The following is a 72089-nucleotide window of genomic DNA, read 5'->3' on the forward strand; positions in this document are numbered from 1 at the left end:
TCATCATTATTTTCCGCTAACTTGTGACAAAAAATAAAAAGTTCTATGAACTCACTATGCCCATCAGCGAATACCTTAGGCTGTCTACTTTCCGAAATGGGGTCATTTGTGGGGGTTTTCTACTGTTTGGGCATTGTAGAACCTCAGGAATCATGACAGGTGCTCAGAAAATCAGAGCTGTTTCAAAAAGCGGAAATTCACATTTTTGTACCATAGTGTGTAAACGCTATAACTTTTACCCAAACCATTTTTTTTTTTGCCCAAACATTTTTTTTTATCAAAGACATGTAGAACAATAAATTTGGCGAAAAATTTATATATGGATGTCGTTTTTCTTGCAAAATTTTACAGCTGAAAGTGAAAAATGTCATTTTTTTGCAAAAAAATCGTTACATTTTGATTAATAACAAAAAAAGTAAAAATGTCAGCAGCAATAAAATACCACCAAATGAAAGCTCTATTAGTGAGAAGAAAAGGAGGTAAAATTCATTTGGGTGGTAAGTTGCATGACCGAGCGATAAACGGTAAAAGGAGTGTAGTGCCGAAGTGTAAAAAGTGCTCTGGTCATGAAGGGGGTTTCAGCTAGCGGGGCTGAAGTGGTTAATAAATAAACAATGCTATTACGCCTTGATTCTCAAATTGGGGTGAATAACCTGTCTTGTTCTACTGGTAGTGGGATGTCCACATTGACATTGAATAACTTATTTTATATATAGAGTTACTGTTACAGTACAGTATGTCCAACAGACAGTTGCCAGGGCCCTCCAAAGGAACAGGCAGTGGCAAAAATATTGATGGAGCCGTCAGAAGTAGAAGAAGGAGGGGCGATAGCAGAAGCCTCAGCAACAGGCAACAGCTGCCACCTTCATCCAGCAGTCGTGTTTTGATGACCAATCCCCTGGAATGGTTGACTTCAACATCATCTGAACTGACATCAGAAACTTACAGCCAGGAGTCGGTGGTTTCCTCTGACACCACACTTAGTCAGCATGGCCCAGGAACCAGCTCTGTGCCCTCAACTTTTCTGAACCTGCCTCTTTCCTTTGCTGCTCCTTTTGCCAGGCAAATAATGTATGCCACCTGGTCTGCTCCAATTTTCAGAGAGTAAGATATTTTTGAGGACAGTAAGTAGCTTCTGGTCAGCCCAGATTTGAAGGAGAGGTCGGCTGATTCCTCCTGTAGGTGTGCAAGTAGCGACAATGACAGTCGGTGGGAGCATGTGTCGCAGCCATGAGACTGGTGAGCAGACAGTAGTGGATGATGATGTAGCCGATCTCACGTGGAAGCCAGGTGAAAAGGGGGCTTCATGATCATCATCATCATCATCAGGAGGTGAGGGTGGCAGCTTGCCCGTGAGCCAGGGGCAGGGTGGCAGTGTGTTCCTGAGCCAGCAGTGTGCAAGCATGGCCATGAGACAGCAGAGTGGCAGCAGTGAGAGATCTAGAGCCATACATGCCTGGGGTAGACCATCTGCTAATCAAGCGCCTTAGTGTACCGGAAACAACTAGAGGTGCAGGGCTCCATGGAGGGACCAGCAGGCAGTCAGCAAGGAGTGGTGGCCATAATCACATGTGTGTGAATTTATCATCTAGTTACTTGAGGAAGTCAGCATGGCCGTATGTAGGATCTGTGGGCAGTAGGTGAAGTGCGGTCAGGGTGCCAATGTTGGCACCACCACCCTGCATTAACATATGGAATGTCTTACTCCTCATCATGCATTTTGCCAGCAATCGATCACTGAGGAGATTGCAAAGAAACAGTATCTTTCCAAGTCATTCAACAGCGCAGAAGCTGAATGTGCTCCTGGCAAAGTTTCTGGTACTACAGTCCTTCACATTCCATGTGGTTGACTCTGCACATTTCAGAGAACTGAAAGCTTATGACTAAACAAGGTAGAGAGTCCCAAGCCGCCACTAATTCTCTAAAAAAAGCTGTGCCAGCCCTGCATACGTACCTACAGCAGAAGCTGGGCCAGTCCTTGAGCCTGTTGGTGTCTTGTACAGTTCATGGCAGTTCAGACTTGTGGAGCTGTAACTATGGTCAAGAACAATACATTTCCTTCACGGCCCACTGGGTAAATGTGGTTCCTGCCCAGGCATACCTTCCACCTTCTGAGAGGGATGATAAAATCAACTACTATTGAGACATCCTATGTAGTTGGTTGGTCGCTGCCTAGGTGCACCATCGCAAATCCTCATAAAGGTCTGACCAGGGGGACCCTCTACGCTCACGCTCCACTGCCATGTCTGCTGGAGGAGGGGAGTGGGTGGTTTAAAAGAATCTTTTTTTCTTCTCCACTACTTTATTCGCACTGCATCCATGTCCTTCTTTTGTTCCATTAAAGAGTTATTGGGACACAGGTCTTGCAGGAGCACATCAGCAACTTGGCCAGGTGATGGCAATGCTGCCTCCGTGTTCTCATGCTATGATTCTGGTGCCAATGTCCTCCTCTGTCTCCTCATCCTCCAGCCTCCACTAGGCACAGTTATGAATGGTCATCCAGCATACCACCTACGCAGAGCACAGCGGTGTCACGCTGTTCTGCAACTGGACAGGCAAATGGAATCACACTGGGAAGGAACTGCTCCGCGTCCTTTATCAAGAAATCGAATCCTGGCTGTCTCCTCACCAACTCAAGATCGGAACCATGGTCAACAATAACAGGAAGAATAATATGTAGGCACTTCCTCAAGGAGGGCTGACCCATGAGCCATCCATGGAGCACATCTTTAATCTGGTTGTAAACCAGTTCCTGATGTCTTTTTCCCAACTGCAAGATGTCTTGAAAATGGCCAGGAAACTGTGCATGCACTTCAGCCTCTCTTACCATGCAAAACACACCCTCTATGAGCTGCAAAGGCAGAATGGTGTTTCCCAACATTGCCTCAAATGTGACATTTCCACACGTTGGAACTCCACCCTCTACATGTTGGACCCACTATATGAGCACGGAAAGACAGTGAATGATTTCTTGATGATGCAGATGGACAGGAGTACTCCCCTGTGTAACTTAAACGTTTGCCAGTGGTAGCTCATGCATGACACTTTCATGTTTGCTCAGGCCACTTTATTTGTCAGTCGCCAGGGCTACAAGATGAATGATGTTATTCCACTCCTTCATGTCCTGGAGTAAATGCTGATAGATCTGGTTGGACAGGGGACGTGGCACCTACATATCACGGCCACCTGAGCCCTGTGGGGGCTGAACTGGCAGAGGAGGAGGATGAGGGTGAGGATATTAACGCAGAGGAACTGTATACAAAAATAGGTGGTTTATCTGCCCAAGCAACAGGAGAGGATTAGGAGGAGCATGAAGAGCAGTATGCAGTGGAGATGGAGGCAGGGAGTCCCTTGTGCAAACGGCCAGAGGCATGCTGAGTTGCTTGTGTAGTGACAGACGCATTATCTGTCACAACCAGACAGCTGAGAAGCTCTGACAGAGGCCTTTCAGAACCTCCTCCTTGAGTTCTCTTTGTTGTGCTGTTCAGTTCCTCATCTCGTTAGCCTCTCTCAGCTGTCATGGAGTTGGACTGATTGCATCCCTTTAAATTCCGCCCCATAATGCATTACTGGGCGGCTTATACTACTTCCTGGAGTGTGTGTGCATGCTGATCTTGTTTTCCAGTCTGCTACAAAGTTAAGTGCTGAACATTTATCTGTTATTTTCTGTGTGCTGGATCCCAGGTGACCCTGACTCCCTCTGTGTCTGGTGTAGGGAGCCGGTGGTCGTGTCCCCTCACTATTGTAGGGTGTTCAGGGGTTATATAGTCGAGGTACGTGGATATGCAACCTTCCACCTCTGGGATCTTTGCATAGGCTGAGCAGCCAGGGAAAGTCTCAGGTCTTGTGCAGGGGTCTCCCTTTTGGTTCCTTAGCTTTGGATCCACTCAGTCATATATGCATGTTGCTTTGTCTTGTTTCCTGTACACCTTCCGTGACATTATCACCTTTTTGCAGAGGGATGACTACTGGCTTTCCAAGAAGTTAGACCCTCGCTACCAGACCAAAATGGGGGCCTTTTTTCCACCTTCTGAGAGGGATGATAAACTCAACTACTATTGAGACATCCTATGTAGTTGGTTGGTCCCTGCCTAGGTGCACCATCGCCCATCCTCACAAAGGTCTGACCAGGGGGACCCTCTGCGCTCACGCTCCAATGCCATGACTGCTGGAGGAGGGGCGGGGTGGCTTAAAAGATCCTTCACCCATAATGTTGTGGTAAACTTGTGCACTTAGTCATCATCTATGAAATTTCTGAATAAATCAATAGATATCCAATTATTTCAGTAAGTGGTTGAATAGATGAAGAGTACCATCTGGGGCATCTGTGGTATAATAAATGATACACATAGATATGTGTATATATATATTTATTTATTTTTTCCTTTTCCTTTTATCAATACATTGTTATGCACATTTACAGTAAACATTATATCTCCAATTACCTGGTACATTTTTCTGCAGTCTAATAAGTACATGAAACATTGTTCTGGAATCCAGTCCAGCACTTTGAGTAGTCCACCATTTGCTAAAAGTGCTAGCATTTTTAAACATACTAACCCTTGTAGTAAAGTTATGTGTACCCCAAAATTAGAGTACAATCACTTATACTGTACCTGTAGTAGTACATAAAAAAGCTACACTATGACTACAGTGAAAAAAACTACTGCAGGATTTAAAAAAAAACTTGGCTACTAACAGTTCCACACCTGGTCACTGGTTGTGGAATTGGATAAACACTTCCTGATAATCTGACAGGGTAAAAGGTTTGTAAATTTTGTGCCTCTTCATAAATTAGGTACGTCATATGGTAGCACAGAGGATATACAAACATAGAACACTGGCCTATGATAAATTCCCCCTTATATTTCTGTGTGATTCTTCAACTTCCAAATTTAGGCTCATAGCAACTACCGGTACATTTATTGATGAGGAGAGTTAAAACTTTTGCACATACCCAATTTGTAACAGGGTTTATCACTAACCATGGGCCATTTGTAATACTAATTTTCTTACATGTAGAAGGACCTTTCTCCCCGTCAAGCATTAGGACCTGAGTGCAACTGCTACATCTGCATTCCCTATATCTATGCTCCTGCTGAGAAGTAGCGTTCTACTACATGCTACTTTGAATTATTACATTCAGTAATAAATTATATATACATTACTACATAATACTGTACATTAATTATCTGCTTGAAAATTATGACGTGGTGTAGTTCATTTACTGTAGCCTTCATCTGACAACAACAACAAATATAGTGCTATTAGATATGTTGCTGTACAATATAGTATGCAGATATATTACCACCTTATAAACAGCATCTTTCTAAACTTGAACTTACAAGATGAATTGGATCACCATCGATGCTGTCCACCTGAGGTCATCCCTTACTCTCTAAAGTCTGTCCTCAGTTTTCACCTTCCTTCACTTATATCCTCGATCCCTGCCTCATATTCTATCTAGTCACTCTCGTATCCCTGTATTGGCATTTTGTATGATGCCTAGGACATGTTTTTCCTAGTGTCTCGGTGCCTATAGTCTGCTGCACAGTACACCATCAGAGGCTGAAGTTTTTGCTTCCATGTGTTTCTTCCGAAAGTTCAGCTTATTGAATTCCTGAGAGATTTCTGCTATGCTTTTCCCCTTAGTCTCAGGGAGAAAAAAGTATATAACGGTTCCGGAGACAATGATAACCAGTAGGAAGAGAAGGAAGCAGAAATGTTGTAATGTCTCCTGGAAGATATCAATAAAAAATAATAATATGGAGACCGTTAGATAAATGTTTAATATTCACTAGAAGACAATGATCAGAGAGATGAGTTGTCTGTTAAAGGATTTGTGGCACTAATAACACTTTCCTATCCTATTCTACTTAGAGTCAGAAAGCTGGACCCCCAGCAGTCACAAGAACAAGGATCCACAAGTGTCGCCAAAATGCCCCATGAGAATGGATCGGTGGTGCTCATTCATGTACGCCACTCCATTCATTCCAGCACTTGCAGACCACTGATCTTGTGATTGCTGGGGGTCTCACATACACTTATTCCCTATCCTGTGGGTAAGGGATAAGCATTAGTTGAACCCCTTTAAGGCCCATTTACACAAACAGATAATGGTTATAGTGATTGTCAATACGATAATTTCAAATGACTGAACGACTGATGCCTGACATTCATTGATACATAACGTTATCTTCTAGAAATAATTGTAAAAATTCATTGTTAGGTCTAAAGACCCATTTACACAGACAGATAATTGCACAGATTTGAACACAAACAACACACATGCCACACAATTATCCTCCCCAAGTATATGCTGTGAGTGATTGACCAGCCAAGAAAATATTCAAAAACGCTTGTCGGTCGTGTCGGAAATCATTGATGTGAGTCCATAAAATGCAGTGCTCTCATTGTATTCTATGAACTGTTTAATCTGTAAGTAGGCATATCTCTAATAATAATAATAATAACTGTGAAATCTGAAAAATCCCACTTTTAGGAATATGTACAGATGTAGTAGAGTTAACACATGTGTTTTATGAGATGTGTTATCTAAACTAAATGCATTAAGCCAGGGCTGGCCAACCTGCGGCTCTCCAGCGGTTGTAAAACTACAATTCCCACAATGCCCTGCTGTAGGCAGTCTTTGCATGCTGGGAGTTGTAGTTTTGCAACATCTGGAGAGCCGCAGGTTGGCCATCCCTGCATTAAGCAAACACCTTCAATTGCTTTTCAATGGCGTTTGTTTCAAGATAACGCGATGAGTTAAGAAATTTGAGTTAAGAGTTTGTGTGTTAACCCTGCTACATCTGTAGTTACTGTACAAGCACGTTTACTTTCTACATCAGGGGTTTGCAAACTTTTTTGCACGGTGTACCATGGCATACAAAGTCATATAACACAAACATGTGACTTAAAGAGGACCTGTCACCAAAAAATGCAAGGCAATTTGAAATAACTGTTATACCTGGAGAAGCTGAGCGGATTGATATATATTTTTGTGGGAAAAGATTCAGTAAAACTTATAAATTTTACATTTATATCTGCAGCCCTGTGAACAGCCCAACTGCGATAACTGGTCATCATGGCCAACGTTTTATAGACATTAAGATTGCTTGCTGTCTCCAATGGAGCTCGAAATCTAAATTCCCTATCAGTATGTCTTTAGAGTGTGACAGGAAACCAGAGTACCAGAGGAAAACAAGCAAACTCAGCAAAAACACTCAAACTCCATGCAGATGTTATCCTTGTTCAGATTTGACCCTAGCATTAGGAAGGCACACAAGCTAACCACTGAGGTACGGTGATGCCCATCTTCATCAGCCTCGTCCTCCTGCACAACTGCACTCCTCCTTCTGCTCTTCCTCCAGTGGTAGCTCCTCATTCTCATCCTCCTCCACTTCCTCCTCTATGGCACTTTGTCTGGACAGCAAAATCTGTTAACTGTTCTTCTTTCTCTATCCCTTGTTTCATTAACGTGAACGTTTGCTCTGACATAATTAATGCTGTAGTTGTCCCTACTGACAAATCCGGTGGACTCTTCAAGGGATCGCTCTCTCATAGGGTGGTCGGTAATGACAAACTTCTCAACCAACAGGGCGTTCCAAAGTCCAAATGGTGCTTTATTGTGTCACTTTAGCAGTAGAGATGATTTCCAGTTATACAGTCATGGCCGTAAATGTTGGTACCCCTGAAAATGAAGTATTTCTCACAGAAAAGTATTGCAGTAACACATGTTTTGCTATACACATGTTTATTCCCTTTGTGTGTATTGAAACAAAACCAAAAAAGGGAGGAAAAAAAGCAAATTGGACATAATGTCACACCAAACTCCAAAAATAGGCTGGACTAAATTATTGGTACCCTTTCAAAATTGTGGATAAATAAGATTGTTTCAAGCATGTGATGCTCCTTCAAACTCACCTGGGGCAAGTAACAGGTGTGGTCAATATAAAAATCACACATGAAAGCAGATAAAAAGGAGAGAAGTTCACTTAGTCTTTGCATTGTGTGTCTGTGTGCGACACACTAATCATGGACAACAGAAAGAGGAGAAGAGAATTGTCTGAGGACTTGAGAACCAAATTTGTGGAAAAATATCAACAATCTCAAGGTTACAAGTCCATCTCCAGAGATTTAGATTTGCCTTTGTCCACAGTGCGCAACATTATCAAGAAGTTTGCAACCCATGGCACTGTAGCTAATCTCCCTGGACGTGGACGGAAGAGAAAAATGGATGAAAGGTGTCAACGCAGGATAGTCCGGATGGTGGATAAGCAGCCCCAAACAAGTTCCAAAGATATTCAAGCTGTCCTGCAGCTGTCCTGTGTCAGCGCAAACTATCCGTCGACATTTAAATGAAATGAAACGCTATGGCAGGAGACAGGAGGACCCCACTGCTGACACAGAGACATAAAAAAGCAAGACTACATTTTGCAAAAATGAACTTTAGTAAGCCAAAATCCTTCTGGGAAAATGTCTTGTGGACAGTTGAGACCAAGATAGACTTTTTTGGTAAAGCACATCATTCTACTGTTTACCAAAAAAGGAATGAGGCCTGCAAAGAAAAGAACACAGTACCTACAGTGAAATATGCTCGAGGTTCATTGATGTTTTGGGGTTGTTTTGCTGCCTCTGGCACTGAGTGCCTTAAATGTGTGCAAGGCATCATGAAATCTGAGGATTACCAACGGATTTTGGGTCGCACTGTAGAGCCCAGTGTCAGAAAGCTGGGTTTGCGTCTGAGATCTTGGGTCTTCCAGCAGGACAATGACCCCAAACATATGCAAAAAGAACCCAGAAATGGATGTCAACAAAGCGCTGGAGAGTTCTGAAGTGGCCAGATCTAAATACCATTGAACACCTGTGGAGAGATCTTAAAATTGCTGTTGGGAAATAAGAGAGACCTGGAGCAGTTTGCTAAGGAAGAGTGGTCCAAAATTCCGGTTGAGAGGTGTCAGAAGCTTATTGATGGGTTTTGGAAGCGACTGATTTCAGTTATTTTTTCCAAAGGGTGTGCAACCAAATATTAAGTTAAGGGTGCCAATAATTTTGTCCAGCCCATTTTTGGAGTTTGGTGTGACATTATGTCCAATTTGCTTTTTTTCCTCCTTTTTTGGTTTTGTTCCAATACACACAAAGGGAATAAACATGTGTATAGAAAAACATGTGTTACTGCAATACTTTTCTATGAGAAATACTTCATTTTCTTGAAAAATGTCAGGGGTGCCAACATTTACGGCCATGACTGTAACATCACTGGGTGAGGTTTCAGCACCAGAACCACAAAGCATAATTACAAAATAAACACCTGCCCGTCTGGGCTCTAACTCACACATAGGTCGCTATCTCACCTCTAAGTCACTGTTCACACCAAAGGATAGATCCAGCTTCACCAAGCGTCAAGCCTTTAATCACACAGGTCTGCTCTCTAGGCATATCTGCTTTATCCCTCAGTGATTAACCACAGCTGGCCTCACCTGGGGCCACGGAACCTGTAGTGGACTAGAGGTCTGGACTGAGAAACTCCCACTACACACCTGTCTCCCAGTCCAAAGAAATCCTGCCCACATAACTTAAACAATCCACCTCCAGCAAGCTATGCCTTATACTGAAGTAAAACATCTCTGGATTTCTGTTTTCTCACCCAACTGGAAAACTGGGTGAGATACACACCCCCTCCACACCTCTACCATGCACTTCGCCACAGGACCTAAGTAAGCGATATGTGCCTCTGATGAGCTGTCACTGCCTGTCCTCAAAAAAGCACATGCTCATTTCTGTAGCTGTCTGGTGCATGAAGAAATCATTCACCACTTTACACTGCTCATACAGATGCTCCAGCATAGGAAATATGGAATTCCAGTGAGTTGGAATGTTGTGGATCAGTTGGTTTAGAGAAAGATTGTTCTGTTGCTGCAAATCCAGGAGGGAGTTCATAGCAACATAAGAGTTGCTGAAATCTGAGGCTAGTCTCTTGGACATAGGCAGGACCTTCTGCAAGTCACGTGACAGTACATGGCAGGGATGGCTTTTTTTGAGAAATAATGGCTGCTAGGTATTTTCGAGAGAGAGGCTGCATGCATACCATCAGATCTTTAAAGGCAGTGGAATCCACCAAGTGATATGGCAGCGAACAGAGTTAAGCTTGCACACAACCTAACTGCTGGTCGCGAATAGTTTTCTCAGGGTCACACATTCCATTATGGATTCCTCACTATGGAGCAGAGGACAAGGAGTAGGAGTCTAAGCAGGAGAAGAAACAGCTGATGATGACAAGGACACTGTACTGCTTGGGGATGCGACCTGGCTGCCACAAAGAAGACTGGTGAAAGAGAACTGACTTGTTCTGATTCTGATTGCTGGTCAGTTCCATTTTCCAAGATTACCGATAATACCTCAAAATATTACTATATACACTGAACAAAAATATAAACGCTTTCGGTTTTGCTCACATTTTGCATGAGCCTAACTCAAAGATCTGAAACATTTTCTACATACACAAAAGACCCATTACTCTCAAATATTGTTCACAAATCTGTCTAAACCTGTGTTAGTGAGCACTTCTTCTTTGCCGAGATAATCCATCCCACCTCACAGGTGTGGCATATCAAGGTGCTGATTCGTCAGCATGAATATTTCACAGGTGTGCCTTAGACTGCCCACAATAAAAGTCCACTCTGAAATATGCAGTTTGATCACACTACACAATGCCACAGATGTCGCAATGTTTGAGGGAGCATGCAATTGACATGCTGAGGAATGTCTCCCAGAGCTGTTGCCCATGTAATGAATGTTCATTTCTCTACCATAAGCCGTCTCCAAAGGCGTTTCAGAGAATTTGGAAATGTATCAAGTGGTAGGGGGGACTCAACTACCTACAGTGTTATATCAGGTATTTATTGAGGATAATAGTGGAGGGATCCACTTCAATGGATGGCTAAAAACAACATATATACAATGTAGTATTGAAAAACATTACAGGGGCAAGTTCAGACCGCAAAACTCGTTTGGTTTTAAGCAGCATCCAAGGGATCCCACATGATACATTTGTGGCTACAAGTACTACAATTACCAGCTCTACTTTAGGTCTAGTTCAACGGGCGCACGCCCAACTAGCGAAACCATCTCAGCTAATCCAGCCTCCTAACTCTCCCCTCCGATCACGTGGACATCCTCCGATCACATGACCAGGGATCACTTGGAACAAGACAGAAGGTCCTTGATACACCTGGCCTCTGACTGCATGCAGACCGGATCATCCAAGTGAACTACAATCGGATTAAACGCCTTCTGGAGGGGTAAAGTACTCATGGCACAAAGCATCTAATATGTATGTACTTATGCTCATGTCCTCTTTCAGTACTGTATACCTACCATAGCATATGCCCCTCAAGCGGAGCAACGGTAGTTAGGAAGCATGCTGCATTAACCGTTTCCGCCATCAGTATCTCACACAAGAGATTGTTGTTTTACTTGGACACCCAAACCATCTGGAGTTCTTATTGTTCACAGCATTGTGGACCCATATGGACTTATCTGTTCCATACAAGAGCCCTTGAGCTCCAACGATTGGGCTCCAATACACACATCTCAATATCAGGAGCATCCAGTGATATTTTTATGCTTTTATTTTTGTTTTTTTGGCGCCATTCAGTGTGATGTAATGTTTTAATGTTTTTCAATACTACATTGTCTATATGTTTTTTTAGACACCCATTGAAGTGGATCCCTCCACTATTATCCTCAATAAATACCTGATATAACACTGTTCATATGACTCTTGTCCATCTGGTACCAGGTAGTTGAGTGCCCCCTACCACTTGAAACATTTCCATTTTTTTCTTTCTGCGACCAGGGGTAGGTCGCAAGGGTTGTGCACCAAATCCAGCTGGTACGAGAGGTGGAGCCACTGCACCCTATTTTTCCGTTTGAAAGAATTTGGCAGTACATCCAACCGGCCTCACAACCGCAGACCATGTGTAACCACACCAGCCCAAGACCTCCACATCCAGCATGTTCACCTCCATGATCGTCTAAGACCAGCCACCCGGACAGCTGCAGCAACAATTGGTTTGCATAACCAAAGAATTTCTGCACAAACTGTCAGAAACAGTCTCAGGGAAGCTCATCTGCATGCTCGTCGTCCTCATCGGGGTCTGGACTGCAGTTCGGTGTCGTAACTGACTTGAGTGGGCAAATGCTCACATTCGATGGCATCTGGCACGTTGGAGAGGTGTGCTGTTCACGGATGAGTCCCGGTTTTCACTGTTCAGGGCAGATGGCAGACAGCGTGTGTGGCGTTGTGTGTGTGAGCGGTTTGCTGACATCAATGTTGCGGATCGAGTAGCCCATGGTGGAGGTGGGGTTGTGGTATGGGCAGGCGTATGTTATGGACAACAAACACAGGTTTATTTTATTGATGGCATGTTGAATGCACAGAGATACCGTGACGAGATCCTGAGGCCCATTGTTGTGCCATTCATCCACGACCATCACCTCATGTTGCAGCATGATAATGCACAGCCCCATAGTGCAAGGATCTGTACACAATTACTGGAAGCTGAAAACATCCCAGTTCACACCTGTGAAATATTCATGCTGTCTAATCAGCACCTTGATATGCCACACCTGTGAGGTGGGATGGATTATCTCGGCAAAGGAGAAGTGCTCACTAACACAGATTTAGACAGATTTTTGAACAATATTTGAGAGTAATAGGTCTTTTGTGTATGTAGAAAATGTTTCAGATCTTTGAGTTCAGCTCATGCAAAATGGGAGCAAAACCGAAAGTGTTGCGTTTATATTTTTGTTCAGTGTGTATACAGGGTCTAGCCTTAAAGGGATTTTGCCACTCTAGCAAAAAGCATTTATAATGCAGAGAAAGTTTCCATGGTTACAACCACCCTGCAGTCCAGCAGCATGGCAGTGCTTGTACACTATAAAAAAAAAAAAGTACCAGCTTACGTGAGCTCCCATGGTCCTGGCCACCAAACAGGCTGGCATAAACACCACTGATGGATTGCAGGGTGGTTGTAACTATGGAAATGAGCAGTGATGTGTAAAATGAGCCAAGCCAGCAAAGGAGGCAATATGGACAAGGACAATACATTAGTAAGTGCCTTGTAGTAACTTTCTCTACATGATAAATGTATGCTATCCATTTTTTGGCAGCCCCATAGAAATGAATGGGTCAGCATTTGATCCATAAAAAAATGCAAACTTAAAATACATTTGTGTGCATGAGGCCTAAGTGTGTACAAAAGCTCTCAGTCACTGATAGTTGACCGGGGGTGGTCTTAAAGGGCTGTCTCACTTCAGTAAATGGCATTTATCATGTAGAGAAAGTTAATGCAAGCCACTTATAATGTATTGTTATTATCCATATTGCCTCTATTGCTGGCTGGATTCATTTTTCTATCACATTATACACGGCTCGTTTCCATGGTTACAGACCAGCCTGCAATCCATCAGTGGTGCTCGTGCTTGCACACTATAAGAAAAAATGCCAGCCTGTTTGGTGGCCGGGAACGTGGTAGCTCATGTTGGCTGGTACTATTTTCTATAGTGTACAAGCGTAGCCATGCTGCTGGATTGCAGGATGGTCGTAACCATGGAAACTTTCTCAGCACAGTAAATGCTTTTTGCTGAAGCGGCAAAACCTCTTTAACTAGACTTCAACTTATAACAGAATGCCGATAACTCCATAAACTAGGAAATACTCAACAATTAAAAAACATATCATTTATTGAATAATATGTACAGGGTAAATTAACTAGACCAGTATATTTGTCATATGTATATGTCAATGAATATCCCAACTAGTAAAGGTCGATTGTTACTCATGCAGTTACCAATTATGTATAATAGACAAATAACTCCAAGAAATCCATCTGTATAAGTGTAATAAATATGGAGTAAAGTGTCATTGATAAAAGGCAATAGTCTATACTGTTATATAACCATATACAGTCAGGTCCATAAATATTGGGACATCGACACAATTCTAACATTTGTGGCTCTATACACCACCACAATGGATTTGAAATGCAACAAACAAGATGCGCTTTAACTGCAGACTGTCAGCTTTAATTTGAGGGTATTTACATCCAAATCAGGTGAACGGTGTAGGAATTACAACAGTTTGCTTATGTGCTTATGTGCCACTTGTTAAGGAACCAAAAGTAATGGGACAATTGGCCTCTCAGCTGTTCCATGGCCAGATGTGTGTTATTCCCTCATTATCCCAATTACAATGAGCAGATAAAAGGTCCAGAGTTCATTTCAGGTGTGCTATTTGCATTTGGAATCTGTTGCTGTCAACTCTCAAGATGAGATCCATAGAGCTGTCACTATCAGTGAAACAAGCTATCATTAGGCTGAAAAAACAAAACAAACTCAGAGAGATAGCAAAAATATTAGGCGTGGCCAAAACAACAGTTTGGAACTTTCTTAAAAAGAAGGAACGCATCGGTGAGCTCAGCAACACCAAAAGACCCGGAAGACCACGGAAAACAACTGTGGTGGATGACTGAAGAATTCTTTCCCTGGTGAAGAAAACACCCTTCACAACAGTTGGCCAGATCAAGAACACTCTCCAGGAGGCAGGTGTATGTGTCAATGTCAACAATCAAGAGAAGACTTCACCAGAGTGAATACAGAGGGTTCACCACAAGATGTAAATCATTGGGGAGCCTCAAAAACAGGAAGGCCAGATTAGAGTTTGCCAAACGACATCTAAAAAAGCCTTCACATTTCTGGAACAACATTCTATGGACAGATGAGACCAAGATCAACTTGTACCAGAGTGATGGGAAGAGAAGTGTATGGAGAAGGAAAGAAACTGCTCATGATCCTAAGCATGCCACCTCATCAGTGAAGCATGGTGGTGGTAGTATCATGGCGTGGGCATGTATGGCTGCCAATGGAACTGGTTCTCTTGTATTTATTGATGATGTGACTGCTGACAAAAGCAGCAGGATGAATTCTGAAGTGTTTTGGGCGATATTATCTGCTCATGTTCAGCCAAATGCTTCAGAACTCATTGGACGGCGCTTCACAGTGCAGATGGACAATGACCCAAAGCATACTGCAAAAGCAACCAAAGAGTCTTTTAAGGGAAATAAGTGGAATGTTATGCAATGGCCAAGTCAATAACCTGACCTGAATCCATGCGTTCCAGACTTCAGGCTGTGATTGACTACAAAGGATTTCCAACCAAGTATTAAAAAGTGAAAGTTTGATTTATGATTATTATTATGTCCCATTACTTTTGGTCTCTTAACAAGTGGGAGGCACATATGCAAATTGTTGTAATTCCTAGACCGTTAACCTGATTTGGATGTAAATACCCTCAAATTAAAGCTGACAGTCTGCAGTTAAAGCACATCTTGTTCGTTTCATTTCAAATCCATTCTGGTGGTGTATAGAGCCAAAAATGTTAGAATTGTGTTGATGTCCCAATATTTATAGACCTGACTGTATATACATAGTCCGGATAGGTTGGGAGTCAGTAGCCAATATACATATAATAATGCAATATTACTAGAACTAGAATACAATATGGCCACACAAGTAAACAACTAGGCCAAAAAACACATAAAGAATCATGAATATGTTTGTATACCCATAATGGCGATAGTCCAATCTACCCTGTATAGCAAAACCCTCAACATATAAAAAGGCATGGCACAGAAAAAGGGACCATGGCTTAAAATGCACCAAATTCAGTTAAAATATTGGTCTAATGTAAGCCAACCAAGAGGCGATGGTGGTGTGAGAAAAAAATGTATGAATCAAAAAAGAACTCATTAGTACAACTTACTATAGTTTTTACTTACCACAATATATGGGAAAATCATACCCAGGATGTAGAGTCCTACCCAGCTGAAAACTCCTGAGATGACAAAGGCAGGAACACGAGGGGCCTGTGCAAAGATTTCAACACACGTAGATATAGCAGCACCAGCTGTAGGTGATAGGAGTTATTGTTACAAGCCATAACAGAGCTCAAAGGAAATGTAAAAATGAAATCAAGTAGGCTAAATTATATTGCAAATTACATTTAAATAAAACCCAAACAATATTATAAATATATAAATAGCAAACAGAAAAATAAATGTAATGCTACTGGCTAAGCACAGAAATATAACTGTAGAGGACAAAGGAAAGTCTAAGATGTTCTGAAACCGCTATTCTTATAGCTCTATGTTGTGCCGTTACTTAATTGTTTCAACTAGAAGTTATGAATTAATTACTAGTAGTCTGCAGTAAGGGTACAGAGGGGTGGTAACCAATTGGGGGGGTGTGCAACTGCACAGTCTGATAATAGCAGCACTGACTAGATAGAGTGAGACTGTGCAGACACACAACCCCAACTGGTTACCTCCCCTCTGTACCCTTACTGCAGACTGCTAGAAATTAATTAATAACTTCTAGAATAAATAATAAAGGAATGGCACAACATAGAGCCATAAGAATAGATGTTCCAGAATTGTTATTACATGGGGAATGCGTGTGTAACATCCCATAGTGGTGTTACCACTAGTGCATCCTGCTACTATCTCTAATGGGCTAATATAATGTAATCTTATGTATGTCTGTCCCCCACAATGTGCATTTCTAATAATGCAGTGTAACTGTTCATGTAAATTGCCTGGTTCACCAGCAGGTGGCAGCAAACACGGCAGAGCTATAGTTAGATAGAATGGAACTTACCATTCCATTCTCCGCCCCTTTGGGCAGAAGTGGGCCAGTCCTGCTTTCTACCAGAAGGAGGTGGGGCAGTTCTGGTTTGTGTTGGTTGAGATTCCATGTTGGAGCTGCTAGGATTCTAACCTACTTTTTGGCTGAACATAAGTCCGACTACAAGAGTGAAGTGCAGCATAAAGAGGAAACAAAGACACTAAGTTAGCTTGTCAATACAGCAAAGTGAGAGAAAGATATAGCAGAGTTGAGTTTACATGGTAATTTAATGCTAAAGCCTGCTGGAACCAAGACAAAGCCTGAAACTGTTTGGAAAAACGTTTATTCAAGTAAAGCCGCCATTAAACTTCATCTCAAGGTCTGGACTCAAGTTATTTCTTCAAATCCCTCAATTATTCCCCCTATTTATTGCTTCGTAGCCAAAGCCTGGGGTCCAGCCGTATCCAGGTAGGAGCACCTTGACACACATAGAGAGACATTTTAGGCCGCACTATACCACTCGGCATTCCTACACCTGGGCCCATGAAGCTATTAAATCAGGCAAGTCAGGAGTGGTGAAAGGTCTTCTTAAAATAAATTATTTTTATCTGTGTTCACCAGTAAGCAGTCACTGCCAAATATCATTTGGGGGGAAAGTAATCAAGATTCTCCAGAACAGTCTCCACCAAATATCACTATCTTTACACAAGAAGTACAGCACATTAAATACTGATAAAGTCCCCAGCAGTGGCATTCATCCATGGGTATTCAGGGAATTAAGGTCAGTAATTGATAGATCACTGTATCTCATCTTCTTAAAAGGCCTTTGTCAGCAGAACTGTAACTATGAAACTGGCTGACCTGTTGCATGTCTGCATGGCAGCTAAAGGCATCTATGTTGGTCCCATGTTCATACTGTATGTCTCTGCATTGCTAAGAAAAATTATGTTTAACATATGTAAATGAGCCTCTAGGAGCAACGGGGGCGTTCTCATTACATATAGAGACCATGCTCTCTCTGCAACTGTCGCACCTTCTGCACTTGTAAGGGGAACGACCCCGTTGCTCCTAGAGGTTCGTTTGCATTTATAAAAAAAAAAATCTGCAAAGTACAAGTGTGTTGGTTATGTGGCTGATGTGATATGTCTTGATTTTTGCAAATGCATTGTCAAATTTCATTAATTGGTTGAGGAACGTTGAACTTGATGGACCTGTGTCATTTTTCAATCTACATAACTACCGGTATGTAAATTAGTCCAATATAAAATGTACAGGTAAACCACTCACCTGGCCCTGCTCCATACAGAAAAACAAAGGTAAATGTGAGGCCAACACTGCAATATGGCATCCAGTAGTATGCTTTCTATGAGATACAAGAATAAAGAGAGGTCTACTCCAACACTACTGTATTCTGTATGTTTAAACTTGGAAAGGTTCAATTATACGTAAACTAAAAAAACATTTTTAAGAGATGAATTTCCCAGGGAAAGGTGGGAATGTAGCATTTCTGTATACCAGTTTTCTTGCATAGAAAAGCTGCAAATTATTTACAGAAATTAACTTTTTTACCATAAATTGCGGCTTTTTGCCCTTTTACACCACCCTCACCCCAAAAGTGGATGTGGGTAGGATCCCCACAGCCCAACTCATTTAACAACACATGCACTCGAAAACCAGTGCACATTACACCATACATATGTCTATGCCCTTGGTGTAGATTTATTTTTCTAGAGCAACGCCTGTTGATGTGTCACATTTATTAACTCTTAATAATTTTGGAGCATTGTTACACCAGCAGGGTTTGCTACTAAGGGAGTTTTCCCATCTAAGAAAATGGGGGCATATCGCTAGGATAGGCCCTGAGTGATATGCCCCCATTGTCTGAGATGGGAAAACCCCTTTAAGATTGGTGTAAGTAACTCCAGTTTTATTATATTCTCCCCATAGTGTCGATATTACAGCTGAAACTCCGACCTCAACAAACTATATATCAACATACAGTACAGACCAAAAGTTTGGACACACCTTCTCATTCAAAGAGTTGTCTTTACTTTCATGACTATGAAAATTGTAGATTCACACTGAAGGCATCAAAACTATGAATTGACACATGTGGAATTATATACATAACAAAAAAGTGTGAAACAACTGAAAATATGTCATATTCTAGGTTCTTCAAAGTAGCCACCTTTTGCTTTGATTACTGCTTTGCACACTCTTGGGATTCTCTTGATGAGCTTCAAGAGGTAGTCACCTGAAATGGTTTTCACTTCACAGGTGTGCCCTGTCAGGTTTAATAAGTGGGATTTCTTGCCTTATAAATGGGGTTGGGACCATCAGTTGCATTGTGAAGAAGTCAGGTGGATACACAGCTGATAGTCCTACTGAATAGACTGTTAGAATTTGTATTATGGCAAGAAAAAAGCAGCTAAGTATCGAAAAACGAGTGGCCATCATTACTTTAAGAAATGAAGGTCAGTCAGTCCGAAAAATTGGGAAAAATTTGAAAGTGTCCCCAAGTGCAGTCACAAAAACCATCAAGCGCTACAAAGAAACTGGCTCACATGCGGACCGCCCCAGGGAAGGAAGACCAAGAGTCACCTCTGCTGTGGAGGATAAGTTCATCCGCGTCACCAGCCTCAGAAATCGCAGGTTAACAGCAGCTCAGATTAGAGACCAGGTCAATGCCACACAGAGTTCTAGCAGCAGACACATCTCTAGAACAACTGTTAAGAGGAGACTGTGTGAATCAGGCCTTCATGATAGAATATCTGCTAGGAAACCACTGCTAAGGACAGGCAACAAGCAGAAGAGACTTGTTTGGGCTAAAGAACACAAGGAATGGACATTAGACCAGTGGAAATCTGTGATTTGGTCTGATGAGTCCAAATTTGAGATCTTTGGTTCCAACCACCGTGTCTTTGTGCGATGCAGAAAAGGTGAACGGATGGACTCTACATGCCTGGTTCCCACCGTGAAGCATGGAGGAGGAGGTGTGATGGTGTGGGGGTGCTTTGCTGGTGACACTGTTGGGGATTTATTCAAAATTGAAGGCATACTGAACCAGCATGGCTACCACAGCATCTTGCAGCGGCATGCTATTCCATTCGGTTTGCGTTTAGTTAGACCATCATTGATTTTTCAACAGGACAATGACCCCAAACACACCTCCAGGCTGTGTAAGGGCTATTTGACCATGAAGGAGAGTGATGGGGTGCTGCGCCAGATGACCTGGCCTCCACAGTCACCGGACCTGAACCCAATTGAGATGGTTTGGGGTGGGCTGGACTGCAGAGTGAAGGCAAAAGGGCCAACAAGTGCTAAGCATCTCTGGGAACTCCTTCAAGACTGTTGGAAGACCATTTCAGATGACTACCTCTTGAAGCTCATCAAGAGAATGCCAAGAGTGTGCAAAGCAGTAATCAAAGCAAAAGGTGGCTACCTTGAAGAACCTAGAATATGACATATTTTCAGTTGTTTCACACTTTTTTGTTATGTATATAATTTCACATGTGTTAATTCATAGTTTTGATGCCTTCAGTGTGAATCTACAATTTTCATAGTCATGACAATGAAGAAGACTCTTTGAATGAGAAGGTGTGTCCAAACTTTTGGTCTGTACTATATATAGATCAACATAAACCCCCATATACCCAATATGTAAGTAACATTGCAACTTCTGCACACAGCAGAGCCTTGTACAGCAGTCCTTACTGCTGCTGTACAGGATTTGTTGGGTGCTTTTGTCCAGTTAACTCTGAATCTAACAGAAAAATCTAATAGAAAAAAACTCTGTATGCATCTATAAAAAAAATAGAGGTATAGGGATGTACAGATGAGGTACTCTATGTACCCTTGTCCCTATTGTGACTGTACAAAACAGAGCCATACTTTGACCATGTACAAAAGCGCTAATATCCTTAATATTTGCAAAATGCACTTAAAGAGCATCTGTCAGGATGATCAATCCTAAACCAGGCATGTTAAAACAATACCTTTGTTAAGTCTGTAGGTAGAACTGTTGCTGAGATATCTGTATTTTTAGTAATATGCAACTGAGCTGGTTCGAGCACTAGGGAGCTGGCTGAATCCCTGGGAGCACTGCTTTTGTGACACCCCTCTCATCTGGGGAAATCAAAAAAGGGGAGGGGCAATGCCCATATCAGATCGATGCTACAAAAGCAGTGCTCCAAGGCCTCCACCAAGCCCCTTGGTGTTTGAACCAGCTCATTTGCATATTACTAAAACAGCAGCTTTCTCAGCAACAGTTCTACCCACAGATATAACAAAGGTATAATTTCAATCAGCATGAACATCTCTACCAGGCAGTGGTAGCTGCATGATTAACCCTACCAGGCATGCATGGTTGTATAGGGTTGACCATGCTGACAGATGCTTTTTACATAACTCAATGTAAGCAGATCCCGATTGACAACTTATCAGTGTTCCGTGTAGTAGTGGTTAGTAGTGATGAGCGGCATAGGCAATATTCTAATTCATGATATTTTGAGAATTTTTGGTCGAATATTCACCATAAATTCGCAAATTCGAGAATTCGTGATCTCCAGTCATGATTTATTTGATTGCAAAAATTGGCAATGTAATATATTCGCGATAAAATTTTGCAATTAGAATATTCGCAATCAACACTAAGGGGTAGGCAACTTTCCTTTTGGTTGCTACGGATGTTGCTAAGTGCCGATATTCTTGATAAATTTGTGATAAATTCACGATTATAATGTTCGCGATCAAGACTATTCACGAATACAAATTTATGGCACTATATTCTAAATATTTGCGAATTCTCAAAGTGGGGATATTCGCGATTCGAATATTCGCGCTCAACAATAGTGGTTACCTGCATTGCCAGTGTCACAGTTAGAAGTCCTAGGGTCAAAGCCATAAGGCTGTAGCCTCCTAACAGTAGAATTCTTCTTCCAAAGCGGTCAATCAGGAGACTCTAATAGAAAAACATCAAATCAGGATGAAAAAAAGGAGCATTGTTCAGTTTTAACTATTAGTTCTATACCAGCATGCATCCACTTTTTATTTACTTGTAAGCGTGATTCAAATTCCTGGCCATGGCTATTATTAAGTATTTTCTGAATTGTAAATTTGTATTCATTGTTACAGTATGGTTTCTATATTGTAGCAATTTTTGTATATTAAATGCACTAAATTACTGATACAGGTGTCAGTTGTCAGATGCAAATAGTCATGTAACAGCTTAGGGTGGGTTCACATCACCGTTATGAATTCTATTATTGCTTTCCTTTATAACATGGGTATAATGGAAAACAAAGGTATTCGTAAGAATGAATTCAAAACGGAAACCTTTAGAGGCATTCCGTCTTGATCCGTCATAATAGATGTCTATGGGCAATATGGAATGTGGAATATGCTACTAAACCAGCATGTACAAATTAACTATTTTCATTAAATAAAATATAACTTTCAGCAGGAATAAAACTTACACAGATCATAGCAGAAACAAATTCAAAACTCCCAACTCCCAATGAAACATAGGCTATCTGATCTTCAGGGAAACCAGCCTCACGAAACACATCATATGCGTAGAAGTAAATCTGTTGAGTCATTGAAAGAAATATAATAATCTTTGCGGAGGAAAACACAATTCAGTCCTATCTAGAAATGAATATGACAGAATATTATCTGAGCTGCTTATTTTTTTTAGAATAAAATCAAAAAGTTTATTTATTTTAGTAATTTAATTTATAAAGTGAAGCTCATATATTCAATAGATTCATTACACGCATGGTGATCTATTTCAAGCATTGATTTCTTTTAATGTTGATGATTATGGCTGACAGCTAATGAAACCCCAAAAGTCAGTATGTCAGAAAATAAGACTATTATATAAGACCAATTAAAAACTTTTTTTTTAATACAGAAATGTTGGCCTACTGAAAAGTATGTACATTATATTAGCAATAGGGAAGAATTTTCCAGAACCACTGTTTTCTTGAGCGAAAATGTTCTTTATTTTCAGTGACAAAGAGACAGCAATAAAACGTATTCACAGGTCCTGTTGGCAACTTACGCGCTTCGAACAGGTGGGTTCTTATTCATGACTGCCAGTCTCTTTGTCACTGAAAATGAAGAAAATTTTCACTCAAGAAAACAGTGGTGCTGGAAAATTCTTCCCTATTGCTACTACCAAGGCCTTACCTTCACTTCCGCGCACCCGAGGTGGAACATCTACATCATCACAAAATAAGGGTGAGCTGGATATTTCCATTATCTATGTACATTATATGACTCAATACTTGGTCAGGGCACCTATTATATGAATTACTGTATCAATGCATCATGGCATGGTGGCAGCCTGTGGCAATGCTGAGGTGTTATGGAAGCCCAGTTTTGCTTTGATAGAAGCCTTCAGCTCATCTGCATTGTTGGGCCTGGTGTCTAATATCTTCCACTTGACAATACCCCATAGATTGCGTATAGGGTTTAGTTTAGGCGAGTTTGCTGGCCAGTAAAGCACAGCGATACTGTGGTTATTAAACCAGTTTTTGGTACTTTCGGTAGTGTGGGCATGTGCCAAGTCCTGCTATAAAGCTTGTCAGCAGAAGGTAGTATAAAGTTCTCTAAAACATCCTGGTTAGACGGCTGTGCTGACTGCACTGCCTACTAGACTTGATATAACACAGTGGACTAACATCAGTAGATGAACATGGCTCCCCAAACCATCACTGACTGTAGATGCTTCTGTATATTAATGAAAAGTTGAGTGGAAAAAAAAGTGTGGTAGAAAAACGTGCAGAAGTATAACAGGGATAACTGCAGCCTTGAAATCATTGTGAAGAAAAGGTCATTCAGGAATTTGGAGGAGATTCACAAGGAGTGGACAGCAGCTGGAGTCAGTGCTTCAAGAGCCACCACACACAGACGTATCCAGGACATGGGCTACAACTGTTGCATTCCTTGTGTCAAGCCACTCATGACCCAGAAGACAGACTACACAGTGCAGTCTTCATTAATTAAATGAAATGAAGCTGCAGGCTAATTGGCTGTGCGGTTCTTGACAGTGGCATGGCCGCAACCCGACCAGATCATGGACGACCCTTGTGGCCGTACCATTATAGTCCATTTACTTCAGTGGGGAATGCAGTTAACCTCTACTTTAAATAAGTAATATGCAACTTCTCACATGTATTTAAAAATAGCTGTGTAAAAAAAAGCTTCACCATGTGCACATTGATGCTTTTTCCCCATTAAAGTCGTTAGGAAGCTGTTCCGGCGATGAACTCTATTGCGGATGTAATCCATGTGAACATAGCCTAAAACTGTGCTAGATTTATTACAGTGGATGATGCTGGAAATCTTGTCCATCTTTAGACTGTCTAGTCTAACATCACCTATACAGATGTAGCAGGGTTAGCACTCAAGCTCTTAACTCAAATTTCTTAACTCATCGTGTTATGTTGAGACAAAAGCCATTAAAAAACAATTGAAGATGTTTGCTTAATGCATTTAGTGTAGATAACACGTCTCATAAAGCATGAGTGTAAACTCTACTACATCCGTATGTTGGCTTAGTTTACGCTAAGCCATGCCCTGTTCCGCTAAACCACGTCTCCATGTCGGGATGAGACATAGAAAGTGTCTAAAATGATCAACAAGGCATGCATGGCAGTTTTTAAAGGGGCAAATTGCACCAAAATTCTGCCACATTTTCAATAGTAAATCTTCCCCAAATGTTATACCTGATAGGTCAGTGCATGAAGCAGGGTCTCTCTCTTTGCTGTTCTTGGAATCACTGTGTCATGCACCGCCCCCTCAGGTCCTGTACAAAGCATAAAACAGTGTCTACCGAAATTTCCTGTATTATTTTGTTGAAGATTTAATATTAATATAATACTCAACTGCATTAGCACCACTAAGTTGAAGGCTTAAGATCAATCCAATCATAGTAAGAAGCTGATAGCGATGAGAGTGATCCCTTAATAGTTCCAAGACACCCATGCGTTTTCCTTTGCTTTGGCTATTTTGCTCTTTCAACATTTCATCGATAACTTGTTGGTGATCTCCATCTCCCCACAACTGTTTCAGTGCTTGAGAAAAAAAAGAAGGGTTGAATAGAAATATTTTATGTAAGTGTTTTACCACCTATAGGTACCTTGCATGGTTTTTACCCAGGAGTTATCAACACTAAAGTAATTGTTCTTGTTCAGTTGCCTAGTAAATAACTAAATGACTTTTCACCTCAATGATATAGTCAGTAAATGTAAAAATGTATGCAGGGGCATGAAGGTGTAAGACTACACTAACCTCCAGCACTCAAGCTGTTGTGATACTGCAGGAACATTAACTTCTATGGGAATTCCAAAAACAGCAGAGCATGTGTACATTTGGAACGGGGGGGGGGAGGTTGTTTTTTCACAATAGCTGGAATGCCAGAATTGCTTATCCTTGGGCTAGACAGTCTACAAGTAAACCAAATTTATCACAGTGGATGCTAAATTTTGTGTAACCTAAGTGGTTTTCTTATATTGCACCACTATTTTGTGGCAAACTTTTGATGCACATGTTGCCCCAGAGGTAACATCCCTTCACACTACGTCATGGCCCCTTGTTGTGCGAGGTGCAAAAAATTTCTAAAACAATTAGTAAATGTTGGACACATGATGTGTGCCAGAATTCTGTCTTAAAGGGAACCTGTCACCGGTATTTTTTGTATAGAGCTGAGGACATGGGTTGCTAGATGGTCGATAGCACATCCGCAATACCCAGTCCCCATAGCTCTGTGTGCTTTTATTGAGTAAAAAAAATAATTTTAAACATATGCAAATTAACCTAAGACGAGTCCTGTCCCTGACTCATCTCACGTACAGGACTCATCTCAGGTTAATTTGCATATGTATCAAATCGGGTTTTTTTACACAATAAAAGCACACAGAGCTATGGGGACTGGATATTGCAGATGTGCTAGCGGTCATCTAGCAACCCATGTCCTCAGCTCTATACAAAAAATCCCGGTGACAGGTTTCCTTTAATTTGATTAGTAAATCTGTCCCGGTGTCTTTAGCCTATTTCTGCAATATTTAGACCACAATATTACAGAAGATGTAATCTAACTGCTGGAAATGTTCTTGAAAGCTACAACAGATTATCATCATCAGTATAATTATGTTGCCAACATCTAACGGCTCCTTCACACAAATGTGCTACTTGTGGGAATCACGCTGCATGTGAGAGAGGGATCCTGCGTTCTGGACTTATAGAAGCACAGAGCATTATCATATTTAGGATTGAATGGATACAGAAATCGGAATCTGATTGATTCTTTTAAAAACAACACTAAGAATACCAGCTCCGTCTTACTGTAAAATGTATTTCCTCCGCGGAAGTGTTTCTGCAGTTTTGGCAAATATTGCGAGACTTACTTCATCTCGCCTCTATCATGTGTCACGTTGTTTATTTGCATTACTTTTATACGTTACTGTATCAAAATACAAAGCTGAACTTAGCTTTGTTAATGAGGCACAAAGCCCAGTTCGGCTTCGTATTTTCATACAATAATTTATGAGAAATAAAGTGACACGTGATAGAGGTGAGACAAAGTAAGTCTCGAAATATTTGCTGAAAATTCGGAAAGACCTCTGCAGAGGTAATACATTTTGAAGTAGGGTGGAGCTGATATTCTTAATTAAGTTTTTTAAAGAATTGAGTTCAGATACAGCAATCCGAACATGATTCGCTCAAACCTAATCATGATTGATAATGCTATGTGCCTCTGTGTGACCTTTCTTCTAAGGAATCATACTGACAGCTTTATGTCAGTATGATTCCATTACAGAAAGGTCACGCAGAGGCACATAGCATTATCAATCATGATAATGCCCTGCACTTCTGCAAGTCCTCTCTAACACGGAGGGTGATTCCCACAAGGGATATTCTTGTGTGAAAGACCCCTAACAATAACCTTCCTCTTCTGCTTGCCAAAGCTTAGTACTAATTTTTCATTTCAAAGTCTTCTGTGATTAAAGGCTATCTTTAAATACCCTTGAACTGTTTTTTTGTATTGTTCAATGGGTCCCTAATTAACTTCCTAATTAGGCTACATTAAATATTCTCTAACACTTTGCTGTTGTAGAATCTGGGCAACTCCTTCACACAAATGGTTATCCTAGATAGGGAAGCACTGCTGCTCCTGGTTGTGTCAACTGTCTCAGCTTTCTTCCTTCGTTCTCTCAGAGAAGAGGAAGAGGTTGTGCACAGCAGATTAGAGTGCAAAGAAAAAGGAAAGCAACCAAGCTTTTAGGAAGGGCAGATCCATCACACTACAATGTGCAAGAAGAGAGAAGGAGGAATCTCACAGGCTATGTATATAGTAAGTGCACAGAGAGAGCACTAAAGAAGGAGGCCATCACATACTTATCACCATCAATGGCTGACAGCACAGGGTAAACAAAATCCCTCATGAGGTATAGAAGGGGAAATTAGTCCATTAATTAAGCTGTACTCATACAGGATAGCTAATGAAAGCAGCAGCATCCTGGATACACAGAGCTTACATTGAGCATCTATTACTGGGAAGGACATCAGAAAAGTCAGGTTGAAAACTACACATCAGAGGGTCTAAAAATAAATTAAGGAATGCAGACTATAGCAACGATTTTGAAATGTGAAAAAGGATTTTTTTTTTTATGTCAAAGGTCTCCATATCCTTTAACTTACCTTTCTTGCAACCTTCCCTGTCACCTTTTACTAATAGTAAATAGGTTGGGGATTCTGGGAAGAAGGGCAGAGTAACCAGCTGAACAAGGGATATAATGCCACTGCAGAGCGTAACATAAGACCACAAGACTTCTGTCCCAAATATTTCTCTGTGTAGAGATCAAATCACATTAGATGAAGCTCAGACCACAAGCCGTTCACACCTGGATATTGGTTGCAATAATGTGTATATATTCCAGCCAGTTACATCATCATATTGTTAACACAGGATAATATTATATACAGTCATGTGAAAAAATTAGGACACCCTTTGAAAGCATGTGGTTTTTTGTAACATTTTTAATAAAAGGTTATTTCATCTCCGTTTCAACAATACAGAGAGATTAAAGTAATCCAACTAAACAAAGAAAACTGAAGAAAAGTCTTTTCAAGATCTTCTGTAAATGTCATTCTACAAAAATGCCTATTCTAACTGAGGAAAAAGATAGGACACCCTCACATGTATTCCCTCTTAAATTGGCTCAGATCTCACACAGGTATATCACACCAGGTGCACATAATTAGTAGATCGTTACTCTGCATGTTGAATGAGGCTTGCCCTATTTAAACCTCAGACATTTAGTTTGGTGTGCTCCTGACTGTTGAAGTGAGAGTGAGCACCATGGTGAGAGCAAAAGAGCTGTCAGAGGACTTCAGAAAAAAGATTGTAGCAGCCTATGAGTCTGGGAAGGGATTTAAAAAGATCTCAAAAGATTTTGAAATCAGCCATTCCACTGTCCGGAAGATAGTCTACAAGTGGAGGGCTTTCAAAACAACTGCCAACATGCCCAGGACTGGTCGCCCCAGCAAGTTCACCCCAAGAGCAGACCGCAAGATGCTAAAAGAGGTCTCCAAAAACCCTAAAGTGTCATCTCGAGAACTACAGCAGGCTCTGGCTACTGTTGATGTAGAAGTACATGCCTCTACAATCAGAAAGAGACTGTACAAGTTTAACTTGCATGGGAGGTGTGCAAGGAGGAAACCTTTGCTTTCCAAGAGAAACATTGAGGCCAGACTGACATTTGCCAGAGATAAAGTTGACAAAGACCAGGACTTCTGGAATAATGTTCTTTGGACAGATGAGTCCAAAATTGAATTATTTGGACACAACAGCAGAGGACATGTTTGGCGTAAACCAAACACAGCATTCCAAGAAAAGAACCTCATACCAACTGTGAAGCATGGAGGTGGAAGTGTCATGGTTTGGGGCTGCTTTGCTGCAGCAGGACCTGGTCAGCTCACCATCATAGAATCCACGATGAATTCTACTGTGTATCAGAAGGTGCTTGAAGAACATGTGAGACCATCAGTTAGAAAATTAAAGCTGAAGCGGAACTGGACCATGCAACATGACAATGACCCAAAACATACTAGTAAATCAACCAAAGATTGGCTGAAAAAGAAGAAATGGAGAGTCCTGGAATGGCCAAGTCAAAGTCCAGATTTGAATCCCATTGAGATGCTGTGGGGTGACTTGAAAAGGGCTGTACGTGCAAGAAACCCCTCAAACATCTCACAGCTGAAAAAGTTCTGCATTGAGGAGTGGGGTAAAATTTCCTCAGACCGATGTCGAAGACTGGTAGATGGCTACAAGAACCGTCTCACTGCAGTTATTTCAGCCAAAGGAGGTAACACTCGCTATTAGGGGCAAGGGTGTCCTATCTTTTTCCTCAGTTAGAATAGGCATTTTTGTAGAATGACATTTACAGAAGATCTTGAAAAGACTTTTCTTCAGTTTTCTTTGTTTAGTTGGATTACTTTAATCTCTCTGTATTGTTGAAACGGAGATGAAATAACCTTTTATTAAAAATGTTACAAAAAACCACATGCTTTCAAAGGGTGTCCTAATTTTTTCACATGACTGTATATATATATATATATATATATATATATATATTCATATATATATATGAGATTTACATTGTAGGTGCATTCCCACTCTTAGAGACAGAATTTGAAAGAAAAAAAAAATCAGGAAATTACATTGTATGATTTTTAAAGAATTTATTTGTCTTGCACTGCTGAACATAAGTATTTGAACACCTGAGAAAATCAGTGTTAATATTTGGTACAGTAGCCTTTGTTTGCAATTACAGAAGTCAAACGTTTCCTGTAGTTCTTGACCAGGTTTGCACACACTACAACAGGGACTTTGGCTCACTCCTCCACACAGATCTCCTTTAGATCTGTCAGGTTTTGGGGCTGTCGGTGAGCAACACAGAGTTTTAAGCTCCCTCCAAAGATGTTCTATTGGATTTAGGTCTGGAGACTGGCTAGGCCACTCCAGAATCTTGATATTCTTCTTACGGAGCCAATCCTTGGTTATCCTGGCTGTGTGCTTCGGGTCGTTGTCATGTTGGAAGACCTAGCCACAACCCATCTTCAATGCTCTGACTGAGGGAAGGAGGTTGTTGCTCAAAATCTCACAATAAATGGCCCCATTCTTCCTCTCCTTAATACAGTGCACTCATCCTGTCCCCTTCGCAGAAAAGCACCCCCAAAGCATGATGTTACCACCCCCATGCTACACAGTAAGGATGGTGTTCTTGGGATGCAACTAATCCTTCTAAGTGAAGCTTAGACAAAAAAAGTTCTACTTTGGTCTCATCTGACCACATGACTTTCTCCCATGCCTCCTCTGGATCATCCAGATGGTCATTGGCAAACTTCAGAGGGGCCTGGACATGTTATGACTTGAGCAGGGGACTCTTCTGTGCAATGCATGATTTCAAACCATGACGGCGTAGTTTTCTACCGACAGTGACCTTTGAAACTGTGGTCCCAGCTCTCTTCATGTCATTGACCATCTCCTCCCTTATAGTTCTGGGCTGATTCCTCACCTTTCTTATTATCAGTGATACCCCACGAGGTGAGATCTTGCATGGAGGCCCAGTCCGAGGGAGACTGACAGTCGTCTTTAGCCTCTTCCATTTTCTAATAATTGCTCCAACAGTTTATCTATTTTTACCAAGCTGCTTGGCAATTCCCCCATAGACCTTTCCAGCCTTGTGGAAGTCCACAATTTTGTTTCTGGTTTTGACAGCTCTTTGGTCTTGCCCATGGTAGTAGTTGGCAGCTGACTGACTGTGGGGTGGACAGGTGTCTTTAAAGAGCTCAGACAGGTGCTACTAAGTTAGATTAATGAGTGGAGTAGAGGTGGACTTTTTAAAGGCACAGTAACAGGTCTTTGAGAGCCAGAATTCTTGCTTTTTCTCAGGTGTTCAAATACATAAGTACTGCAGTGCAAGACAAATAAATTCTTTAAAAATCATACAATGTGATTTCCTGCTTTTTTTTTTTTTTTCAAATTCTGTCTCTCAGAGTGGGAATGCACCTCCAATGTGAATTTTTAGACCACTCCATGATTTCTAAGTGGGAGAACTTGAAAAATCACAGGGTGTTCAAATACTTCTGTTCTTCGCTGTATATATATATATATATATATATATATATATATACATATATATAAAAATATACGGTATATACATATTATTCTGATGTGAGGTATCATATTCTTCCTTGGAATAATGGAGAAATTTAATATTCCACAACAAGAGTGTCTTCTGATCAGCAATACAGCCACGTGCATGTGGTTTAAGGATAGGTTCACACATACCGTAGGTTTTTAACGGCAATTTTAATGGCGTTTTTGTGCATGTTTCCATTTTAGTGGTCATTTTTGAACATGTATTTTTGCCTTTTTTAGGGGGAAAAACTCCTGCTTTGGATATTAGCTAAAGGTCAATAAGGAAATATGAAAAGCAAGACACACAAGTGTTTTATTCCACTGGCATTTTTGTTAAAGTGGTGTTTTTGCGTCCCTGACATTTTTTTAAAAATAAAATGCATCTTGAAGCTGCATGTTGAAGCTTTTTGCAATTTTATCTGCCATTTGACATATCCTTCTCTATTAAGGAAAATAGCACTAGAAAAAAAATAATGGTTTAAATTCTTATAAAAAACACTTCTAAAAAAGGTACCTTACATCTACATGTGAGCATGAGCAATTTCTAAGCCTTTTTTAGTGATGTAAATATGCCAGACAAAATCCATGTATGTAGGGACCCTGGTGCTTACCTGAGTCCTACAATTTGTCCACAAAGTTTGCCCAGAGTTACAAACAAGGGTCCAGTTGCATTGATGAAACCACGAAATTTCCGAGGCGCAGTTTCTCCAGCATATTGTGCATGAATATTAATTCCCAAACCTGAAAGGAAAAAAAGACAATAGATTGTACATGATACTACAGGCAATGTAGACTTTTTAATATGCTTGATTACCAAAAATATTGTAATGTTTACTCCAGAGATCCCTGACCAGAACCACAGCCAACAAACTCAGAAACAGCCACTTATCATCATACACTGCTCTGGGTACCAGAGACTACAGCTACCCCTAGGTATTTACCAGAGCCTATTGCAAGGCAGAATAGACGTGGGTGCTAGGGACCCAGGTAGTGTCTGTGGATTAAAGTGAAAGAAATTAGGTGCAAGTTTGCAAGTCACAGACCTAACCAGATAATCAATGGAAAGCAGAAAAGAAAACAAACCAGAGCCAGTTGGCAGATATAGCTATATCAGTAGGCAAGGGGTTAATTAGTAGAATAAGCCAAAGCCAAAGCCAAAGCTGTGGAGTACAGATTTAGCTACAACAGTAGAAAGTAATACAAACCTGAAGAGTACAGATACAGTCAAATCAGTAGACGAGAGGTTAAATGGGTTTTCTGGGAGCCATCAGTATCTAATCTGGAAGTGGGAGTCCAACAACTGGACCCCTACCAATCAGCTTTTTTAAAAGGCACCAGCACTACAGTAGCACCATGGCCTTCTCGCAGTTTACCAAGCACAGTGGCTGTGATTGGTATCGCAGCCCTTTCACTTCAATGGAGATGAGCTGCGCCTAGGCCATGTGACCGATAAACGTGACATCACGTGGCCTAGGAAAAGCTGGAGAAGGCCACAGCACTACTGTCAACGCTGTTGCCTTTTCAAACAGCTAATCGTCAGAGAGCCCTGGTGTCGGACCCCCACCAATCAGATACGGATGACCTATCCAGAGGATAGAAACTCCCGAAAAACATCTTTAATCGGTGGAAGTAGCCAAAGTCAGCACAGAGGGTATACGGGCAGGTATAGCATACAGAAACAAAGCACAGAAACACAACCTAGGGCCAGGACATGATACACAATTATAGGCATTGACCTAGTGTCAGTGACTAGTCTATATCCCCTCCCTACACCTCTGATAGGACACCAAGCCAAAGCCCTGAATGGCTCGATGTCCCAAGCCTCTGACTGGCCAACTAGTTAGAGTTGGACTAGTCAGCAGAGCAACCTTAATGGAACAGCCATGCGACATGGGCCATCTCTGTCTCTCCCTGAACAGCGGGGAGAACTGTAGCATGGACCAGAGCGGCAGCTGTTGAGCGGATAGAAAGACCCCAATGGATTGTATATAATAAATATGCCCAATATGCCACAAATACAAAATTACAGATTCCTGTTTGTAATGAGAACAGGTACAGCACATGGATGGCACTATTGTGAAAATAATAGTTATGGCAGCATGGGGACAACCATTATGATTATGCATGCTTATAATACTTGTGCCTATGATCTGTGCATTGCAGATTTCTTATATTCTCATTGTTGCTTTTTCATACTTTTTACAGAAATCAGGAAATAGTTTGTTTTAGCACAAACCTGCGTAAAATCCAACAAGAAAACGCGCAGCGACAACCATTTCAAAATAACCAGCAGTGTGGCTGAGAGCCATGAGCACAGTACTGATCAGAGGCAGCACCGCGTTGCATAGCTGGCACTTCTTCCTGTAATAGAAACATGGACATTACTATGCGGTCACTCCACCCTTTAGCTTAGGGTACTTTCACACTAGCGTTTTTCTTTTCCGGTGCTGAGTTCAGTCCTAGGGGCTCAAATCCGGAAAATAACTGATCAGTTTTGTCCCCATGCATTCTGAATAGAGAACAATCCGTTCAGGATGCATCCAGTTCAGTCTTTTTTACTGATCAGGCTTTTCAGAAAACCGTAGCATGTAGTATTTTTACCTCGGCCAAAAATCCGGAACACTTTGACTGAACGCCGGATCTGTCATTTTTCCCATTGACTTGCATTAATGCCGGATCCAGCGCCTTGTGTTCCGTCAAACCGGATCCGGCTTTTGCATGTTAAACCCGAATGGCGGATCCGTTTTTTCCAATGCATTTTTTCATTGTGATCAGAATCCTGATCAGGATTCAAATGTAATCCGTTTTCACACATTTTTCCGGATCTGGAAACAACGCTAGTGTGAAAGTACCAGGGGCGTAGCTATAGGGGGTGCAGAGGTAGCAGTCGCTACCAGGCCCAGGAGCCTGAGGGGGCCCAAAGACCCTTGTGCCACATAAGAAGATACCAGTATTATAGAAAGACACCAGCTTTATAGAAAGTGCATGCTGGTCAAGTTATAGCTCTGGCTGGAGGGAAGGGGTTAGGTCAAGAAGTTGGCAAGGGTCTACTGTTTCAATTTTTTGCCGCAGGCAGCATGAAGGCTATGTGCTTCCCTAGCTACAAAACACTGAGGGAATGGGGGCCCAAGCTGAACCCTTGGACCAGGGCCCATGAGCCTTTAGCTACGCCCCTGGAAAGTACCCTTAGTCATATGTCACTATTAGGTAAGGATCAGCAAATGATTGTACAGCAGAGAGATAGAATTTCTATAAACAGAATATAGTATTTACTGGGTATAGACGTTTACTAATTATATCATGAAAAATTAGACAACTTTCTAATTTATTTTGTGTTTGACTTGCTTTGCTTGCTGCCAGTGAATGATACATTTATTACTGACTTCCAGTTTTCAGCATGAAGCATTGGTCCAAGCTGAGAAAATTGTAACATGCATCTTCGAGATCCGATTATCCTACAAGACTCACAGGAATGGGTCTGTGAGAAAAACAGATAGCAAACGTTCCCCGTGAGTGTGTGATCTGTTTAACTCCCGTCCGTGTTTACCGTCTGAAACATGGATGAGTTTCCTGATGTTCTTCTGATTAATGCCCTAACCCTAACTGAATATATTAGATTCACAGAATTTTTCTTCCTTTTACAATATGTCCTCCCAAGGTTGAAATCCCCAGCATCTACAGCCTACTGTATACTGTATACTGTAGGGAGGCTATCTACACCTCCAATAAGACTTCTTTCCTCCCTATATGAACATCCCCTGGGCAGACTCCAAACTTCCTTATGTCCAGAAGTGACAAGAGGAGATGGATTGCCATACTGGAAAATGACAAGATTGTAGCTAAACTGTTAGTTGGGGGAGGGGGCAAGTTATATAACAGTCTTGTTCTCAGCATCCGGATATTTAAAAAAATGTGGTGACAGCAAGCAGAGAAGTTGAAGACAAGAAGAATTGAGACACAATGCATATTAGAATGTTGCATAAAAGATTACAATGGGAAAGCAAGAGACCCACTTAATATGCATTTTTGCTCCAAGTTCCAATGGGTAGCATTGCTAGGTAATAGTAATTAGTGATGAGCGGGAGGTGCCATATTCGATTTCGCGATATTTCGCGAATATTCGAATGAATATTCGTGTTATATTCGTCGAAATCGAATATTCGTAATTATTCCAATTATCGCGAATAATATACGAATTTTTTTTCGCGTATTGCGATTATTTATCTTGATAGTATAAGGCAACGTTCCTATGCTAATTGACTATGGCTAGGCTAATATGTGTATTTTACGAAATTTCGTGATTTGCTCTAACTTCGTCTCTTAGAATATTACGAATATTCTAAAAGACGAAGTTAGAGCAATATTACGAAATTTCGTAAAATACACATATAGATTGTAATTTAGCTAATATACTGCTATAATCCCTTTTTTTGCCTCTAATTTTTTTTTTGCCTCTTCTGAACTTAAGTTTTGTAAATTATGTACACTATTAAAAAATAATACTATAGCAGTATATTAGCTTAAATACAATCTATGTGTATTTTACGAAATTTCGTAATATTGCTCTAACTTCGTCTTTTAGAATATTCGTAATATTCTAAAAGACGAAGTTAGAGCAATATTAAGAACATTTGCAAAAGCCGAAATTGCGATGCGAGTAATATAATACGAAATAATCGCATGAAGATTTCAACTTAGCACTGCTATATTCCATATTCTAGCCTAATATGGAATATAGCTGTGCTAAGTTAGCACTGCTATATTCCATACTAGGCTAGAATATGGAATATAGCAGTGCTAAGTTGAAATCTTCATGCGATTATTTCGTATTATATTACTCGCATCGCAATTTCGGCTTTTGCAAATGTTCTTAATATTGCTCTAACTTCGTCTTTTAGAATATTACGAATATTCTAAAAGACGAAGTTAGAGCAATATTACGAAATTTCTAAAAGACGAAGTTAGAGCAATATTACGAAATTTCGTAAAATACACATAGATTGTATTTAAGCTAATATACTGCTATAGTAATATTTTTTAACAGTGTACATATTTTACAAAACTTAAGTTCAGAAGAGGCAAAAAAAATTAGAGGAAAAAAAAGGGATTATAGCACTATATAAGCTAAATTACAATCTATATGTGTATTTTACGAAATTTCGTAATATTGCTCTAACTTCGTCTTTTAGAATATTCGTAATATTCTAAAAGACAAAGTTAGAGCAATATTAAGAACATTTGCAAATTTCGCAAGTTGCGATGCGAGTAATATAACACGAAATAATCGCATGAAGATTTCAACTTAGCACTGCTATATTCCATATTCTAGCCTAGTATGGAATACAGCAGTGCTAACTTAGCACAGCTATATTCCATATTAGGCTAGAATATGGAATATAGCAGTGCTAAATTGAAATCTTCATGCGATTATTTCGTGTTATATTACTCGCATCGCAACTTGCGAAATTTCGTAAAATACACATATAGATTAGATTGTAATTTAGCTAATATGGAATATAGCAGTAAGTTGAAAACGCCACTGACTGGAGCAGCCAGGAAGCCAGGAATCCAAAGGACAGGTAAGAACAACTTTAGAGAAGTGGGAAAGAAAAAAAATATTATAATAAAAAAAAAAAAATACGAATATTCGAATTCGCGAATATATAGAACGATATTCTAAATATTCGCGAAATCTCGAAATTGCGATATTCGAGAAAAAAATTCGTAATTCGAATATTCGCGCTCAACACTAATAGTAATATTCCTGCATGTACTGGCCCTTAAGGCTCCAAGGTCCTGGGCCCTAAGACAAAATCTGAACTGGGTTCTTCCAACTATCACAGGTAAGTACTACTTCCTTTTTAGATACTCTCTGTTTCCTCAGCAGCCTGGGTGCAGTTTTTTTTTAGGTTAACAAATTACTCCTATTTAGTTCAAGAGCAGGTAATTGTGAAATCGGGCCGTCACGTTGAAATTAAAAATGTATTTTGGGTCTAGAATTATAGTCTGCTTCATGAAAGAAAAGTTGCTGCCATTTCTACAATTCAACAGAGCAATCAAGGTAGCAAAAAAATAATTTTCTAAACTCAATAAAAACAATACATAAATGCTTTCAAACCTCTATTATTGAAAACTGATAGGTGCCAGGTTACACATTTTAGATTATTGGATGGTCATAAATCAATATATAAAATGCACTTGTAAACTGAGAGAATCCCAAGGAAGACAGCTCAAAATAAAATAATTATACATATCCACTTACTTCCCAAACCTTCCAGTGAGGTAGCCGGATGCAGTGGATCCTATTAGCCCTCCGATGCTGAAGGAAGAAATCACCAAAGACCAGATCAGAGTAAGCGATCCATCACTGATGCTGGTCCCGTGTCTTCTTATCCATGTGTCATTGATGAACTGTTTGATAAACTAATATAAAAGTGACAATATATGAGGTCCATATAGACTGAAGTAGAAGGCTTAATCAATAGAAATTTGTAGTTGGCTGGTAGAGTAGGGGCTTCAAACCTCAAGATAATACATATAGACTTTAAAATCAAGTTTTCACCATATGAAATCCTTTTTTTATATTTAATATACAGTACATAAAAGGTTAAAGGAGGTTACTCCAGACCGTAATATTGATGACCTGTCCTTAGGATAAGTCACTAATATCAAATCAGTGGGGGTCCTTGGGGAACAAGCCCTGTAACAGCACAGCTCTGTACACTGGGTAGTGGCCATAAATGGTACTGTAGCACTGCTCCTGATCACTTAAATGGTTGGTGGGGTTTCCAGGAGTCAGACCTGCTAGCTGTTGCGTTACCCAGCAGCAGTATTAGGCCACAGTTAAATATTTCACTCTGTTCAGCTGTGCAGTGGAGTGAAATTTATCATAGCGAATGGCTTCTGTTAGCTGTTGCATTACATAGCGGCAGTATTAGACAACGGTTCAATATTTTGACCTGTTCAACTGTGGAGTGGAGTGAAATTTATCATAGCGAATGGCTTCTGTTAGCTGTTGCATTACATAGCGGCAGTATTAGGCCACGGTTGAAGATTCAGCTATGAGTTTCTTAACTTCATGAATCTTTAATTAACACTGGATCTTTAATAACTGCGGCTGCAGGTGTAATATATTGACATGTGCATCACAATCTACTGCACCAATATTCAGAATTAGTTCATTATTTTAATTATACAGTTAGTTAGTGTGCAGTGGACCCAAATTCATCTTCGCTAATATGTTCTGTTAGTGAAAAATTATTCTGCATCCGTATTGCAATCCCTGGTCCCTCTGTTAATCAGCGTTGAGAAGGTTATCCGCATCTGTAGGCGAAGGGTATACACATGGTGATCCCTTCAGTGTAGAACCGATGCAGCCCTGGACATCTCACGTCACTTGTCCTTCAAAGATGTTGAATGCGGATTGCCTGGGGTCTAATAACTACTTAGCACAGAGGAGTCTCGTTGGTTATCATAACAAACCAAACAAATCGCACTACCATTTCGACCCAAATTCATCGTACCTAATACGTTCTTTTAGCGAAAAAAATTGTATGCCTTGTTATTGCAATCGTTTATGGTAATAACTACGACAGTATTAGGCTACTTTCACACTAGCGTTCGGGCGGATCCGTTCTGAACGGATCCGCTCATAATAATGCAGACGGAGGCTCCGTTCAGAACGGATCCGTCTGCATTATTTTTAGCATAGAACAGCAAAGTGTGAAAATAGCCTAGTACGGATCCGTCCAGACTTTCAATGTAAAGTCAATGGGGGACGGATCCGCTTGAAGATTGAGCCACATTGTGGCATCTTCAAACGGATCCGTCCCCATTGACTTACATTGAAAGTCTGGACGGATCCGCACGGATCCGCACGCCTCCGAACGGCCAGGCGGACACCCCAACGCTGCAAGCAGCGTTCAGCTGTCCGCCTGTCCGTGCGGAGGCGAGCGGAGCGGAGGCTGAACGCCGCCAGACTGATGCAGTCTGAGCGGATCCGCTCCATTCAGACTGCATCAGGGCTGGGCGGCTGCGTTCGGGTCCGCTCGTGAGCTCCTTCAAACGGAGCTCACGAGCGGACCAGCGAACGCTAGTGTGAAAGCAGCCTAACCAGACAAATTGCTCCACCATCTGGACCAAAATTCATCATTCCTAGATATCACGTTCTGTTAACGAAAAGATTATTCTGCGAACTTCTGACTTTGCTTCTTGATTAATGAAAACATTTTTGGCAAATGCTTTCGCTTTGGTTCGTCTTGCACCGGTCCAAGAATTTCACCTCTGGCGGCGCAATACAGATGCCCCCGGCCATCCCTCTTAATCATGGCTCCAGTTCCGAAAACCAACAAAATAGAACCAGAGTACTATTCCATTATTCCTAGCTGAAGTATTCAGGCGACCCGGCCTGCGTTGAACACTCAAATTATCATAATAAAAGCTTTGGGCCCCTGGGACACTCAGTCAAGAACATCAGTGGTACCGAGAGGCAGGAGCTGTGAGTCTATAGCTAACAGAAGGTATTAGCTATAAATCTTGGTGCACTGCAGTTATGTACACGGCAGGGTTGCCAACTGTTCAGAAATTTCTGGACAGTTCATAAAAATAGATGACTTTTTTCTTGTGTCCGTGAAAACAAAATAGTGTCCTGGATCCCTCCATACAATGAACCAACTAGTATTTTGCTAAAGAAATGTATTATGCCTCATGCACATGTCCATAAAACACAGACCGTGTGATACCGGCCTGGATTTCTTCTATGATCTATGCCAGCGTATTACTGTACTGCGGCGGCAGCAGGAAGCGCACGGCGTCATAGCAACCAATGACCCAGTGCGCTCCTGCACTCAGAAAAATCCAGCCCGGCATCACACGATCCGTGTTTCACGGACGTGTGCATGAGGCTTTAGAGTGAAAACCAGATGACTGATCATAGTGGATAGATCAAACATGGCCATTGGATTGTTGCCATAAGGGACAGGAGCCTGAAAACTAGCTGCCATAAATTATGGTGACCAAACAGGGGCGGTTGCTGGTATGGGGTAACGGCATCTGAAGGGTTAAAAGTCAGTGTCCATAATTACCACTGGTCGCAGACATTAGTGGCTGCTCTTCGCTGAATCGGCCAAATTAGATTTTTCTAAACTTTGCTAGAATAGCAGCCCAAATCTTCCAAGATTCCTTACTAGCTTGCTGCTGCTTTGCATTCTGCATTTTTATGCTTTAACATGTTGTTTTTGTGTCTACAGGTCCAAGGCAGATATGTGCATCTAACAGGCTACAAACAAGACTTATCCTACAGCCACACGTCCTTCTATCTGTCCTCTAGCTTGGCAATATGTAGGATAGAAATACAAGGGAGCATGACTGCAGGATCAGACTGCACAGGGTTTGTTTGTCGTCTGTTACCATGGAAACAAATAAGTCTCCATTGGTACTGCAGAAACCAAAAAAATAGAAACAGAACAGAAAAAAAGTAAAAATTATTTACAATAATAACAGATGGTTGGAAACGTGTAACTACTGTAGGCTATAAAGGACATCAAATAAGCTAACAAACAGCAAACTTGATGACTGTTTCCAGTAGCAACTAGCAGAATTGTAAATTAAATTCTTGGCTATGAGAGGCCGTGACTCGGTTCAGTATAAAAAAGGTAATGAAACATATAAATTTAACTTCACAACATTTTATAAGGATTATATTACAATATAAAAAGGCTTTGGCGTCACACCCACCGGAGAAGGAGAATTCATCACTGACATGTGGTAGCCGTACTGAAATGTACCTCCAATGCCCAACACAAAGATCATCAGGAATAGGTTCCGGTAGTGCACCTGAAACAATTGTATAGAAGAGAAGGATTGTATGTAATAATACATGTGTGATACTCTGCCAATACAGTCATAGGCTACTTTTACATGGTCACATACTGGCCGGCATTTTGCATTCATATTTGTAAGCCAAAACCAAGAGTGGAACCTACAGAGAGAAGATACGGTGGAAATCATTGCACCTCTTCCAGGTTTTAGACCCTGATTTTGGCTCATAAATACTGAAGCAAAATACTGGGTGAAAGTGTTCATAAGCTGCTTTCACATAAGCGTATTTTCATCAGTATGCCATTCATTACTGTACGGAGCTTATAAAAAAAGGGTGTATTTTTGGAGTGCACTAGTTATATCTGTTTTGCAGATGGAAAAATGTCCAATGAAGTTTGTGGAGAATATTAAAAATGCAGACGCATCAGTGTTTCATCTGTAATCAGGCCTTATTCACATTTGGCTAGTATTTGGCACTCAATCAGGAGTGGGATAAAAAATAAAATAAAAGTGGAAATGACTATTTATGTTTCTGTGTACCACTCTTGGTTTTGGCTTTAAAACATGGAATGCACGGTGTTAACTGGTAACAGTAGAAAGGAAAAAGACCTCTCCAAAAGGCATTGTAGTATTGGTGTCATTCTTCTTTCATGAAATGCGGCATCAGACCTGCTAACAGTGCAAGAACCCATACACAAGGCTTCACGGAAGACGTGAGAAGGGAAGGTCATCCATCATTCCAGATAAAACTATAGGACGTTTAAGGATGCTCAAGGAACCAATGTGAATGGGATGTCAAATTTTACCTAAGAAAATCTTATACTGTGTACTCACCAGTTCTGAAGAACCATCCATAGTCATTGCTGCTGCTGAAACTCTTCTCTCCCCTGGTGGTCAGCTGCTTGTCCTTAAAATGGTAACTAATTCTTTGCTCTTTCAAATCCTTGATGCAAGGTCTAGGTGACAGGTGGAATAAGCGCACACTATCATGATGACAAGAAGTACAGAAGGTTTTAAGCCGGCAACTGAGCACATGCAAGGAGACAGAGAGAGGCTTGGAGTATGACAAAACATTAACGGCCATTACACAGAAAACGTCAGGTGGTCAGTGAACCCAAAACTCTGCTAAGCAAGTATAGTGATGAGGCCAAGATTAAACAGAGGATGACAGTGATTACTGTGCGGATTTCTATACCCCATACTCACTACGGCCATTCCTGCTTCAGGTTTCTTATAATAATGATGATGATAATATCTATATAATGGCAAATATACTAGTTAACTAGTTAATAGTGAAAGGTTCATTCTTACTGAGGATATTTAAATCTTCCAGTTGCTCCTTAGTTCCTCCTTAGCAGCACACTACAGACTGCCACTTTTTTTTTAAGCGCATCTCTCCTGTCTCCATTGCTCAGACGCAAGCTGAAGCAAGGAATGCTAGCATACAGGCAGTTGTGGAAGCTAGAACCAGATGTGAAGTAAACCCTTCAGAACCACACTATTTTTCACCTTCGTGATCGAGCCTAATTTTACAAATCTGATATGTCTCATTTTATGTGTTTCGAATTTTGGAATGCTTTAACTTACCCATGCCATTCTGAGACAGCTTTTTTAGGACACATTGTATGTTAAAGGTCAATTTGAGTTGATATGTTTTACATATAGATATATATATATATATATATATTTATTTATTTCACTGTTATAGCTGTTATGTCTAATTTATTGCTATATTTCTCTATGCAATAAAAAGAGATTCAACACTATATATATATATTTATTTATTACTAAATTTACCGAAAATTTGGTAAAAATTGCAATTTTCTAAATTTTTATTTCTATGCAATAGTGATAACTTTTAGAATTTTAGAAGCAATTTTTCACATTTTCAAGAAAATTTGTAGATTGTAGATTTTCCATTTTATCCATTTATTTCTGTAAAATAGCAAGAGTTAACAGCAAAACAAACCTAAATATTGATTACCATAATTCTGTAGTTTACAGAAACACCCCATTTGAGGTTATAAACTTCTGTATGATCACAATACATGGCTTAGAAAGGAAGGCGTACCATATGGCTATGTCGAATTTAAAGAGACCATTAGGTACCCCTACAATGAAAACCCCCAAATGTGACACCATTTTGGAAACGACACTCCCCAAGGAATTTTTCAAGGTGTGTAGTGAGCACTTTAGCCCAACAAGCATTTCATGTAATTTAAAAATACTTACCCGTGAAAATAAAAAATTACAAAAAAACTTTAGATCCACTTTAATAGGAGAAAAGACACCCCACAATGTTTTACCCATGTATGTGGTTGTAAACTACTGTATGAGAACACAGAAAAGCTCCAAAGCGAAGGCACCATGTCACATTACACAAGAATAATTTTCAGACGCCATGTCATCACATTTGAAGAGACCCTGAGGCACCCTTACAATGGAATGCCCCCCCCCCCCCCCCTCCAAGTGTCCCCAAAGGAATTTTTCAAGGAGTGTAGTGAGCACTTTGGCCCAACAGGTGTTTCATAAAATTTAAAAACGGCTGTGAAAATGAAAAACTTTGTCCTGAATACAGCAACACCCCATATGTCAGTGATGGCCAACCTGCGGCTCTCCAGCTGTTGTAAAACTACAACTCCCACCATGCCCTGCTGTAGGCTGATAGCTGTAGGCAGACTGGGCATGCTGGGAGTTGTCATTTTGCAACAGCTGGAGAACTGCAGGTTGGCCATCCCTGCCATATGTGGTTGTAAACGACTGTATGAGAACACAGCAAAGCTCCAAAGCGAAGGTGCGCCATATGGCTTTTGTAGGACAGATTTCACAAGAATAATCTTCAGGCACCATGTCGCATTTGATTTTGCTATTTTCTCCTGGTATTCCAAGTATGTCCCCTCATGACCAGTGGTCCTGTAGATGACAAAGGAGTTCTACAATGCCATTTGGATGAAGTACACAGCCAGTGTTTTGTACCAGATTTTAGACTTTCGCATGGCATTGAGATAAGTGATCCTCCTACCAAAGTACTGGCGCCTGGACTGATGTAGCCTACATCAGTCCATGCACCAGTACTTTGGTAGGAGAAGAGGGGTCCAGTATCAGGGGTTCTCTTCCTTTTCTACTGCTAGTCTGTCCACTTGAATCCATATCAGGATTGTGGACACACTACTTTGCTGTTTAGGGGACACGGCTGATACCGTTGCCAGTGTACCCGGCTCAGCTAAATAGCCCAAGCTCCCTTGTTTCCCCTGATGAGCTTTACACTCATCTTTGTAGCGAAACAAGCGTGTAGGGACTAGGCAGGAGAGGGCTTTATAGGGAGCAATAATTCCAGGTTTAGGTTCCTGATTGTGCCTGGTCACGGGGATCCGTGATCAGGTCACCTAGGCCAGTGTAGGTCCCCTAGGGCATCACTAGTGCTAGTTAGCCTAGCATCCCTAACCCTGCGTTTTGGAAACTGCCTCTAGCAACGGTGTATGTTCATCATCTAACACCGGTGAGGCATTCGCTGTACCAAGGAGCATCTCATCAGAGCGGTAGAACCACCTGGTTACCTTTTTTGGTGCCGCCGAGCACCTCTTGTTATCTAAGTGTGTTCTGGTCACCGAGTGCCACAACTATTTGTGGGGTGACCTTCCGTATTGCTTCTCTCTTTTTTTTTGTTGTATCTTCTATGTTGTTATCTAATTATCTTGGGGCCAATTTTCTATGAATAGAATATTAAAAGTTACGTTTTAAATTGATCACTTATCTCAATTTTCTGTATGACTGGTGGTCTAGATTTGTCATCTATATTGTTATATACATTTCGCATGGCATTGTACGGCTTAAGCATCTGGTCCGATAAGTCTATTCCCCTCATGAACTTATATACCTGGATGCATTTTGGCTTTTGCACAGTGGATGTTGAGCCACGCATTGAAACAGGGGAGCAGCTGGCCATCATGCATTGATTTCAGCATTAGGAGATCCTTTTTGTCCCCGATTTTTAAAAAGGACCCCTTCACTATGTAGTGCCCTGCTCTCACCAATCTGCAGAGTTTGGCTCGCAAGGGACTTTGGGAGGTGTTTTGGGGTTTTCAAACTATTCCGCATCCCAACGTTTTTCTCTGTGCCAGGCATTTTAACAGGGGTACACTCGTGTACCAATTATCAAGGTACACTTGGTACCCCTGAGCAAACAATGGGTGCAGGAGGTCTCACACAATCTTCTCACTTTTGGTTAGGAAGGGTAGACAGTCTGGGAGTTCAATATGACTGTCTCTCTCCTCATAAATCCGAAATGTGTGTAGCCTGACTGCAGCTATTGCTGAGCAAATACTGTCTAAATTTCACCCTCCCCTTCAAATGCACCTGGGACACATCACTTGAAATGTGTTGGCGAGGTGTATACATTTGGCCATAAAATAAATTAGGGGTCTGATTTTAAAAAAGTGGTCAAAATTTGGGTTATTCTGGAGGGGGGGGGGGGCGGGCATAGGGAATTATCATTGCAATGAATACATTTTTGGATGGCCTCAAGGAGAGCCCTGGGCATTGTTCTGCAGTACAACGGGCAGTGGTACAGGACGTCAGTGGACCAATAGGCCCTTACTGAAGTTTTTTTTGTAAGTGCCATATTTAGAACCAGTCCCCTACACTGCATATATTTCGCCACTATTTGTAGGATGCCACCTGTATGGCCTGGCAAAATACAAATTTGGAGCAGATCATCAGAAAAAAATTATTAGAAAAATTATATTTCTGAGAACCCTGCCATCTCTATGTGGACCCCTGCAGCAGCAGTAAAATCAGGTACAGGCACCACCAGAGCACTAAGCCTCCGGCGACTGCAAGGAGGTTCTTCAATACCACTTAAGAAGGAGGATGACAGAACAAATTCTGATCCTCCCTCACTCGTAGTATCAGTGTCTGATCATCGCATATGCCTCTTCGGCAGTGTATATTCTGCATGCCATCTTCAGTTTATAATATAGAACTTTTAATTATTTTTTACATAAAACCCTTAAGCCTACTAACACCACTAAATAACTCTAACGTGCACTAAGATTTTTTTTTTTTACACACTTAAAGGGGTTATCCAATAGTACAAATACCCCCCACAATGTCCCGGCCCCTCCTATAGACTATACTTACCCGGTCCCCAACGCCTTTGTCCCTCCGTATCCCTGCATGACCACTGCTGCATCTCCCCGTCACACGGATCAAAACATCCAGAAATGGGGGGAACAGTAGATAGCAGGCCGCAACAGTGACCAGCCTTCGAAGCATTGCGGGTGATGCTAGGGAGACTGGTCATCATTGTGGCCTACTATTGGCTGCTCCCCCTGTTGCCAGATGTTTTGATCCACGTGACAGGGAGATGCAGAGGTACAGGGATCTGGAGGAACGGGGTTGTCTGGGACCGGGTAAGTATAGTCTATAGGAGGGGCCCTAGCATTGTGGGGGGTATTTGTAACATAGTAACATAGTAAATAAGGCCGAAAAAAAGACATTTGTCCATCCAGTTCGACCTGTCATCCTGCAAGTTGATCCAGAGGAAGGCAATTAGAATAACTCCCTGGATCAAGGACCCCCCTCTAGTAGCTATAGCCTGTAATATTATTACACTCCAGAAATACATCCAGGCCCCTCTTGAATTCCTTGATTGTGCTCCCCATCACCACCTCCTCAGGCAGAGAGTTCCATAGTCTCACTGCTCTTACCGTAAAGAATCCTCTTCTATGTTTGTGTACTATTGGATAACCCCTTTAACACTTACTAACACTAACACTTACTAACTAACTGACTAGCTTACTAACTAGTACACTGACGATCAGACACTAACAATGTGATGGACTAATGCTGACTTTCACTGACGCTGGACAGATTAAGCTGACTGGCAATGATGATTTAACGCTTACTGATAATGATGCTCTGATGCTAACAGATTAATGCCGATTGACGTTAACCCTTTGATGCTGACTGATTTGCGTTGGCTGACAATGATGCTCTGACGCTGATGGATTAATGCTGACAGACAATGACTCTCTGATGCTGACAATTTAACGCTTACTGACAATGGTGCTTATACAGTGGGAGTGATGGGGGATATCACAGGAAGAACAATGGAACAAGGGGTTAATTTATGTATTTATTTTTTAATTGAGGGGGAGCACTGCTATATAGGCTATAAGCTGTGAGGAGATCTTTTCTTTTATGATCCACTCTTGATTTTGGCTTCCAAAACTGCATCAAGAAACCTGCCCGTGTGGCTGTACATCACATAGAGACATAGCTTACTGTTCTCATTAGACTGTAGGTTGAAGGGGTGCAGGTCTGGCTGTTGTACTGTGCATCTTAAACTTCTTGCTCAAAGCCAAACGTATTTTCGGTCTGCATAAATAAATGCAGATCAGATGTGGACCCATGCGTTTCATGATGTTCGAGAGTTCTTGATTTATGATTTATTGCGTTTTTTTTTCGTTTTTTTTCACGCCACTGTGTGCCTTAAAAAAAGATCAAATCCTTTCAATGTACATCAAAAGGCTCTATCAGATGCTGACATGTGGGAGGACTAGTGCAGCATGTGTCAAAATGATGGTCACCGGGCAGGCCCATATTTCTGTCGGCCATGAGATGGACTCAGCGCTGGGTCACTGCATTGTTTTTTTTAACAGAAACCACAATGCAGAAATAAACATGGAGCCTAAACCAGACATGTCAGGAGAGCTGGCAGTTTCACTTTAAAGGGGTTGTCCAACCTTTACTAAGTTATGGATAGTTCATTACTAGCTGATCGGCAGGGGTCCTCCGATCAGCTATTCCGGTGTAGCTCTGTCACTAGAAGTCAGTCCCAGAATTACACAGCATCCTCCACCTTACAGTGGTGTGAGCGCATTACTACATTGCTGCTGCCATTGGCTTGTTCCCTACAAGGTTGACTGAGTTGTTTAGCATCAGTGCTGTAGTAACTAAGTTCCTCCACAACAAGGTTGACAATGATAAGTAGTTCTGGCACTGACGTCCAGTGATGGAGTTACGCTCAACAGCTGATCGGCAGGGGTACTTGGTGTAGCACCACTGGTAATCAGCTAGTAATGGCCTATGTCTATGCCACTTAGTAAAGGCTGTACAACCCCTTTAAGGATGTGTCTGATGGCAAGAAAACAGCAGACCCGTGAATAATAGCAGAACACAGGCTTTTTGTTACTCCATTTATATATGTATCCATAAATATATATATATATATATATATAGACCTATTATGTATGGTAACAGTATGACATGAATGTGCAGTAATTTGATGACAGAATTATTTCATTTTTTACATCATGTAGGCATGTTTCTCTTGTTAATATTGTGACAGATCACTCATTACATTTGTAGTAACTGGAGGAAAGGTGCGAGAAGTGACCTGAAAGTGTAATCAGTAACTTGTCCAAATCTACCACATCAACGTGACTCAGCAAGCCTCAAATTACTAGAATAACTGAAAAATATGCCCGTGTGTGTGTGGGAAGGGGGGGGGGACGTTAAGGCACCTCCCACACTCTACCGCAGTAGTCAAGACCAATGTATTAAAGGGAGCAGTAGCAAAATATAAAACCTAACTTTTAATATTAATCTAGGTAAAACTTGGATAATACAGAAATAGATCCCCTAGAGGAAGACCCCCAATTCCAAGCCATGTGCATGGCTTCTCAGATGGAGTGGAGTGACTATGTATGAGGTGTGTGGCAGGCGCAGCACTATGAAGTGCCTTTTGTGCTGTGGCATTAGAAGAATTTTGATATCTCTGACTTTTAGTCTAACCAGACTGTCTATTAGGCCTCATGCACATGACCGTTGTTTCATTCCGTGTCCGTTGATTTTTTGCGGACCTATTGACTTTCAATGGGTCAGTTGAAAACTCGAGTAATGCACCGTTTGTCATTAGCGTCCGTGATCCGTGGTTCCAGTCCGTCCAAAAAATATAACTTGTCCTATTTTTTTCACGGAAAATGGTTTGCGGACCCATTCAATTCAATGGGTCTGTGAAAAATCGCGGAGGCACACAAGATTGTCATCCGCGTCCACACGTCCGCGTCTGTTTTTTTTCCTATCATTGCATGGCAAACTTGACTTAGACTATTTTTTACTTTCTTTCATGTCTGGTGATCCTCCAAAAATAAAGGAGGACACACGGAAACAAAAACGGAAACGGATCATGGAACAACGGAACCCCATTTTGCGGAACTGAACACAACAACAGTTGTGTGCATGAGGCTCTGTAATTCCTCTAGCGCCGTTCTATGGAAACAGTCGGTTTAAAGATCACACCAGATGACGCGCATATCCGGCCCTTACATGCGCAGTGCGGGTCGGCAAAAGAATCAGAAGGAGTTGGTCACCAGCCTGCCAGCCAATGATCAGCTCTGGCAGGTTGGTGACTTTTAAAAAAACAAATCACAAGCCATACACTCACCTAAAGAATTATTAGGAACACCATACTAATACGGTGTTGGACCCCCTTTTGACTTCAGAACTGCCTTAATTCTACGTGGCATTGATTCAACAAGGTGCTGATAGCATTCTTTAGAAATGTTGGCCCATATTGATAGGATAGCATCTTGCAGTTGATTGAGGGATCAATCAACTGAGGGATGCACAGATTTGAGGGATGCACATCCAGGGCACGAAGCTCCCATTCAACCACATCCCAAAGATGCTCTATTGGGTTGACATCTGGTGACTGTGGGGGCCATTTTAGTACAGTGAACTCATTGTCATGTTCAAGAAACCAATTTGAAATGATTCGAGCTTTGTGACATGGTGCATTATCCTGCTGGAAGTAGCCATCAGAGGATGGGTACATGGTGGTCATGAAGGGATGGACATGGTCAGAAACAATGCTCAGGTAGCCCGTGGCATTTAAACGATGGCCAATTGGCACTAAGGGGCCTAAAGTGTGCCCAGAAAACATCCCCCACACCTTTACACCACCACCACCAGCCTGCACAGTGGTAACAAGGCATGATGGATACATGTTCTCATTCTGTTTACGCCAAATTCGGACTCTACCATTTGAATGTCTCAACAGAAATCGAGACTCATCAGACCAGGCAACATTTTTCCAGTCTTCAACAGTCCAATTTTGGTGAGCTTGTGCAAATTGTAGCCTCTTTTTCCTATTTGTAGTGTCGATGAGTGGTACCCGGTGGGGTCTTCTGCTGTTGTAGCCCATCAGCCTCAAGGTTGTGCGTGTTGTGGCTTCACAATTGCTTTGCTGCATACCTCGGTTGTAACGAGTGGTTATTTCAGTCAACGTTGCTCTTCTATCAGCTTGAATCAGTCGGCCCATTCTCTTGTGACCTCTAGCATCAACAAGGCATTTTCGCCCATAGGACTGCCGCATACTGGATGTTTTTCCCTTTTCACACCATTCTTTGTAAACCCTAGAAATGGTTGTGCGTGAAAATCCCAGTAACTGAGCATATTGTGAAATACTCAGACCGGCCCATCTGGCACCGACAACCATGCCACGCTCAAAATTGCTTAAATCACCTTTCTTTCCCATTCTGACATTCAGTTTGGAGTTCAGGAGATTGTCTTGACCGGGACCACAACCCTACATGCATTGAAGCAACTGCCATGTGATTGGTTGACTAGATAATCGCATTAATGAGAAATAGAACAGGTGTTCCTAATAATTCTTTAGGTGAGTGTATAACACATTATATTTATAAATATAATGTGTTAAATGGCTTCTGTGCTCTCTGCTGGTTCTTTTTCGTCGGTTGATCCCAGTAGAGAGCACAGATCACAGTGAGTACACCAAGCACAACACATTTAGCCCCAGATCACCCCCCCCCCCCCCCCCCATCACCCCAATTAACCCCTTGATCACCCCTGTCAATCACTAGTGAAAGGGAAAAAAGTGATCAGTGTAAACTGTCACTTTTTTTTCCCACCAGTATTGACTGTTAGGTTTAGGTTAGTTTAGCCCCCTTTTGTAGGTAGTTAGCTTCAGTTAGCACCCAGCCCACCGCACCGCAGTCACTGATTTGCTGATTAGCGTATTTCAGCGAATCGCTAATCAGCATTGGTACTGTAAGTGATCAGAACTGATCACAGTCAGATCTATAATAGTATTAGTGTCACCTTACCTCGCCCTCCACCCAAAATGCAGTGTTTGCCCGATCAGGCCTGATCTGTCGCCCACACATGCGTTCACTCACCCACGCCCGCCCCTCCGGAGTGCCAATTTTTTTTTTTTATCACTGCACAATCACTACACAAGCGCTGTGGCGATAAAAAAATCAGTTTTGATATTTTTTAATCAATCGCAGCGACTTCCTGTACTTCGCTAGCCTCCCATTTGTAAGACAGGCTCCTATGTCCTGGCAGACGCCTTTCCCCCTTTTCTTTTTTATTTGCACATTTTTTGGCAGAGATTTTTTCATCCACATTGATCGATGCGAATTAAGAAATCTGTGCCGTTCATTTTTTCTTTCAGCCCAGAGGCTGAACGGAAAAAACAAATCTCATTACCCGTATGCTCAATATAAGGAGAATAGCAGAAATTCCTAATACTGGCCATACATGTAATGATTGCGGAGACCGTCAAATGCCAGGGCAGTACAAACACCCCACAAATGACCCCATTTTGGAAAGAAGACACCCCAAGGTATTCGCTGAGGGGCATATTGAATCCATGAAAGATTGAACTTTTTGTCACAAGTTAGCGGAAAGGGAGACTTTGTGAGAAAAAAAATAAAAATAACAAATTTCCGCTAACTTGTGCCAAAAAAAAAACTTCTATGAACTTGTCATGCCCTTCACGGAATACCTTGGGGTGTCTTATTTCCAAAATGGGGTCACATGTGGGGTATTTATACTGCCCTGGCATTTTAGGGGCCCTAAAGCGTGAGAAGAGGTCTGGAACCCAAATGCCTAAAAATGCCCTCCTAAAAGGTACTCATTGGAATTTGGGCCCCTTTGCGCACATAGGCTGCAAAAAAGTGTCACACATGTGGTATTGCCGTACTCAGGAGAAGTAGGGCAATGTGTTTTAGGGTGTATTTTTACATATACCCATGCTGGGTGAGAGAAATATCTCTGTAAAATGAAATTACAACTTTCTATTAAAAAAAATGGGAAAAGTTGTCTTTTACAGAGACATTTATCTCACCCAGCATGAGTATATGTAAAAATGCACCCCAAAACACATTGCCCTACTTCTTCTGAGTACGGAGATACCACATGTGTGACACTTTTTTGCAGCCTAGGTGCACAAAGGGGCCCAAATTCCAATGAGTACCTTTACGATTTCACAGGGCAATTTTTACGCATTTGGATTCCAAACTACTTCTCAGGCTTTAGGGCCACTAAAATGCCAGGGCAGTATAAATACCCCACAAGTGACCCCATTTTGGAAAGAAGATACCCCAAGGAATTTTCGTAAGGGGCATGGCGAGTTCATGTAAAATTTTATTTTTTGTCACAAGTTAGTGGAATATGAGACTTTGTAAGAAAAAAAAAAGAAAAAATTCAATTTCCGTTAACTTGTGACAAAAAATTAAAACTTCCATGAGCTCACTATGCCCATCAGCGAATACCATTAGGGTGTCTACTTTCTGAAATGGGGTCATTTGTGGGGTGTTTCTACTGTCTGGGCATTGTAGAACCTCAGGAAACATGACAGGTGCTCAGAAAGTTTGCACCATAGTTTGTAAACGCTATAACTTTTACCCAAACCAATAGATATACACTTATTGCATTTTTTTTTATCAAAGACATGTAGAACAATAAATTTTGAGAAAAATGTATATAGAAATGTAGTTTTATTTGAAAAATTTTACAACAGAAAGTGAAAAATTTCATTTTTTTGCAAAAATTTCTGTCATTTTCGACTAATATCAAAAAATGTAAAAATGTCAGCAGCAATTAAATAGCATGAAATGAAAGCTCTATTAGTGATAAGAAAAGGAGGTAACATTAATTTGGGTGGTAAGTTTTATGACCGAGCAATAAACCATGAAAGTAGTGTAGTGCAGAATTGTAAAAAGTGGTCTGGTCATTAAGGGGGTTTAAGCTAGGGGGGCTGAGGTGGTTAAGTTATTTAACCACTTCACAATCCAATATTAAATAGTAATAATCATGAGATTACATAATATAATATAATAGTAGGTAACAACAGCCGCACACCACCACTATAACTCCCTCAAACTATCAATAAAAGAAGGAGAAATAAATAGGCAGTGCCTAATTCTAATCATCATAAACAGAGCATGTTAAAGCATGTCCGCAGCTACCAAAAATAGGGTTCAACCAGCACTCACTAATGAGCTCTACGCTCACCTAGTATCGCTCTGATGGGTTACAAGACACATGCTTCATTTCATATACCAATGAACAAACTCTGATGTATGATAAACATACAGGATGAAGGGTACGGAGGTGGTGGCACTCCTGGACACGTGGACACTGAAAGAGAAGACGTCATCGGCGCAGGCGCACTGAGGGAGTGCTGAGGAGGCGAGCCTCCTTCTCTCAGAGCGCCTGCACCGAATGAAGACAGGCGCAGGTAGTGAAGCGATTTGCATATTTTAAAAGATCGTTTGTTAATGAAAAGAAGCCACAGACAAAGGAAAGATCCCTATATAGGGAATAGTCATTAAATAACGATTTTAACAAGTCCCTAAAAAAAAAAAGTATTTTCAGGGTGACAGAAGCCCTTTAAGCGTTTTTTACAAATAAGAAATACATTGGTGCTATCTCTAATTTTAGGACCAAACCCACACAAATAGAATGAACTAAAATAAAGTGCTAATGCTTCCCAAACTAGGGGTGAAACCAACATATGATGATATACATTACATAATTAAGATGCAGAAGCACTTCACAAATAAAGTGCACTCTGCAGCAGCAATACTCAATAAAGTGCATATGTGAAAAAAGTGCATATGTGTGAAAATTCATGAAAATAACAAAGTGCAAAGAAAAAATATAAATATCAATTGTATCAGAAAATGTGGCCTTACCATCCTTAGGACGTCATTAGGCCCGACCAAATATCGCTGTAGATTCTGGCGGCTACTGGGACCTGAGGTAGTAGGTTCAGTAGGACGTGTAGCTGTGGCAGAACGGCCACGTCCTCTCCCTACACCAGAGGCTCCAACAACACCACCACGACCATGACCGCGTCCCTTATTAGATGTTTGCCTCATAGTTAGCGTTCACAAAGCAAAGTAAAAAGTGGTTAAGTCTGTTAAAAAAATATTAACTGCCAATAAAAACCCTGATGTAGGGTATTGCACTAAATTTTTTCTTTTTTTACTCCATATGACAGCGGCATTTGTGGCCTAAATTTCACAGTATCTTATTCACGTCTAATCCCAGATGTGCACTATATCAGAGAGTTTTTATAACCCCAGTAAGAAAAAAAGCCGCATTTCTGGCCTAAATTTGACACTCACTTATGTACATCTAATCCCAGATGTGCAGTATATCAGAGTGTTTTTTTTCACCCCAGTAAGCAAAAAGCCGTATTTGTGGCCTAAATGTGACACTCACTTATGCATGTCTAATCCGAGATGTGCACTATATGAAACAGATGTATTGTTTTCACCCCAGTAAGCAAAAAGCTGTATTTCTGGCCTAAATGTGACACTCACTTATGCATGTCTAATCCCAGATGTGCACTATATGAAACAGATGTATTTTTTTCACCCCAGTAAGCAAAAAGCTGTATTTCTGGCCTAAATGTGACACTCACTTATGCACGTCTAATCCCAGATGTGCACTATATGAAACAGATGTATTTTTTTCACTCCAGTAAGCAAAAAGCTGTATTTCTGGCCTAAATGTGACACTCACTTATACACGTCTAATCGCAGATGTGCACTATATGAAACAGATGTATTTTTTTCACCCCAGTAAGCAAAAGCTGTATTTCTGGCCTAAATGTGACACTCACTTATGCACGTCTAATCCCAGATGTGCACTATATGAAACAGATGTATTTTTTTCACTCCAGTAAGCAAAAAGCTGTATTTCTGGCCTAAATGTGACACTCACTTATACACGTCTAATCGCAGATGTGCACTATATGAAACAGATGTATTTTTTTCACCCCAGTAAGCAAAAAGCTGTATTTCTGGCCTAAATGTGACACTAATTTATGCACGTCTAATCCCAGATGTGCACTATATGAAACAGATGTATTTTTTTCACCCCAGTAAGCAAAAAGCTGTATTTCTGGACATGCAGACATGCAGATATCCTGTGCTGGTGCTCTATCTTTGCATAAAATGGCTGCCGATTATGTATTGATATTGACTAACTGAATGAAAAAAAGTTCGTTTTCAGTAGTAGTTGGCTCAGGGCAGGCTTAAACAATTGTGCACTGCACCCACAAAACACATTTGCTGTAGATCACTGAGTAAAGAAGCAGTTCTGAATCTTCATAAGATTTCTCCCTGATCTCTCCCTCACAGCAGCTGCAGCCTATCCCTACACTAATCCGAGCATAGAGATGGGTGGCGCTACGTGACTCCAGCTTAAATAGGGGCTGGGTCACATGCTGCAGTTGGCCAATCACAGCCATGCCAATAGTAGGCATGGCTGTGATGGCCTTTTGGGGCAAGTAGTATGACGCTTGTTGATTGGTTGCTTTGCAGCCTTTCAAAAAGCACCATAAAAATCGCCGAACACTGAACCCGAACTTTTAGGTTCGGGTTCACTCAACTCTATTCTTGACATCACATGCTTCTACTGGTGGCATATTACAAACTCTACAGGGAAAGAAAAGAAGAATTAAAAAATGACCATGATAATTACACCTCGAAGGCCCTAAGTGTACAAGTTAAAATAGAACCTATCCCATTCCCCTAAAAATATACTACTATTCAAAGAAAGGGAGCAAAACTCAGATTTTCATTAAGCACCTTTGGCGTCAAAGTCTTCAACCTAAAGATCCACTTGCTATCTATTTAAGCTAGTATTTTTCCATAATTACCTCCTCTTATTCCCAGATGAACACAATCAATACCCCTAAATCTCAACAGATTGGGGTTGCTCTGATGGTAGAGTTTAAAATGTTTAGGGATAGTTTTCAGGTGAATCAACTCTTCTTCATCTTTTGCCTTCTCAATGTCCCTAACATGGTCACAAATTCTTTTCCGAAATTCTCTTGTGGTGAGACCTATATAGATTTTATCACAGGGACAGAGAGCATAATAAATAATTCCCGTCAATGTACATAAAATGTAATACCTTATTTTAAAGGTCCGTATTGTGTCAGAATCTGTAAAATGTATGGATTTATCATGCTTTGATAGATTAAACGACTGTATCCCGAAGAGACCATTAATGACTGCAAGACGGTCAAAAAATCTTAAAGATCTGTTGGTTCATAGCCATTATACGCCTATAGTGGAGACTGAACGTAAGAGGTCCATCAAAGGGTTTTTTCCATGCGGATCCTGCAAAGCATGTTCAAATATGGATAAATCCATACATTTTACAGATTAATTTCTGACAAAATGCGGACCTTTGAAATAAGCGATTACATTTCATGTACATCGACGGGAACTATTTATTAGTATTGTAGATTAGGAATAGCACCTTGCACTTTATTTAAGATTGAGCAATTGTTTATGATGTATTCTGCAATGAAATCTATATATTTTTATATTATCACCATTTTTAGCCGTAGGTTAATATCCATTCTTTCATGTATTGCTGGTATTATGCGAGTTTAACAACGATATTGTGGCCTTTGTATAGATATGAAATTGATCTGGATGGTTTTTTTTGCCCTTGCTGCGCAGTATGACCGCTCTGCCCGCCTGCTTGCTTCTGTCTTTATCCTATTTGGTTTGGATGTGAGCGATGGCAATCTGCGTTACCACGCATTGATTGCCCTCTCTTGTGTCGGCCTCAGAGTAAGGGCAGAAGACATGTGACGTGGCGGTTCAGGATTGGTCATGCGCCGCTTGCGTGATGACTCAGTGTAATCAATATCACATGATTCCAGCTTGCACTCGCTATTGGTGTGGCTGTAGTTTTTAAGTGATTACGTTCCCCCTGTTAGGGTCCATTCACACATCATTGTGTGTTTTGCGATTTCACGGATCATCCGCAAAACACGGACATCGGCGATGTGCGTTCCGCATTTCTGCGGACCACACATCGCCGGCGCTTAATAGAAAATGCCTAATCTTGTCCGCAATTGCAGACAAGAATAGGACATGTTCCATTTTTTCGGGAACGGAATTGCGGACCCGGAAGTGCGGGTCTGCAATTCCGGATCCAGGCAGGACATCATGCTGCCCCATAAAAATGAATGGGTCCGCAATTCTGTTCCGCAAAATGCGGAATGAAATTGTGGACGTGTGAATGGACCCTTAACCACTCCTACTGAGGAAGCGATTATACGCGAAACGCGTGTCGAGGAGCGCCACCACCTCCGTTCCTTTCATTCTGTATTAGGTATGTTGATCATACATCAGAGTTTGCTCATTGGTATATGAAATGAGGCATGTGTCTTGTCAGCCATCAGAGCGATACTAGGTGAGCGTAAAGCTCATTAGTGAGTGCTGGTTGTACCCTATTTTTGTAGCTGCGGACATGCTTTGACATGCTCTGTCTATGATTAGAATTCGGCACTGCCTATTCATTTCTCCTTCTTATATTGATAGTTTGGCGGAGTTATAGTGGTGGTGTGCGGCTGTTGTTCCCTACTAGTATATTATATTATGTAATGTCATGACTATTACTTTTTAATATTGGATTTAATCAAATAAATTTTTAATCGTCAAGGTGTTTTCGCATTTTTTGTGGTGTTTAGTAGTATGCTGAGGAGTGTACCATTATACTTCTTATGGTGAAGTGTTTTGGACCATTTAGTGATTAATATGTCACTTTATGTGGTAATAGCTAGTGATGGACGAACATCTGCCGGGACGGTTCGCGAACGCGATCAAATGTTTGCGAACCGCAAGTTCACGGCGGGTCCCATTCATTTTAATGGAAGGCGAACCTGAAAAACCTTCAGCTCATATTTGCAGCCAAGAAATAATTACTAGAAGTGCACAAATAGTCCCACAACATGGACAGTGACATACTAGATGTATTATTCGAAATTGCGATCTCCATCTATAATTTTTTTCTATGCGAAATATCGGCAATATGATTTTCGTGTACGTGCATGCGCAAATGCACTATACAGTCCCCAAATGCACTATAAAGAAAGTATATTGGTATATAACACCCCGCTTTAATCAGTTTTTTGGGGGGGCGACTGGTATATCACACCAGTAGAAATTATTTGTTCCAATAACGCTTGTTCCTCTATATACCTGCAGTATCGCAGCAGAACCGCACACAACTGCCGCACAATACAAATGCACTATAATATACTTTCTAACATAGAAAGTATATTATAACATTGTACAAGGAAGGCAATCCATTAGAATATACATAAAGATAAAACGTAACCTTTAATAATTTTACTATGAGGGTCCATTCACACGTCCGTAAGTGTATTGCGGATCTGCAAAACACGGACACCGGCAAAGTGCATTCCGCAATTTGTGGACCGCACATCGCCGGCACGGTAATAGAAAATGCCTAATCTTGTCTGCAAATGCGGACAAGAATAGGACATGTTCAATTTTTTTGCGGAAACGGAAGCACAGATGCGCAAGTGCGGATCCACAAATGCGGACAGCACATTCTGGCCCCATTGAACATGAATGGGTGAAATTGCGGAACGGATGCGGACCCATTTTGCGGACGTGTGAATGGAAAAGATATCCCTCAAAATGAAAATAAACTAAATTATTAAAGTTAAAGGGGTTCTGCACTTTGTTTTAACTGATGATCTATCCCCTGGATAGATCATCAGCATCTGATCGGCAGGGGTCCGACACCCAGGACCCCCGCCGATCAGCTGTTTGAGAAGGCAGCGGCGCTTCAGCAGCGCTGCAGCCTTCTCAGTGTTTACCGCTGGCCCAGTGACGTCACGACTAATATCAACTAGTGTGGGTGGGGCTAAGCTCGATTCAAGTGAACAGAGCTTAGCCCCACCCACGCTAGTTGATGCTAGTCGTGACGTTACTGGGCCAGTGGTAAACAGTGAGAAGGCTGCAGTGCTGCTGAAGCGCCGCTGCCTTCTCAAACAGCTGATCGGCGGGGGTCCTGGGTGTCGGACCCCTGCCGATCAGATGCTGATGATCTATCCAGGGGATAGATCATCAGTTAAAACAAAGTGCAGAACCCCTTTAAGCAAAAAGCATAGATGTGGTAGGCAATAACAAGTGCTCGGCGGCACTATAACAGGTGCTCGGTGGCACCAAATCAGAAACCATATGACCTACCACAATCCGGGGGGTTCCAGTGCACATCCATGAATCCCGGATGGAAAGCAAAAACCATCTATCCCTGGGCTAGATGATGATGTTGTATTGAAGGACAGGGTGGGCAAAGAACTGTCCCTGATATTGCCCTACAGGGGGTGCTATTCTGGCCCTGATAGCCTAACTATTGACCCCCCGCCCTGATAAGAGCGACCCCATCCGGAACCTTACCCTATATAAAAAAGGCCCTAGAAAGCCCCTAGGCCCCTGACTTCCAGGTGATCACTATATAGATCTATGTGTTTTTGACTCATTATAAAAGTATGAGTATATCGCACCCCTCTGTGTATCACACATACAGATAGCACACCTACAGTCGTGGCCAAAATTTTGAGAATGACACGAATATTAGTTTTCACAAAGTTTGCTGCTAAACTGCTTTTAGATCTTTGTTTCAGTTGTTTCTGTGATGTAGTGAAATATAATTACACGCACTTCATACGTTTTTAAAGGCTTTTATCGACAATTACATGACATTTATGCAAAGAGTCAGTATTTGCAGTGTTGGCCCTTCTTTTTCAGGACCTCTGCAATTCGACAGGGCATGCTCTCAATCAACTTCTGGGCCAATTCCTGACTGATAGCAACCCATTCTTTCATAATCACTTCTTGGAGTTTGTCAAAATGAGTGGGTTTTTGTTTGTCCACCCGCCTCTTGAGGATTGACCACAAGTTCTCAATGGGATTAAGATCTGGGGAGTTTCCAGGCCATGGACCCAAAATGTCAACGTTTTGTTCCCCGAACCACTTAGTTATCACTTTTGCCTTATGGCACGGTGCTCCATCGTGCTGGAAAATGCATTGTTCTTCACCAAACTGTTGTTGGATTGTTGGAAGAAGTTGCTGTTGGAGGGTGTTTTGGTACCATTCTTTATTCATGGCTGTGTTTTTGGGCAAAATTGTGATTGAGCCCACTCCCTTGGATGAGAAGCAACCCCACACATAAATGGTCTCAGGATGCTTTACTGTTGGCATGACACAGGACTGATGGTGTCACTACCAGAGCTTTGAGACGTTCTCACAGCTGTGTTTCTCCCCCCCCCCCCCTGTGATGATGTCACTACTAGAGCTTGGAGGAGTTCCCTCTGCCCTGTTTCTCCACCCCTGTGATGAGGTCTTTACTTTCTGTTTCCTTCCTCCCAGCTGTCCCTCCTGTGTTTGATTTCGCTGCCTTTAAATCACCCCTCCTCCTTTGTAGAGGTGCGGATTATACTTTTCATTTGAGCTGTATCTCTCGCTTGAGTATCTTCACCTGTGTGATATCTTTTCACTGGAGCAAGTACTTCGGATATTGTCTGCTGACTTTGGATCTGTTTTCACTGCAGCTGCAGCTCCTTCAGTTAAGTGTTCAGACATTGTGTGTTTCTGTTTCTTTGCTGACTGGATCCGAGGCGACCCTGGTTCCGTCCATATACTGAGCAGGGCACCAGTGGCCGTGCCCCTTCCACTATTGTAGGGGTTTCAGTGGTCATCAGCCTTAGGTACGCAGGCATGTCTCGATCCACCATCTGGATCTGAACATGTGCTTAGCAGCTTAGGGAGAGCTTTTAGGGTCTGACAGGGGTCACCTTTTATCCTCCCTAGTTTGGGTCCGGTCAGTTGCTTTTCACTGTGTAGGCTCTTGTTGCTCACTTACAGTCGTGACAGATGGCAGTGCTCACCTTTTCTTCTCCGAACAAGCCTTTTTCCTGATGCCCCAAACAATCGGAAAGAGGCTGCATCGGAGAATATGACTTTGCCCCAGTTCTCAGCAGTCCATTCACCATATTTTCTGCAGAAGATTAATCTGTCCCTGATGTTTTTTTGGAGAAAAGTGGCTTCTTTGCTGCCCTTCTTGACACCAGGCCATCTTCCAAAAGTCTTCGTCTCACTGTGTGTGCAGATGTGCTCACACCTGCCTGCTGCCATTCCTGAGCAAGCTCTGCACTGGTGGCACTCCGATCCCGCAGCTGAATCCTCTTTAGGAGACGATCCTGGCGCTTGCTGGACTTTCTTGGACGCCCTGAAGCCTTCTAAACAAGAATTGAACCTCTTTCCTTGAAGTTCTTGATGATCCTATAAATTGTTGATTGAGGTGCAATCTTAGTAGCCACAATATCCTTGCCTGTGAAGCCATTTTTATGCAACGCAATGATGGCTGCACGTGTTTCTTTGCAGGTCACCATGGTTAACAATGGAAGAACAATGATTTCAAGCATCACCCTCCTTTTAACAGGTCAAGTCTGCCATTTTAACCCAATCAGCCTGACATAATGATCTCCAGCCTTGTGCTCGTCAACATTCTCACCTGAGTTAACAAGACGATTACTGAAATGATCTCAGCAGGTCCTTTAATGACAGCAATGAAATGCAGTGGAAAGTTTTTTGGGGGATTAAGTTAATTTTCATGGCAAAGAAGGACTATGCAATTCATCTGATCACTCTTCATAACATTCTGGAGTATATGCAAATTGCTATTATAAAAACTTAAGCAGCAACTTTTCCCATTTCCAATATTTATGTAATTCTCAAAACTTTTGGCCACGACTGTATACTAGTCCTTAAAATGACTTTTGTGGCCCTATTAGCTAGCATTTGGTGTCCCTAACAGCTTGTCCCTGCTCCACACAGCAACTTCTCCCTACACTGGCAAAACACTGAATGTAAAATGGCGGCCAGATCAGGTTTATTTATAAAGTAGGGGGTATGTCCATGTGCTGAAATGTCTCAATTGGCTGTCCTGTACCACCTGATGGATGTGTGATGGGTCAAAGTTCTTCATAATGTAAAAGAATATGGCGGGCGCGAATTTCTCCATATGTTCGCATGTTCGGCGAATCGTGAACACCCAAAGTTCGCCGTGAAATGACCCTCGGGCAAACCGCAAGGCCATCTCTAGTAATAGCTTTGGATCGCTTTTACTTATCCAAGGCATTCGGAGATTGTTTTCTTGTGACACATTGTACTTCATGATAGTCATAAATTTGAGTCAATATATTTCACCTTTATTCATGAAAAAAAATCCCACATTTACCCAAAATTTTGAAAAATTCTCAATTTTCATAATTTCTATTTCTCTGCTTTTAAAACAGAAAGTAATACCTCATAAAATATTATATTACTTAACATTCCCCATATGTCAACTTTATGTTGGCATAATTTTGTAAATGTCATTTTATTATTTTAGAACGTTAGAAGGCTTAGAATTTTAGAAGCAATTCTTAAAATTTTTAATAAAATTACCAAAACCCACTTTTTAAGGACCAATTCAGGTCTGAAGTCACTTTATGGGGCTTACAAAGTGGATACCCCTATAAATGACCCCATTGTAGAAACTACACCCCTCAAGTTACTTAAAACTGATTTTACAAACTTTGTTAACCCTTTAGGTGTTCCACAAGAATTAAAGGAAAATGGAGATAAAATTTTTAAATTTCACTTTTTATGGCAGATTTTCAATTTTAATCCATTTTTTTCTGTAACACGTGGAGTTTTAAGAGCCAAAAAAACCTCAATATTTATTACCCTGATTCTGCGGATTACAGAAACACACCACATGTGGTCGTAAACTGATGTAAGGGCACACAGCAGGGCACAGAAGAAAAGGAGCGCCATATGGTTTTTGGAAGGCAGATTTTGCTGAACTGGTTTTTAGATGCCATGTCCCATTTGAAGCCCCCCTGATGCACCCTTATAGTAGAAAAAACAAAAAGTGACCCCATTTTGGAAACTAGGGAATAAGGTGCCAGTTTTATTGGTACTTTTTTGGGGTACATATGATTTTTTATTTCTCTATATTATGTTTTTTTGTGAGGCAAGGTAAACAAAAAATGGCTGTTTTGGCACTGTTTTTATTTTTGATTTTTTTTAAACATTCTTCTGACAGGGTAGATCATGCACTATTTTTATAGAGCAGGTTGTTACAGATGCAATGATATCAAATAGGTCTACTTTCTTTCTTTTTTTGCTTCAGTTTTACATAATAAAGCATTTTTGAAAACAAATTATGTTTTTGTGTCTCCATTTTTTGAACGCCATATTTTTTATTTATTTTTTCTGCTGATCGTCTTGTGCAGGGGCTCGTTTTTAGAAGGAAGAGTTGATGTTTTTATTGGTACCATTTTTGGGTACATATGATTTTTTGATCATTCATTATAACACTTTATGGGACAAAGTGACCAAAAAATTGGTTGTTTTAGCACAGTTTTTATTTATTTATTTTTTGCAGCGTTCACCTGAGGGGTTAGGTGATATGATATTTGTATAGAGCAGATTGTTACGGATGTGGCAATACCTAATATGTATACTTTTTCTTATTTATTTATTTATTTAGGTTTTACACAATAATAGCATTTTTTAAACCCCAAAAAATGTTTTAGTGTCTCCATAGTCTGAGAGCCATAGCTTTTTAATTTTTTTTCCCGATTGTCTTAGTTAGCGACTCATTTTTTGCTGGATGGGGTAACAGTTTGATTGGTACTATTTTGGGGGGCATACACCTTTTTTTATCACTTGATGTTGCACTTTATGTGATGTTAGGTGACAAAAAATGTTTTTTTTTGGCAGTTTTCATATTTTTTTTTTATTACGGTGTTCACCCGAGGTTATGTGATATTTTTATAGATCTGGTTGTTACGGATGCGGCGATACTTAATATGTATACTTTTTTATTTATTTCACTTTAACACAATAATAGCATTTTTGAAACAAAAAAAGATGTTTTAATTTGTCCATGTTCTGAGAGCTATTTTTGATTTTTTTTAGCAATTTTCTAATGTAGGTGCTAATTTTTTGCGGGATGAGGTGACGGTTTTATTGGTACCATTTTGTGGGACATACGTTTTTTTGATCACTTGGTGTTGCACTTTTTGTGATGTAAGGTGACAAAAATTGCTTTTTTTGAAACTGTTTTTATTTTCATTTTTTATGGTGTTTATCGGACTGGGTAGATCATGTGATATATATCTGTTTTATTTGTTTTTTCAATTTAAAAAAAAAAATTTTTTTTTACATGTGAAACCTTTATTTTTAATTTTAACACTTAAATTTTTTTATTTTTTATTTTACACTTTGCATCTCCCATAAGTTCATACAAGACCTCTGGGGGACATTTAACTTTGCTTCTTTTTTTTTTCCACTATTGATTTCTCCTGTAACTGGGGCTGACATAGTAGCCCCAATTACAGCGTAAATACACCCCCCAGAGAGGCTGTACAGCCTCAGTGCAGGACTGATAGAGGTCCGTAAAAGACCCGACAGCTCCTGTACTCTCCCGGCCCCTGCGTTCACATGACTGCTGGGACAGAACGCGCTGTGTATACAGTGATCTAGAAGGCAGGGACACCTGGGAACTGTCCCTGCCTTCTCACTTGGTTTCTCTGCTGTCACTGACAGTGGGCAACCCGTTTTGCAGCTGCACAATTAGCGTGCAGCTGCGATCTATATATAGACGTTCAGAAATGTCCATTCAGAGATAGAGATCCACCTCCCGGACTTTTATAGTCAATGGGCAGACAGGAGGTGGTTAAGCACTTTATGATCTCTCTGAGAGGTATATCTGAGGTCTAACTAATAGTTCTACTTGCCGAATTTGGTTGCAATTTGCAGTATGCAGTTAGCAGTAACTATTTGCAGATTGGTTGAGTATGATCTGGTATGGTTGTATGCAATTTGGATTGCAATATGGAATTTGAATTTGGATTATGAACTTTGTAGTTTGGTGGTACTGTAAGTAAACACACATATAACTGGTTCAGTATACAGTTCAAATCACTATATTAACAGTAGGAACATTATATAACTGCTTTAAATACCTATTTTGGCCTCTCTGCTTCCATAAAACACAGCTCTTAATGGAGTGAATGTCTGTTTAGTTTCTCTCTCCGGTGAATAATAATTTCTAGCAGCTCCTGCTAGGGAATCTCCCACACAGGCTGTGTGTGAGGCTGGCTGTGATTGGTCTGGAATCCTGCCCAGCAAAAACAGTTTAACTCTATGTTTTCTGTTGTTTCTGCGGTGTCATTAAGCTTATCTTACATCTATAATGAATCTTAAAGGCATATTATCTGTTCCTGCTTCTGTGAACACAATATATATATATATATATATATATATATATATATATAACAGTTATATGACATCCAAACACGAAGTCACTGTAAATAACTCTGCTTTTGTCTTTAACACACAAACATAGGAACTGTACTAAGGTTATTGGCAGGTCTAGATGTATAAACATATAAGCTATGTTAGCAACCTATGACAGGTCTTAGCTGGCTAGCTACAAGGTGGTCCCTCAAGCTTCTGCCCCTTCTGTATGTAATGGCTGGTGAGGGCCCACCACATCTGTTAAGTCTGGGTCCATTAGTAGGATGTCCCATTGTTTTCTAACCTCTGTTGCTGCTGCATCAAAAGTCCCTATCAGTCTGATCACATCAGATGTTGTCCGGAGAGACCGATCCACAGGGTGCAATAAAGTGGAACGTGTCTGTTGTAAGGCCTGCTGATAAGATGCCCGTAGAATTTTGACCAGGTAACCTTGTCCCTGAAATCTTCCCATGAGGTCCCTAGCCTGGTGTATAAACTCTGTCTTTTCATAAAAGATTTGTCTCAACTTTAAATACTGTCCAATGGGTATTACGCGTTTGAGCGGAGTTCGATGATTACTCTCCAATCTTAACAGTGAATTTGTTGCTGTGGGTTTACGGTATATTGTAGTCTCCAGAGTTCCTTGGTCGCTTTTCAGGATTGATATGTCCAGAAATGCTAGAAAATCTTTCTCAATTACTGAGGTGAACCTCAGATTTACAGAATTCACATTTAGTATGGTGACAAACTCTTCAAAGGCTATCTCTGTCCCGCTCCAAATGATGAAAATATCATCTATGAAGCGGGACCAGAGAACCACATAATTTACCCCTTCCATGGGAGTCTTTCCAAAAACTACCATCTCCTCCCACCAGCCCAGGAGTAAATTAGCGTACGATGGTGCACAGGAACTGCCCATCGCTGTACCCCTGAGCTGGTGGTGGAACCGTCCGTTTCTGGAGAGTATAAATCTCAAAAGCTCCAAAACAAAACTGTTGTGTGCTGCAAATTGTTTACCTCTGGCCCTCAAAAAATGCCCCTATCCCTGCTTCATGTGGAATCGTGGAATACAGTGCCTCCACATCTATTGATGCCAAAACCAATATAGTTCTACTGTAATACTTTCCAATTTCATAAGGAGGTCACCAGTGTCTCTGATGTATGAAGGCAGGCTTTGTACATATGGTTGCTGTATACGGTCCACATACACCCCAGAGTTCTGAGATAAAATGCCTACCCCCGACACTATGGGTCGACCCCTCACGGAGGCAGTACTCTTGTGTACTTTAGGGAGGCAGTAAAAAGTTGCAATAACTGGATGGGGTGCAGACAGATAATCAAACTCGTCTTTGCTGATCAGACGACTCATCTTTGCTTCCAAAAGAATCTCCCGTAATTCAATCTGGTACTGTCTAGTAGGATCCGTTGTCATTATTTCATAACCAACCTGGTATGCTAATTTACTCCTGGGCTGGTGGGAGGAGACAGTAGTTTTTGGAGAGACTCCCATGGAAGGGGTAAATGATGTGATTCTCTAGTCCCGCTTCATAGAAGATATTTTCATCATTTGGAGTGGGATAGAGCTAGCCTTTGAAGAGTTTGTCACCAGACTAAATGTGAATTCCTTAAATCTGAGTTTCACCTCAGTAATTGAGAAAGATTGTCTAGCATTTCTGGAAATATCGATCCTGAAAAGCGACCAAGGGACTTTGGAGACTGCAATATGCCGTAACCCACTGCAACAAATTCACTGTTAAGATGGGAGAGTAATCATCCAACTCCCTCAAACACGAAATACCCATTGGACAGTATTTAAGGTTGAGACAAAACTGTTCTGATAAAACAGAGTTTATACACCAGGCTAGGGATCTCAGAGGAAGATTTCCAGGATGGGGTTACCCGTTCAAAATTCTATGGGCATCTTATCAGCGGGCCCTACAACAGACACATACCACTTTACTGCACCCTAGGAATCGATCTCTCCGGACAACATCTGATGTGATCAGACTGATAGGGACTTTTGATGTAGCAGCAACAGAGGTTAGAAATATTATCTGCCAACAATGGGACTCAAAGTGTTCTGCTTCTGTTCGCACCCTGATTCCTCCTCCATCCACAATGACAGGCGCCTGGAGAGCTATCAATGACACACACACAGTATGGTCTCTGAAACAGCTCTGATTTTATCTTGACAATAGGCTTCATATATATACATACATCCATATAGGAAACAAATGTGATTCACATTACAATGGTGCTGAGTAGAAACAATTCCTTATATGGAAATAAGGCTAATGTAAATACATTCACCCTCTAGTATGATGTCACCCAACATCCTGTCATTCATACAGATCATATAGCTTATTCTATTTAACCCTTCAATCCCCTCTTAAGTCATGAATATGACTTATCTTCTTTCTCTCAAAGAGAGGTAAGTAGCATATGATTGTCCAGGATCTGTTGGTTTTGGACACATTAAACAAAAAATCTGTATAAGGGAAGGGATACATTGGATACAACAACATATGACAATCAAGGAAGCAATTATAATTATAATACTGATAAATAATGTTCTTATCCAACTCAAATCTGGCAGCCAGCTCAATAACCAGTCCCACCAAGAGGATGAATCAACATCCTTCTTGATATTATTGACAATTTCATGTAACGCTTGAATATGGGACTGGATTGATCTGGAATGGTCAGATAAATTAAAGCAACACATTCCTTTGAAATCTTGACATCCTATATTATGTAACAGATAATCCATAGCAAATCTAGTTTCTAGCACTGCTCCTCTTACGCCTTGTAGATCTAAAAGCATGTCTGATAAGGCGATAGAGGTATGATTCAGAGATTTAGCCAAGTCACATGCAATAGAATTTATAGTACGAGTATTATATATAGTCAGTCCAGGCACTCCAAATATAGAGGCGCCCAAACTTGTATATTCTGCATGGCTGAGAAGGGTTAAAGTAGAGTCACAGTCTTCTGATAAAGTCTTGGTAATCGATCTGTAAGCTCTCCTGATAGGGGGTTGACTGGGAAGGGCCAAAGTCATCTGGATAACGCACAGGGACCTCCAATAACATTAGCAGGAATGTAATTGTAAGTGCTGTTACCACAAGACAAAAAACATCCCTTAGGGAGCATTATATTATAGATAAAACTGGGAATCACAATGGTCTTATTACAACTCATGGAATTATTCAGGGAGCTAGCAAGCCTACTATTCTTTTTACAGGTGTCGTCAATATAATCATATACACTATTCTTAGGTAATCCACTTTTTATGTCTCTACTATCACAATATAAAGTCATATCCTGGGAAAAGGTAAAACAAACTACTATTTCCTAATTTCTGACACTCCCCACAGAAGTCATACAAGGGAATAAAAGATTGTGTATTGTTAGCCATCGACCAGACTTCAAGGAGGGATTCATAGGGTGTAGGAACAGCAATAACACAAGTTTGTATAAGATCCCGTGGGCTCTGTAAGTCTTTAAGGCAAAATGAACTACAAACCGGATTCCCAGAAAGTTGGGACACTATACAAATCGTGAATAAAAACTGAATGCAATGATGTGGAGGTGCCAACTTCTAATATTTTATTCAGAATAGAACATAAATCACGGAACAAAAGTTTAAACTGAGAAAATGTACAATTTTAAGGGAAAAATATGTTGAATCAGAATTTCATGGTGTCAACAAATCCTCAAATAGTTGGGACAAGGCCATTTTCACCACTGTGTGGCATCTCCCCTTTTTCTTACAACACTCAACAGACGTCTGGGGACCGAGGAAACCAGTTTCTCAAGAGTAGAAATAGGAATGCTCTCCCATTCTTGTCGAATACAGGCCTCTAACTGTTTAATCGTCTTACGCCTTCATTGTTGCACCTTCCTCTTTATGATGCGCCAAATGTTCTCTATAGGTGAAAGATCTGGACTGCAGACTGGCCATTTTAGTACCCGGATCCTTCTCCTACGCAGCCATGATGTTGTGATTGATGCAGAATGTGGTCTGGCATTATCTTGTTGAAAAATGCAGGGTCTTCCCTGAAAGAGATGACGTCTGGATGGGAGCATATGTTGTTCTAGAACCTGAATATATTTTTCTGCATTGATGGTGCGTTTCCAGACATGCAAGCTGCCCATGCCACACACACTCATGCAACCCCATACCATCAGAGATGCAGGCTTCTGAACTGAGCGTTGATAACAACTTGGGTTGTCCTCTTTGGTCCGGATGACATGGCGTCCCAGATTTCCAAAAAGAACTTTGAATCGTGACTCGTCTGACCACAGAACAGTCTTCCATTTTGCCACACTCCATTTTAAATGATCCCTGGCCCAGTGAAAATGCCTGAGCTTGTGGATCTTGCTTAGAAATGGCTTCTTCTTTGCACTGTAGAGTTTCAGCTGGCAACGGCGGATGGCACGGTGGATTGTGTTCACTGACAATGGTTTCTGGAAGTATTCCTGAGCCCATTCTGTGATTTCCTTTACAGTAGCATTCCTGTTTGTGGTGCAGTGTCGTTTAAGGGCCCGGAGATCACGGGCATCCAGTATGGTTTTACGGCCTTGACCCTTACGCACAGAGATTGTTCCAGATTCTCTGAATCTTCGGATGATGTTATGCACAGTTGATGATGATAGATGCAAAGTCTTTGCAATTTTTTGCTGGGTAACACCTTTCTGATATTGCTCCACTATCTTTCTGCGCAACATTGTGGGAATTGGTGATCCTCTACCCATCTTTGCTTCTGAGAGACACTGCCACTCTGAGAAGCTCTTTTTATACCCAATCATGTTGCCAATTGACCTAATTAGTGTTAATTGGTCTTTCAGCTCTTCGTTATGCTCAAATTTACTTTTTCCAGCCTCTTATTGCTACTTGTCCCAACTTTTCTGGGATTTGTTGACACCGTGAAAATTTGAATCAACGTATTTTTCCTTTAAAATGATACATTTACTCGGATTAAACGTTTGATCTGTCATCTACGTTCTATTACAAATAAAATATTGACATTTGCCATCTCCACATCATTGCATTCAGTTTTTATTCACAATTTGTTTAGTGTCCCAACTTTTTTGGAATCCAGTTTGTAACATTTAGGGCATTTGCCATTCTGACTATACTATTCTGTCCAGAATAAAAGGGGAAGGGAGCAAAGGGATCTTGCTCCTGAGCTCTTTTATATACTGACCGATTATTTGGGGCACCGCAGAAGAAGCTCAACTCCTCTGGATGATAAATACATGTAGTAATAAGCCAGACTGGCAAGAAAAAACAAAGATTAATAATTATCAGCAGACAAACAAATCTCCCAGAATATTGTGGGGTCATCATCTTCAGCCTGTGGCAAGGCACTTTTCAGGGAAACTTCTTCTGAGGGATTTCTTGTTCAGGGATTTCACACCTGCTTCACTCTCTTTGTCTTTGTCCGTCACCGGAGAAAAAGCCTCAGGGACCCTTTTCACTCTGCTAGCGTGAATCCAGATTGGAACCTCTTCTGTGAGAATTGCTTTTCTGGTGACTGCTACCACTCGGGTGGGTGGTCCAAACGGGAACTCAGTCTGTTTTCGTCCTTTTGCCAGGCGCTGGACTATAACCACGTCTCCTGTTTGTAAAGGATGCATGTGGAGAGGAAGGAGAAGCACGAGCAACATCTCGTTCAATTTGATCTAAAGTTTGAGAAATCACTGGAGTATTAAACCTACTTTAAAACGTAACTTTTATATGACGATATTAGTAAAATAATTCCCACAAAAACAAATGTTATTTTAGATAGCTGCAAATAAATCTAGCGAAGTATAAATAGGGTGTACAGTACTCCGGACACACAAATACTACATGTTAGGTCATATGTGGCCACTCATGATTAATACATATTAGGTCATATCCGACCACTCACGATTCAGACGTTCGGTGTTTGTTGATGGATATTCGCAAGGTTCCCAGATTCTGATCTAAAGTTTCTACAAGTTTCCTCATATATTCTGCCTGTACTACTTCTAGATCCCCTTTTTCTATCACAGGGGCCTTTGGACCCCTAGGAGCGGGGAAGGGTCTTCCCATTAGGACCTCAAATGGTGAGTAACCAGTATTCTTATTAGGCTGCATCCTAATTTCTGCTAGGGTTATAGGCAAGAACTTTTTCCAATTAGTGAACATGCCTCCAGTAATTTTCCTTAATTTTTCTTTAATTGTTCTATTCATCCTTTCTACTACCCTGGAACTCTGTGGGTGATAAGGGAGGAGAAAGGTGGAACTTCCAGTCAATCCTAAGGGCTTTGGAAAGCTCCTAACATACCCTGGACGCAAAAGCTGGGCCATTATCTGAGTAAATTTGAACAGGACACCCCCATCTGGGGATGATCTCTTGTAACAACATTTTTACCACAATTTGTGTGGTTTAATTGGTAGTAGGAAAAACCTCTGGCCATCTAGAGAACATATCCACAATTACAAGGGCATACTCCTGCTTTCTTACTGTCTTTGGGATATGGGTGAAGTCAATTTGCAAGTGAGTCAATGGCGAAGTCGGGTAATTCAGATGCTGGTATTGGGCCTTCTTTGAATTATTTGGGTTGTATCTGAGACATACAAGACACCATGGAACATAAGATTGTACCTTTGATCTAAGACTTGGTATAAAAAAAATCTTTCTGAATGAGGTCTGTGGTTGCCTGTGCTTCCCTATGGCCAAGACCATGATATTGTGCAATTAAAATCAGGGCGCTTGCAACTGGAATACATGGTTTCCCCTCTTTGCTGATAAGATCCGTATCAGGGTCTTGTACTGCACCTACCGACTGCCATTCTATTTTGTCACTACTGGTAGCCAAATCCTGGAGGCTTAGCAATAGATTGTCAGTAAGAGTAATTGTCTGGAACTAGGGAGGGCATTTGAACTGTT

The 72089-nt window shown here is 41.1% G+C and overlaps 1 protein-coding gene across 1 annotated transcript; it reads right to left on the bottom strand.

Annotated features, from left to right (window-relative positions):
* Window positions 1-4353: 4353 nt before the first annotated feature.
* Window positions 4354-41753, bottom strand: LOC122934325 (solute carrier family 2, facilitated glucose transporter member 9-like). Its single transcript, XM_044289710.1, has 12 exons — window positions 41549-41753; window positions 40631-40729; window positions 37158-37318; window positions 33132-33256; window positions 31507-31636; window positions 27391-27539; window positions 24577-24764; window positions 22161-22271; window positions 21545-21646; window positions 17974-18049; window positions 15843-15970; window positions 4354-5737 (listed from the first exon to the last, which is right to left on the bottom strand). Exons 1-12 carry the CDS (start codon window positions 41573-41575, stop codon window positions 5537-5539), a joined length of 1497 nt encoding a protein of 498 aa, XP_044145645.1. The 5' UTR covers window positions 41576-41753; the 3' UTR covers window positions 4354-5536.
* Between the last annotated feature and the right edge of the window lie 30336 nt (window positions 41754-72089).

Source organism: Bufo gargarizans, chromosome 1 (assembly GCF_014858855.1).
Source record: "Bufo gargarizans isolate SCDJY-AF-19 chromosome 1, ASM1485885v1, whole genome shotgun sequence".
Classification (NCBI taxonomy): domain Eukaryota; kingdom Metazoa; phylum Chordata; class Amphibia; order Anura; family Bufonidae; genus Bufo; species Bufo gargarizans.

Bases quoted from the DNA above. Each gene is read 5' to 3' on its own strand.
- LOC122934325 (XM_044289710.1), bottom strand. From the start codon at position 41,575: ATGACTATGGATGGTTCTTCAGAACTG. The intron at 27,540-31,506 runs GTAAGCACCAGG...ATCTCTACACAG, and splicing joins GGACAAATTGTAGGACTCAG to AGAAATATTTGGGACAGAAG. The intron at 5,738-15,842 runs GTAAGTAAAAAC...GATATCTTCCAG, and splicing joins TGATTTTCCCATATATTGTG to GAGACATTACAACATTTCTG.